The sequence below is a fragment of the Saccostrea cucullata genome, unplaced genomic scaffold (assembly GCF_032062105.1).
Source record: "Saccostrea cucullata isolate Sc308-1 unplaced genomic scaffold, CSIRO_AGI_Scuc_v1 ctg284, whole genome shotgun sequence".
NCBI lineage: Eukaryota > Metazoa > Mollusca > Bivalvia > Ostreida > Ostreidae > Saccostrea > Saccostrea cuccullata.
In genome coordinates, this window is record NW_026924831.1 from 58,503 (window position 1) to 125,084 (window position 66,582).

General features: G+C 34.8%; 3 protein-coding genes and 1 pseudogene across 6 annotated transcripts; 1 reads left to right on the forward strand and 3 right to left on the reverse strand.

Moving 5' to 3' along the window:
- Positions 1–4,726: 4,726 nt before the first annotated feature.
- On the reverse strand, positions 4,727–6,495 carry LOC134267399 (tripartite motif-containing protein 3-like; annotated as a pseudogene).
- A 13,269-nt stretch (positions 6,496–19,764) lies between these two features.
- Positions 19,765–36,492, reverse strand: LOC134267404 (coiled-coil domain-containing protein 181-like). 4 transcript variants are annotated; one of them, XM_062749622.1, is made up of 7 exons: positions 33,975–34,219; positions 33,446–33,596; positions 30,163–30,601; positions 28,904–29,661; positions 27,325–27,390; positions 21,778–21,929; positions 19,765–20,014 (listed from the first exon to the last, which is right to left on the reverse strand). In XM_062749622.1, the coding sequence occupies exons 2-7, from the start codon at positions 33,578–33,580 to the stop codon at positions 19,843–19,845; spliced, it is 1,722 nt and encodes a 573-aa protein (XP_062605606.1). In that variant the 5' UTR covers positions 33,581–33,596; positions 33,975–34,219; the 3' UTR covers positions 19,765–19,842. The 4 variants fall into 4 exon arrangements, with proteins under 4 accessions (XP_062605606.1, XP_062605608.1, XP_062605605.1 ...); XM_062749621.1 differs by lacking the exon at positions 33,975–34,219 and adding an exon at positions 36,346–36,492 and having other exon boundaries at positions 19,767–20,014; XM_062749623.1 differs by lacking the exon at positions 33,975–34,219 and adding an exon at positions 36,346–36,492 and having other exon boundaries at positions 19,968–20,371.
- Positions 36,493–36,639: 147 nt separating this feature from the next.
- On the forward strand, positions 36,640–43,541 carry LOC134267395 (peroxiredoxin-4-like). Its single transcript, XM_062749613.1, has 5 exons — positions 36,640–36,920; positions 40,311–40,427; positions 41,166–41,288; positions 42,689–42,854; positions 43,377–43,541. The coding sequence occupies exons 1-5, from the start codon at positions 36,673–36,675 to the stop codon at positions 43,431–43,433; spliced, it is 711 nt and encodes a 236-aa protein (XP_062605597.1). The 5' UTR covers positions 36,640–36,672; the 3' UTR covers positions 43,434–43,541.
- A 3,974-nt stretch (positions 43,542–47,515) lies between these two features.
- On the reverse strand, positions 47,516–47,902 carry LOC134267400 (uncharacterized). The gene has a single exon (XM_062749616.1). It carries the CDS (start codon positions 47,900–47,902, stop codon positions 47,516–47,518), a length of 387 nt encoding a protein of 128 aa, XP_062605600.1.
- Positions 47,903–66,582: the final 18,680 nt, after the last annotated feature.

Here is a 66,582-nt window from a genome sequence, read left to right on the forward strand (position 1 = left end):
CTCTGTTGCATTAAATGCATAATTCTTTGGCAAGAAGAATTACAATCGAGACATGTCTATGGTATGGTCAAGACTGGAATGCTCGTAAATAAATGCAAATATGTTTAAGATGCTAAGCCTTTGTGAGAGATTATACTTTAATTTATTCTCATTTTTTGCATCAAATGTAGGAAGGTTTTTATATTTGGTTTGTAAATAAGTCTATCCATTATTAAAATACCAACACAGAAAAATTATTAGAACAGAAAATCTTTTGTGCAAAGTGCATTCTCCCCATCAGAAGATAATTAAATTCAAAAGTTAAATAATCATTATTAATTTTAGATGCCTTGTTTTTTATATTTACTGGAGACTTTTTTTTATATTTTTGTCTGAAAAAGGCCTTAGGTTTATAAAAATACACAATGAGAAACTTAGTAAATTTCCGTCATTTTGCATCTATTTGTCATTTCAAAGCGTCAGACAAAAATTATTTTAATACATATAAGGAGTGCATTTTCTATAAGCGCACGAGTTGTACCATGATTTTAATGTTACATTAACTCATAAAAAAACGTCATCGTTCAATTTTTGTTTTAATTAGACTCATTAGAAAGCCTACAGAAATTGTGCTTTGCAAAGAATTTTTTATTTCGTAATGAAAATATTCAATCCTATACAATTTTCACAATTGATACAGGAATTGAATTAGCTCATATACCTTACAACAAAATATAATTATAGTAAACTATAGTCAATTGCAAATTACTTTGTGTAACCAAAATGAATAAAAATTTCAAAGTTATTATGATAGTATTTTTAAAGTTTAGTCATTTATCAATTTAGTGACATACTAAGCAGTATTCGTATACTGGTATCAAAGTGTCAAAGTTATCTTTATCAGTAATTCTCGAATCATCGCAATTCGATTCATTTCCGCTATACTGTCATGGTCTTTCAAGATAAGCAAACAAAAACATCCAAAAACGTTAGAGGTAGGTTCAGATTACTATCTGCTTGGTATGACTTTCAATTCGACATTCAAATATATCGACAATGTTTTATCAAAGGGTTCAGATCCCATGAAGTAGTAAGCATTCCCTGTCTACCAGCCACATCCGCTGTGTGCTCCTTGTCATGATCGGATAAAAGGATAAGGAAAAATTCGTAGACATTTTCAGTAGGTTAATAATGACTAAATACATGTAATTGATATGAAAAAACGTCAGTAAGTCTTAGACCTTGTTTGTCAATAATTTGTTTCAACAATTTCTTTTCTATGGTTGATACAATGATCTTGACAGCAAATACAATCTAACATAAAGTCGAATGGTGACTGAAGTTTTTAAATCAATTGTTAGATCATGTTTTACACACTGAATATGTATTGTCTAAGGATTTTTCTTTTGCCCAATTCATGGAAAAGGTGGGTGTAACCGGTCGAAGGGGATACTAACTTCTCATTGTGTCACTCTGATTAAACACACAAGTACTCTGAAGTTGATATTTAAAGGATGATAGAGTTCCTCAATGAAAAATATTATGAAGTCTTCGGTTTTCCAACAAACAGTTGGAATTCCGTTGTACACTTATGTTCTTTATTAGGTGATTTTTTTATATTCCTATGAAGCAGGATTTACTCAAAAGCCTCTACATGTAAAGAGGAAAACGCTATGACTTTCAATTCGACATTCAAATATATAAACGATGTTTTATCAATTAACAATAGTAATTTTCATTCTTACGTCGACTCAGTATATCCAAGTGAACTTGAAATAAAAGACATTACAGAGTCTGCGACTTCTGTTTCATATCTGGATGTTTTACGGACTATAGATAATACAAGGGCCAACTAACAACTAAAATGTATGAAAAAACAAGATGACTTCAGCTTTTCCGTGTTGAACTTAATATTTATATTGTAACATTCTACTGTCATTTGCTTATGGTGTTAATTTCTCTCAGCTTATTCGCTATTCAAGAACTTGCTCTAGTATGGTCATTTTTTTAAGCGAGACAGGCTCCTCCCTTATAAGTTGGTGCTACAGGGATTTCAACAACCTCGTTAAAATACATAATAACAATAATAATAATAAATTAAGTAAATTTTTGAGGGTCTTTATACATACAGTGGCTGGAACGTTATCGTTGACAAACCAATCGTGTAGAATCGTTCGTGTAACGTGCGAGATCGTGCGTGTAACAGACTCAATCGTTTGCGCTTTTAATCGTGCGTGAACGTGCGTTTAGAAACGTGTATATTTCGTTTTGTAAGTTTTTATCGGAATGTTATCTGTGAAACAAGTATTTCGTTTATATTTTATTTTTTAATCCAAATAAAAAGAAATAAAGCGCAGTTTACATAATTGAATGCGGACCGAACTAACTATTGCTTGTTTACAAGCAGTATAGTAAGTCGTACAATATTATGTTCTCGTCAAATAGCGTGACTTATTGTTATATACCGTACTAAGATGTTTTACTATATTTTTCTGAAGATCATTCTTGTTTGCTGCTAATTGTGGTAAGATATTTTTTTTTTTAATTTTTCAAATAATCAAAAAAAAAGCTAACATAAATGTTTAGTCGGCGAATGTACATGCACGTCACGCACATGATTTTCGGGGTTTTGTTTAACAGTGTTTATCTCTGTAGCTTACTTTTAATTAATTTTTAAAGTTAAACAATAATTTGCAATGTCGTTTTTCATGTTTTAGAGATTCATAAACATTTTGAAGTAATGAAAACATATAGATATAATTTTTAAGTTAAGTCATTCCATGCTGCCATTTTTTCCCAATTGTATCCCCCATTCTACATCTTATGAAATCCAATTCAATCAAATTTTACGGTCCACCCACTACTATCTTCTGATAGAACAAAAACATCCGTTTTCTTATGTCGGAGAATTATCTAAATAATTATTTATTATCTAAAATAATAAAAAAAAATCTTACATGTATTTAGTACCAGAAATACCAATTTCTGTTTTTTTTTTTCAAAGTCGATGATATAATATATTTATTGATAATTCTTTAAATCTAAAATCAATATAAAGCCGTATTTCGTTTTGGAAATATAGATTCCTAAATAATATGAACTATTTTGGGTGAATAATCGTGCGTTTGCGTTAGCAATCTGTAAGATCGTTTAACGTGTAGAATCGTGAACGTGAAAGATTGTTCGTGTAACAGGTTTAATCGTGCGTTAATCGTGCGGGATCGTGCGTGTAACGTGATCGTTCGTGTAAGTTGTCAACAATAACGTTCCAGCCACTGTATAACCTATCATTGGGTCATATTTTGGGTGTTCTTGTTTTATGATAAATGTTAGGCATTGTTTTATACTAGACTTGACTAGGCAATGTATTTTTTGGCTCACGGCGGTATGTGACCGGTCAACAGGGGATGCTTTCTCCTCATGGGCACCTGATCCCACTTCTGGAATTCCTAGGGGTCCGTGTTTTGTGCCGTCATAATAGATTTGCTTTATTTTTTTTTTAGATCGAAAATTGTTCGTTATTTTCACTTTTTACCTTGTTACCAAATACTAGCATATCCTTTCATTGTATCTAACTTTAGCTTACGTATTTCATGCCAATTGTAAGGCCATTGTTTTTATGCAAACTTTGCCCACAGTCGACGATCAAAGATTTACATAGGAATATACCGGGTATAGGAAAAAAAAATTAAAAATCTTCTACTCAAGAACCACTGGGCCAGGAAAAGTGAAACTCATGTGAAAGCATCCTCAGTAGTGCAGATTCAGGTTTGTTAAAACCATAACCCCCGACGGTAGGGCGAGGTAACAATTGACTATCAATGTTTTACATAGGAATATATAGGAGAAATCTTTTAAAATCTTCCTTTCAAGAATCATTGTGCCAGGAAAGAGAAAACTTATGTGAAAACATCCTCACATAATGTTGATTCAAGTTTGTTCAAATAATGTCCCCTTCTTTTACCCATGCAGCAATATACCTTCATCACCTGCATACGGAGTATACTCAGTTGATTTGATAATCAAGAGCATGCTCTACGTATGCATGAACAATACCTAAAACGAGGTAAAATATTGACAAGCAAGTTGATTAAACAAGAATATGCAGTATCGTTTAAAGTAATCATTTCTTAAGTTCTATGGTCGATACAATGGCCTTGTCGGCAAATACAATTTATCATAGAGTAAAATGCTGACTGACGTTTTTCATACTTATTGTTAGTCCATTATTTATACCCTAAATGATCACGGATTTTTTTCGTTATTTCCCGAACATGACAAAGAGCACACGGCGGGTTTCACTGGTCACTAGGGGATGCTCACTCCTCCATGGCACCTAATCCAACCTCTGATGTTTCAGAGGTCCGTGTTTGTTCTGCTTCTATTTTGTATTGTTTTATGGACTTTGACACTGAATACTCTTCGTTATCTCCATATTCTTCCTTGTAATAATGAAAACAACTCATTATCATCTCTGGGGACCTATCAGTGGCTTCATTATAAGCAATATTTCAATATAACTTGATTTTACTGCAAAGAAAATGAGAGGCTAAAACTGGGGATTTATATTTATTTGAAAATAAGCGGAATTTCAAAATATGTTAAATCACAAATTCTTGTGGGGGTTAATTTTCGTTTTTTTTCAAGGCATGAAGAGACCCACGAATTTATGTCCACCACGAAATGTATTTTTTCACATACTGGGTATATTACTACTGAGCAATTGGGCACTGAGCGAAATCAAATCACCATGAATCATTTTATTTTCCTTAAACCACGAACATGTGATCCTTTGATAATATGTCACTTTACAGTAAGCGATTTTAATATAAGTGGAGTAACCTGTATTTGATTTTCTTCACTTTACCACTTTCACGGCACTCAGTCACAAAGAGGTTATCTCTACTGTCTACACATAAACCCCATGGATACTTTAGATCACAGTTATCAATGTAACAGAGGAAATTTCCGCCCTGATCTAGGATGTGGATACAGTTGTTGTCAAAGTCTGATGTCAGGATCTGGTTTTGGCTGTCTGTTGTGATGCCGCGTGGATCAAATAATCCCTTGGTACTAGAGGGATGACCAGTGTATCTAAATCGTAGTTTTCCTGCCTGGTTAACCACCACTACGGATTTGGCATCATGGTCAGCCACACAGATATCCAGGTTTCTGTTCGCTTATGTATTTACCGTATGAACCAGAAGAATACAGAGGTTTACCTTCACTATTAAACTGAATGGTTTGTTTCTCTTTGGATCCAGAGTAACGGACAACTTTTGATTGTTTATAATCATCACTGACCATGGTAACCAAGAGGTCATCAGAGGAGGTACTACAGATGTTGTAGGGTATCCACCCCCTGCCCCATAGTCTGATCACTTCCTGTATCTGGTCATTCTTCACTATGTTTACAGTTCTTGTATCACGATCAGTATAAACTAGATCTCCACTCCTTGTCACTGCTATGTCACATGGCCAGTGTCCTGACTTGGTTTGGATTGATTTCAGTAATTTGCCTTGGAGGTTGTAGAGTTTCATGATTTCGTCATCTCCACTTGTCCAGATTTTTTCATCACTCTGACAGGTTACACTGAGTAGTGAACTATACCAAGTGTTTATGGTGTTGATGAGCTTTGGTTCATCTAGCAATGGTTTGACAGGAGGACAGGATACACCTGTTGGTGTCTCCATTGTGTAGCCATGTTCCTCTATTGGAATGGATAATTCTGACAGTGAACCAAACATTTGTTGGAGTTTTTCTCTGTTGATTAGTTGTGGAGAGAAACTAGGCAATAAAACATTGACTTTAGGAGGTAAACTTTTGAATTCATCATTCCTGGATTTATATGCAGAAGTTATTAGAGAGACATCATTAGAGTCTAGTATTTCCTTCAGATCAAGTATGCTCTGTTTTATATCAGGAATAATCTTTTTAATTTCCTTTTCCTGTTTATTTAGAGCAGTAAGGTATTTAGATTTCATCTCATCAATTTCAGATATTTGTTTGTTGACAATGATGTTAATTTCTCTGTGCCAGTCTTCTCCTTGACGGGTAACCGCTGTTGTCAGTATCTCACAATATTTTTTCAAGTTGATTTTTTCAGAGTTTAATTCTAATGTAATTTCTTTGTATTTAGGATAGATTTTTTCCTCTAATTCTTTTAAATCTTTTTGTAAATCATTTGTTTTTGAACTTAGTTTCTGTAGAGCATCAGATAAATCGTGCCCTTTATGTTTCCCAGAGGAGAGGCAGGTAGAACAGACAGGAATATCACATTTGTCACAGTAAAGTTCACAATGTTTATCTGTGTGGTTTGGACATTTTGGGAAGTTAGGAGTAGCAGTCCTGTGTTTGTATGGTACAACATTGTGTCTTTTGGATGAATCAGACAGATGCTCCCCTACACAGGTTTTACACAGGTTAATCTGACAAAGTTCACAGTGACTCTGTAATGCTGCTCCTTGACACAGGTCACAGAGGAGGAGTACTTGAGCTCTGTCCAGGGGGTCCATCACTGGGATTCTGGTTAATTATTAGATGACCCTGTAATTAAAATTAATGGAGACTTGGATCAAATGAATAAGGAAGTTTTTTAAAAGCAATTCTTAACAGAACAAGAATTAAAGAAGTTTTTTGAGACAGTTACACGTACAGTTTGAAAATGACAGCGGGGAAATGTTAATTGTTGATCACTGCTCACAGTTCAATTCTTTCATTTCTTGTATCAACAGATACACCAGATTAACGTATTAATTACATACAATATGAAATTGCCATGTAAACATATATTACAATGTATTTACACAATCATTGATAAATGTGCATGTCTATACATATATATTATTGTAATATCATAATAGTAAATCAATGTTAATCATTATTATAACAAATTATTTTACTTTCCTATAAATGATATGCTTCTCTTAAAATATTCCCCAGACTTCTTAATTCCCTTACATTTTGAGCAGTTAGTAATTGTATTAATTCATATACACTACTATTTTGGTAATAATATTTTTTAATATATTTCAACCTTAAATTTTCATATGTTGGACATTGTAAAATGAAATGAAATTCATATTTTATTTCATTTAGAGTACACAATATGCATTTTCTTTCATTTCTATTAATTATTCGTGTATCTATCCTTTTCAATATATAAGTTGTGATCAGACATCCTAAACTTTGAAGTTATTTCTCGATTTTTACAAAAAGATTTGTTAAAGTAATATTGAAGGCAATGTGTATCTGATATTTGTACAAATTAGATTTTGGCATAATGTCGATTTCTGATCTTAATTATTGGATGTAAATATTTTTCATTTTGTTCAATAAGATCAATAACATATTTATCATTATGATTTGTGTGCATCAAGAAATCTAATCCTAATCTCTCCAGTTCTGTTTTAATATTTACAATCCATTCGTCATTTACCATTTTTTCATAACACGTCTTAAGGATACAATTTTCTCTTTCTCTTAACCTTAACCAATATTTCATTATTTTTATTTTCTTTAATATATGACATGGAAATCTACCAAGTTCATGATAAAGAAGCTTATTGCTAGCATTCTTTTTAATCCGATTTTTTTTTTTTTTTTTACAGAACATAATTTGAACTTTTTCGATATCAATTCCTTTGTTAAAACCCAATACTTCCGAGGCATATAAAAGTATACTATTGACATCGGTGTCGAAAACAGAGCATTTTGTTTGAACATTAAAATAGTAAGTTTACTATGAATGCTAAAAAGAGTCTTTCGTCCAAGATAATTAAACTCATTTACTATTTCTAATTCTTTTGTCGTAAAACCGCTACTCATTTTCTTTTATTTTTCCTCCATTTCTATAAACCATTATTTTAGTTTTATCTACATTTACAGTTAGATTCAATTTCTTGCAATAGTTACGCGAAGAGTCAAGTATTTGTTGTAACGCTTCGGGTGTTTCTGCTAATTTAACAGTATCATCAGCATACATAATAAGGAAAACATTAATTACATTAATTTCAATTGAAGTTGATGATGTTAAACATATACTCTGAACATATTGTTTAAAAATTTTAATATAGGCCTATATTTTGTAGCAATTTATTCAAAGGTAATCTACGGTACATAATATGGACCAATGTATTTCAAGCAATATATTTTTACTAAACTTAATATCATCAATGACAGAGTAAATTGCCTTGTGATGTTATATAATTGCCACATCTGTCTCATCCTAATTATCTTGTAAAGATCTACTAAATGTTATGTCATCTCACCTCTAAATCCAACATGGCCTCCCTGTATGAATATGCCATATATTACAATTTACTTCCTGGTCTTCACTCTATATGTTAACCTGTCTACCGGGTCATGTGATTTAAATACTGAATTATCTATCTGTTGGTGTAGAGAGGTTTAAATAGGAATCACATACTTTATGTGTACTTAAAAAAGCGGGCTTCATATTTTAGCGGCTTTGGCGCAGACGAGGATGTGCTAATTCATGAATATCGCTAAGAATTCATGTATAGACAGAATATACGGCACGAACATGTGTAGCGTTAATTCATGATTATGTAAACAACTCCATATCTAATGATTGCAGTAAAGTTTGAATATGCCAAATAATGAACACGTACTGTAATTAGATTAGTTATTGTATCACCACAAATGAAGATTGGAGGGTGTATTGGACCCACTTTGTTTGCTCACCTGAACTGAAAGCTCAGTTGAGCTTTTCTCGTCACCTATTGTGCCTCCGCCTGTAAACTTTTCACATTTTCAACTTCTTCTCAAGAATCACTGTGCCAGTTTTAAACTAAGTTGGTACAAAGCATTCTTGGGCGAAGGTCAGTTGAAATCTTGTTAAAGGAAAGGGTTAAGCCCCCTTCCAAAGAGAGATAATCAAGAAAATACAAAATGCATTAATTAATGATTAAGAATAGAAAAGCGATTGAATTTTTTTTTACAAGATATATTTTTTCAAATGAATGTTATCAATTAAAAGCAAAGGGGGATAACTCTTCAAGGACGGGTCAAGGTCAAAAATTAGGATACATTCTGCTCTTACATATTGAGACTAAAAGATGAAGAGTATATCTACATATACTGAGTAGTCAGCCAATATATATCTGTGATGCATTCAAATTTATTGAATCTGAGGCTATTATGGATCAGATACCTTAAATCATGACCCATGGGAGTAGTTTTCAGAATTTTCAATTTGCCCAGGGTGTCAAATGGGGGTCGAAAAACGACGTTTTTTTTTTAATGCAAAAAGCCCCTTATTCCCTGAACTCCTCCTACATTTTACACAATAACCTATTCATCATTTGGGAGATGGTTGGTGGTGTCATGTTCATATGCAGTATGGTTTCGGAATTTTCATTTTCCCCCTGTTTTTTTTTTTTTATGCAAAAGCCCCGTCTTCCCTGAACTCCTCTAATATTGATGTTTCTCATATCCGTCCGTGCGTCTTTCACACTTGTCATCCCTGAACTCCTCTTACATTTTACACAGTATCCTAATCATTTTGGGAGAGTTCAACCCTTTTAAAATTTAGATAAAACATCAAAGTCAAGGGTCGACCGCGTGATGCAGTGGTTAGAGCGTCTGCTCTAGAGTCGCGAAGTAAGGAGTCAATCCTTGCGTCGCGGGTTCAATCCCACTGTGAGACGTGGAGACCGGTCCTTCGGATGAGACCGTATAAACCGAGGCCCCCGTGTCGCAGAAGGTGCTGGCACGAAAAAGATCCCTCACTGCTCAAAGGCCCTGAGTGCCAAGCACTAGACAAAATATGTAGCTCTCCACCGGCAAGTGGTGGCGTCTCCATATGAGTGAAAAAATTCTCGAGAGGGACGTTAAACAACATTCAATCAATCAAAGTCAAGGGGTAAAAAATCAAAGCATTTTGGGAAACAGCTTGTTATGGGTAATGTACACGTCAAATGTGAAAGTCATATCTCTTCTCAATCAAAAGTTATGCGGAAATACAACATTTTTGAAAAGTAAGTTAAACTTAAAGGTCAAGGTCTAGGTCACAGAGTCAAAATTCATGATACATTTGGAAAGGTCTTATCACAGGTAATTTACATGCATGTATAATATGAATGCCGCATCTTTTCTCTTTCAAAATGATCAATTTAAAACAATTTATTTTGTTTTGAAAGTAGGTCAAACTACAGGGTCAAGAAAGGGTAAAAAAAATCATAGTGCTTTTAGAATGGTATTCTCACAGGTAAATACTAATACACATGTTTAATATGAAAGTACTGTATATATATGACCATGATGACCAAGTGTTAAATTTTTGTGACAGACTGACAAACAAATGAGATATAAAGTCCTACCTTTTGCAAAAAAAAGGGGACAATAAATGCCCTTGCTGTTCTTAAGAAGAAGATTTATGATGGAAAAATTCCCTTGCATATTTCTATGTACATTGGTTGAAATCGGCCCAGTGGTTCTAAAGAAGAAGTTGAAAATGTGTAAAGTTTGCAGACAAACAGATGGACGACAGACAAAACGTGATCAGGAAACCAGAAAAAGCTCAAATGAGCTAAAAACGTATGATTCACAAGTATTTGCAAAGGGTTACAGTTTCTAAAAAGCTGTTTTCCAAAATGTATGACATGTATCCATGTTGAAACAAGAGGCCCAGGGGCCACAGCGCTCACCTGAGCACATCGGCTAGGAAAAAGCACATATCAGATCAGAACTGAAAGTTAACGGAGGTTGGGGGGTTGATTTTAACCCCCCAGGGGATCATGGTTTGAACGAACTAGAATATACACTACCTGAAGATGATTCCATATAAATATTACTAATTATGGCTTTGAAGTACTTGAAAAGAAGATTTTAAAAGGTTTCCCTATACTGAGTATATATTCCTATGTAAAACTTTGGTCGGCCATTTTGGCCCCACCCTAGTGAATGCTTCCACATGAGTTTTATCTTTCCTGGCCAAGTGGTTCTTGAGAGGAATATTTTTAAAGATTTTTCCTATATATTCGTATGTAAAACTTTGATCGGCCGTTTTGGCCCCACCCTACCCCTGGGGGTCATGATTTGAACAAACTTGAATCTATACTACCTGAGGATGATTCCACATGAGTTTCATCTTTCCTGGCTAAGTTGTTCTTGAGAAGAAGATTTTTAAAGATTTGTCTTATAATATTACTCCTCTGTAAAACTTTGATTGGCCATTTTGGCCCCACCCTTTCCCCGGGGTCATGATTTGAACAAAATTGAATCTATACTACCTGAGGATGATTCCACAATAGTTTCATCTCTCCTGGCCTAGTAGTTCTTGAGGAGAAGATTTTTTTTAAAATGCCATTAATTTTTCTCTAATTCATAATTATCTCCCCTTAGAAAAGGGCATGGCCCTCATTTCAACAAACTTGAATTCCCTTTACCCAAGGATACTTTGTAGCAAGTTTGGATGAAATCGGCCCAGTGGAGAAGAAGATGAAAATGTGAAAAGTTTACAACAACAACGACGACGACAACGATAACAACGACGTCAGACAACGGAAAAATTTTGATCAGAAAAGCTCACTTGAGCCTCCGGCTCAGGTGAGCTAAAAACTACACATTTCAGAAAACGGTATGATTGAATATAATAGTTAATCAAGGTGCAATATAAGGCTAAACTGATATAGCTAATTCAACCGCAGAGCTTAGTCAATTCTAATATGCACAACCTTTTCGTTTTCGCTCTTTTATAATATTTTTTTTTAAAAATGTTAATATCGTCATGTCTGATTAGAGGGAGAACTAGAGATATGACCAGAAGTATATCTGTTGAATATAAAATGTGTACATGTATACTGTGTGCTTTTTTTTAGCTCAGCTGAGCCGAAGGCTCAAGTAAGCTTTTCTGATCAAAATTTGTCCGTTGTTTGTCGTTGTAGTCGTAAACTTTTCACATTTTCATCTTCTTCTCAAGAACCACTGGGCCAATTTCAACCAAACTTGCCACAAAGTATCCTTAAGTAAATGGGCTCAAGCCCTCTTCCAAGGGGAGATAATTATGAATTAATGAAAAATAAATGGCATCTTTTAAAAAATCTTCTTCTCCAGAACCATTGAGCCAGGAAAGATGAAACTCATATCCTCAGGTATTGTAGATTCAGGTTTGTTAAATCAGGACCCCAGGGAGTAGGGCAGGGCCACAATGGCCTATCACAGGTTAACATAGGAATATAAAGAAAAAAACTTAAAAAATCTTCTTCTCCAGAGCAACTGGGCTAGGAAAGATGAAACTCAAGTGGAAGCATCCTCAGGTAGTGTAGATTCAAATTTGTTAAAATCAGTACCCCCGGGGGTAGGGCGGGGCCACAATGGCTGATCAAAGTTTTACATGGGAATATATAGGAAAAATCTTTAAATATCTTCTTTTCCAGAACCACTGGGCCAGGAAAGATGAACCTCATGTAAAAGCGTCCTCAGGTAGTGTAAATTCAATTTTTCACAAATCATGACCCCCGGGGGTAGGGCGGGACCACAATGGCTGATCAAAGTTTAACACAGGAATACATAGTATTTTTGTATCATCTTCTCCAGAACCACTGGGCCGGTAAAAATTAAACTTATATGGAAGCATTCTCTGGTAGTGTAGAAGCTTTTTTAAAATCATGACCCCCGGGGTGAGGGCCGGGCCACAACTGACGATCAAAGATTAACATAGGAATATATAAGAAAAATCTTTTAAAATGTTCTTCTCAAGAAACTACTGGGCCTGGAAAGATGAACCCTGTGTGAAAACATCCTCAGGGAGTGTAGATTCAAATTTGTTCAAATCATAACCCCCAGGGGTAGGGAGGGGCCACAACTGACGATCAAAGTTTTGCATAGGATTATGTAGGAAAATCGTTAAATTTTTTTTTCTCCAGAACCACTGTGCCAGTAAAAATTAAACTTATAAGGAAGCATCCTCAGGTAGTGTAGATTCAATTTTGTTCAAAATCATGCCCCGGTAGGGCCAGGCCACAATTGACGATCAAAGTTTTACAAGGGAATGTATAGGAAAAATCTTTGAAAATCCTCTTCTCAAGAACCACTGGGCCAGGAAAGATGAAACTTATGTGAAAACATCTTCAGGTAGTGTTAGATTCAAGTTTTTTCAAAACATGATCCCCAGGGTAGGGCGGGACCACAACTGACGATTAAAGTTTTACATAGGAATGAATACATCGGGATTTTTTTAACTCTTCTTTTTAAGAACCACAAAGCATGATTGGTCATTGATCATATCCTTTTGTAAGCATCCTCACGTAGTGTTGAATCAAGTGTTGTTTAAGTCATGAATGAGAAGTATTTGGGTAGGGTTGGCAACAATTGGGGATCAATGTTTTTGCTTAGAAATATTAAGGAATTTTTTTCTTAAGAACAGAAAAGCCATGTTTAATCATATTGATATGGAGGCATCTTCAGGTAGTACAAAGTCATACTGGTTCAAATGAGGGTTCCCATGGATAGGGCTTGGCCACGGTGAAGGGGGGGGGGGTTCAGATGAACAAATAGGAAAATTATTACCTCAAAAACAGCAAAGGCATTTGTTGTATGGGAGGATTATCAGGTAGTTGGAAGTTTAAAATCCCAGACCCCCCATGTAAACTTCTCAATACTGAAGTAATTTTTACATTTATTTCCTAGCCAAGTGCTCAGGTAAGCGATGTGGCCCATGGGTCTCTTGTTATAATTAGACTCATTATAAAGATTACAAAGATGTGTTTTGCAAAGATTTTTTTTTAATTTCTTAATGAAAATTATACACACCTGCACAATTTTCACAAGTGGTAATATTATTATAGTAAACAATAGTAAAGTTCAAATTAAAATAGTTTACCAATTTGAAAATATATAGAAGTTTCAAAGTTACCAAGATAGTATTTTCAAAGTTTAGTAATCATTATAATGACATACTAAGCAGCATTCATATATGAAAGTATCAAAGTTATCTTAATCAGTAATTCTCGAATAATCGCAATTCGGTTTATGCTGCAATACCGCCATGATCTTTCAAGATATCGATGAGCAAACAAAAACATCCAAAATGTTAGAGGTAGGATTAGTAAGCATCCACTATCTACCAGCCACATCCGCTGTCTGTTCCTTGTCATGATCGGATAAAAGGATAAAGAAAAATTCGTATATATTTTAGGTAGGTAAATAATGGCTGAATAAATTAATGTGAAAAAAGTCAGTAAGCCTTAGACCTTGTTTGTCAATAGTTTGTTTTTTCTATGGTTGATACAATGACCTTGAAAGCAAGTAGAATCTAACATAAAATCGAATGGTGACTGACGTTTTTATATCAATTGTTAGATCATGCTTTACACACTGAATTGTCTAAGGATTTTTTTTTGACCAATTCATGACAAGAAGAACACCAAGGGTGTAACTGGTCGAAGGGGATACTTACTTCTCCATAATGCCACTCTTATTAAACGCGCAAGTACTCTGAAGTTGATATCTAATGGATGAAAGAGTTCCTCAATGAAATAAAATTATGAAGTCTTTGGTTTTCCAACAAACAGTTGGAATTCCGTTGGACACTTATCATGCTCTTTATTAGGTGACTTTTTTTATATTCCTATGAAGCAGAAAGCCTCTACATGAGAAGAGGAAAACATTCACTTGCTGTGGCTTTCAATTCGACATTTAGATATATCGACGATTTTTTATCAATTAACGATAGTAATTTTCATTCTTACGTCGACTCAATATATCCAAGTGAACTTGAAATAAAAGACATTACAGAGTCTGCGACTTCTGTTTCATATCTGGATGTTTTGCGGACTTAATAGAGAAGAGAGAATACAAGGGCCAACTAACAACTAAATTGTATGACAATCAAGATGACTTCAGCTTTTCCATCTCCAACTTTATTTATATTGTAACATTCTACTTTCATTTGCTTATGGTGTTAATTTCTCCCAGATTATGCGCTACTCAAGAACTGGCTCTAGTACGGTCAATTTTTAAATCGCGACAGGCGACTCTGTTATAAGTTGGTGCTACAGGAATCTCAACAACCTCATTAAAATACATAAAAATAATGAACTAAATTTTTGAGGGTCTTTATAATTACTGTGTTAGCACATGTAACCTATCATTGGGTCGTATTTTGGGTGATCCTGTTTAAAGATAAATGTTCGACATTGTTTTATACTAGACTTGACTAGGCAATGTATTTTTTGGCTCACGGTGGTATGTGACCAGTCAACAGGGGATTCTTTCTCCTCCTTGGCACCTGATCTCACTTCTAGAACTCTAGGGGACCGTGTTTTTTGCCTTCATCACAGATTTGTTTTATTATTTTTTTTAGATCGAAAACTGTTCGTTATTTTCACTTTTTACATTGTTAGCAAATATAACATTGGGATCGTATTTTAGTGTAGATATTTTCTGTCATTTGTTAGGCCGTTTTTTTATGCAAACTTTGCCTCGGGAATATTACATTTGTCAGCATTTTCGGGATCTTTGTACGCTTCTATTGCATGTGATCTAAAACTAATTCATGTTACATGCAAGGTACTCATTACTATTTTCGGATTTATGGTAAACCTGTTAATCAGTAATTTTACCGTGAGACAGAGACATCAGACTGAAAATCCTTCTCTCAAATTCCTAAGGTGACAATAATGAAATTCTAATGCTAAATCACAGTATCTTCAGTTCTGCAGACAATCTTTTAGGGTAACTTCTTTCATTTTTTAAAGCATTGAAGTTCACGAAAGATGTTAACAGCAAAAGAAGGTACGAGATTAAAGTTTAATCTAAATTGATTAACATGAGTAATGAATATTTTTTTAAACAAATTTTACCTTTGTCAATGAAATCCATAGCACGGATTTTTTAAAAATAAAATTAGCTGGTCAAAGGAACTAGATCAGTCATTTTTAGAATGAAGTATTCGCTTGCCAATTTACGCCTGGTTAATTAACGTCCTATATTCTACTGAACTTTTCTAAGAAAGCAGAGGTGTTGATAAGATTCAATTACATAATAATCTCAACAACATTAAAATTCAACAGGATTGCCACGTTTTAAAACCAGTTTTAAATGATATTCTGAGACTTGTAGCCTGCTGCTCAAGTAGTTGCATCAGTCTTTATCTAAATAAAATTTTATGTGAACAGTTTGTACTTGAATCCCAGCTACCAACTGCATTTGTCTGACACGTTCAATAGATCTGCTGAGGGCTCTGAGCGGGGATGCTTACTTTTCTGTGGCACCTGATCCTACCTACATGTATGATATTTAGAGGCCCGTTTTACTCTGTTCCTGATCCGTATTGTTCCAGTGATATTGTGAGCTTGATTTTTGGTTGTTTCATTTGCTTTTTTTTCATTCATTTCAGACAATCAATTTTGTATTATTTTTTACCAGTAGTTTAGAATACTGTGTCAAAACCAATGGCTATATCAATGCATTATCATAAGAAAGTTAATTAAATGATTGTTTTTTTACGTCCTTTTTGCGTCTCTTCCCAAAGACACGTCACCTTCACTTAAAATATTGGTTGCTTGGTGAAGGAAGCACTACCCATGTGTACATCATAGATTTCTTCGAAAGGAAATGAAGAATATGGAGATAACGAACTGCATTCAAGCTCAAAATTTAAAGTCCATAAAACAATACAAAAGAGCAGCAGAGAAAACACGGACCTCGAAAACCTCAAAGGTGGGATCAGGTGCCATGCAGGAGTGAGCATCCCCTGCCGACCGGTAACACCCGCCGTGTGCTGTGTCATGATAGGGAAATAAAGGGAAAATCCGTAGTCAATTCAGTGTATAAATAATGGACTAACAATAAGTATGGAAAACATCAGTCAGCATTAGACTCAATGATCAATTGTATTTGCTGACAAGGTCATTGTATCGACCATAGAACTTACGAAATGATGACTTTAAACGAGACTGCCGAAATTCTTGTTTTTTCAACTTGTTTCAATAATTTACCTCGTTTTAGAAATTGTTCATACGTAGAGCATGCTCTTACATATCGAATCAACTGAGAGATATATAAACTCTGTATACAGGATGAAGGTATATTGCTGCATAAGCAGTGGAAGTTGACGATTGATCAAGTTTGTCACAGAGCTTGGTTGTTAGATTAACATTGACGTTTTTTTCAAGTAAACTATACAAATATGAAATAGATTTGTCAGAATCTGTGGTATCTTTTATCTCAAGCTCACCAGGTTATATTGTATCGACATAGAATGGAAATAACCATTGATAATACACAATATGTCGTTGATGTATCTAAATGTCGAGTTGAAAGCCACAGCAAGTGTTTTCTTCTTTTCACCAATAAGATTTTGCACAAACTCTGCTTCAAATGAATACAATAATAGGTTTGCTCATAACGGGGAGCAATTGGTACCCATGGGAATTCCAATAATTTGTTGAAAGACCTGTTCTACAAAAGAGACATGGATATTATAAAACCAAATAACATGCAAGTTTCTTTCCAAATTTTAATTACAATATGTATATTTCACATTCTCACAATCACATATTTACTAAGAAGTTTAACATACACACTCACACAGTATCATTAGTTTCACACAGCTATCTACATGTATTTATAGTAACAATCACATATCTAGTCATGAAGCTTATTTCATGTTAATATCAACTGATGCAACTACAAATTAACAAAGGATCAAAAATCCTAACATGCACAATTAAGGCAACAGAATATTTTTTTTTAATTTAACATTTACACAAGTATTTCAACTCACTGCAGTTGGATTTTTTAGGAATGTTTATATATAAGAGACATGCATAATTTCAAGCTAATTTTGCCCACAACCCAAACAAAAATTAACAAAAAATTATCATAACTCCATAATAATTTCTTAATACCAGAGTTGTGGGCTAATGTTAATATTTAAAATATTTTGGGTCATATTACATGTTTCTGTAAAGATATAAACAAAAAATCGAAACTGTTTTTACTAAAATCTCAATACTTGAAACATGTATTAAACCCACTATTAAGTTTTGTAAACATCCATGACAGCTAACAAAGCATGCCATTTTTAGAATTTTAAAATCTTTTTTAAAAAGACTGAAAGCATTTAATAGCATACACTTTTGTGTTCAACTTCAAAATATTATCATCATCATAAAACATTTCATTTCAAAATGTTTTAAAACAAAGTACATCAATAATTTTAATAAGCCATCTTTGTTGCACAAATTTAACAAACAAAAAAAAACCATATCACAGATAAGCTTATAACTTTGATCTCTGGCGAGTGTGTACGCAATTGAAAATTAATTCGATTAAACAAGGTATAAGCTTATGGCACAAAAACCTTAAAGCCATTTTTACAGGATAAGCTTTTTTTTCTTACTTTAAATTTCTATATGAAATACATTTAAAAATTCAACAGAGACTAAAATGAGCTATTGTCCAAATAAACAAATTTATAAAATTCCGATTCATTTCATATACATACCATTTTAATCACAATTAAGACCTTTATATATGGTACATTATATATATAAGTGAAAAAAAATAAACCCTGCTTATGGTACATATATAATACCAAAAGTGCCACTTTTCAAAAACTCAAATTAATTGAAATTGTGATGAACAAGCAAGATGTCTATGTCAGGCTAACAAGAGATTTGTTTTTGTGTTAAATTCATTTAATATGTAGATGGTCCCGCTGAGCAGAAATAATTCAAGTAAGTAAACATGACTGGAATGAAAAATTTATCACAGTTATCAGGATTTTGCAAAAAAAAAAGAAGTTTTATTTTTGTTTTTTGACCTTACATAACTCGATCTATTTTTGAAACATATTTTTTATGAGAAGAAAAATCACTCAGGACCAGGGACCCATTTTATAAATAAAGAACTTATGACTAAGACCAAAAACTATAGTTGATTGTAAATGTTTGCAAAATTAATGATTTTGTTTGAAATTCCTAGATAAAAATACCTTGTTAAATTCTTTTTAAAAAGAATACACTTCTTTTCACATCAATGAAAAACAGCAGGTATTCAGCATAGTTTTATATTGGTCTTAGTTGTAAGTTCTTTTGTAAAATGGGCCCCAGAACAAATGTTAAAATGTGACTGAAAATTAAAAGGGACATTCTTTATAATTACAAACATATGCCCCAATTCCTTCAGCATTATATATGGGATCTAGAATATGTAGCAATCATTATAAAATTGTTAGTGTAATCTTTTCTTGGCAGCTTAAATAATTAAATGGAAAAACAACCTTTTTTAGCAACTTTCATATTCAACTCACAGAAGAAAAAATCAACCAATGGAAATTAATTACTATAATGTTATTTTACTAATAAAAGAATTCAATTTAGAGGTTTCTATAAAGTTACCCTTCTTATCATTTTCCTTTTAAAAATCTATTCCTAGCTACTTTTAATATTTTGGAAGAAGTAATTATCAAATTTATGCCTAAGAGAAATCCAAAAATCTCTGCATAACATACATTCTTTCTATATATATGTATCATAAATATCACATAACAGAAACTGAATGTTACAAAATTCTTCTCATCTGAGCACTATCTATAAGATGCAAAACTATCAATGACAAATCTATTGTCACATAATATTTTCTGCACCAGTTTTGAATATTTTTTTATGGAATGTCTGCCCTAGAAGTAAATTTGATTACAAGAGTATACAAGAGTCGTTTGATTTTTTGATCAGTTTTCCTTTTTATCGCCAACATAAAAACATATACACAGTCCTAAATAAATCCTAATATACAGAAATCTGATGAATCTGTAATATAACATAAAATAATTTTTACCTAAACAAAATATTGAATGTAAGAAGAATGGTCATATCTTGAAGTCCTTAAAACTAATATCTGTATCCATAGTAATCTACATAAACAAAAGCATTGGACTGCTTCATAGCTTTCAGAGCCGAGAGGTTTTTACGAGTTTTCTTCGCTGCCAGGCGATTTAGTCGGTGTTGTTGTTGTTCCATGAACCGAGCCCTTCTGGACTCCGAATTCTTTTTCCTAATCCATCTGTAACAACAAAGCTTATTAATTAGCACTATACCAAAAACATTTCTTTTGCAAAATCTTTTATCACAGTGACACTCAAACTTCCAAAAGCCTCGCAGACTAGTTTTTGATTCTTTGGGAATTTTTCGGATTTAAAAGTCTGGCTTCTTGCAGTGGAAGAAAATTCTTCAAAGGGGTTACTAAATTTTTTTGATTTGATGATTTTTCTGTCAAAATCGGAAAGCGTCGGAAAAGACTACAGCTCTCCGAAGCGTGTTAGCCTTCTTGCTTCTCCTTGCCATCAATCTTTGAAGTTTAATTGCCTGGCGTTCGGTAGCACGCTTTTTCCGAATTTCCGCATTTTTTTGCCTAAGCCACCTGCAATGACGAAACAATTGTTACCACAAATTTTTACAGAAGAAAAGAAAATCTAAAAATCCAAATTAATTTTCATGACTCTTAAAATTTTTAACTATGACTAATACAATGTTATCAAAGCCAAAATACTTTCACACAACAACTGAAAATTTTCACAAAATCTACTTTCACACTTCAAAAACTTGGCCTTTTCTGGGTTGCTCAAGATTTACCATAACAATAAACTCAAATGATATCTGAAATTTGTGGTAAGCAAGAGTTTCATTCAATGCAAATTGGATTTTAAATGCAGTGGATTTTGATGGGGCACTGCATCAGTCAAAATGTTTTACACTGATTGCTGAACAGCATTTTCAGTGAGTGAAATAAAAAAAAAATGCTGAATATTTATATGGATGAATTAAAAGTGAATAAATGGTGATTGAAAACAATTGCAGTGAAATTTGTGATATTAAAAAAATCCTGGTAGGTTATACCAAAAATGAAAACCCTTTAGGTCAGTTGAACAAGCTTCATGCAATGTGCAATCTTATAAATATTAATTTTTAAAGAAAAAAATTCTGAGCTTGAAAAATAAAAAATGAAACAGAAAAGGCCATATTAGTAGTTAAAAATCACCGTTACTTCTGAAAATAAAAGGTACACACATACACAAGCATCACATGCTCTGGGTCAGCATGACCTTGGATGATGCTCATGGGATATTACAAGGTCATTTCTTGAATACTTTAAATTTCTCTCCCAATATGCAAACTTACTAAATCTTGAAAAATTGCAAATTTCTGTGCTTTAATAAAAATTATAATGGTTTCAGATATATATAATATAAAATATTTTTAAAAGCAGTTTTTACAATGATTTTATATGAAAAGTCATTATTTTTCTAAAAAATATGCTAGAAAAACAAAATGTTACTTTCGTGAAATCTTTATGTATACAAAATCAAACATGTTTGGACGGTAAATTGTTCTCACGACAATACTTTCTCTAATTGTAATTTGAAAGATGAACAAATAAATGAATAAACTATGTACCAAAAGACTATCTGGTGATTAAAAATGTAATTTCTAGTTTCAGATATAATATAAAATTTGCTAAATCACAAGTCAATAAAAATATCACTGATTTCTAAGTAAATTGTTCTGAAATATCTCTGATGACATAATTATGAATTTTCTGGTGATAAAAAATGTAATTTCATAATTCATTAAAAGTATACTAAAATTTCTAGCAACTATTCATCGATATATCTCCAACTATCAAATATTAGCTGTTTAAAGAAGCCAAAAATTTGGAAAAAAAACTTACTGGAGGTGGGGATTCAGGAAAGCATCATTAGGAATAACAACGTCAGACATACACAGTAAGGTTTTTTAAGCACACTTGCATACAGGGTAAAGACTTACTGTCTGAAGGCCTGGTCACATTCCTGCCGCGAGCGGATGTAGAAGCCATCTGTGGATTCCATCTCTTCCCGCTTCTTCAGCAGTTTCTCCTGTTTTTGTTGTTTCTGTTTGCTCTTCAGCCAAGTTGAGTAAGCCTCCTTGACCTGTTCATCCTGAAATTAAAGTATAAATTTTTGGAACTTTTTTATACAATTGATTAATATGTAGGAGAGGGTGAGAAGAAAAGTGGGGGGGGGGGGGACGCTGGAGTTATTCTGTATCTTCTCTGAAAAATGATTCACTCAGAAATTTCTTTAAATAAGAGATCGATTTTAAATACAATTCAGTTTTTGAGTAATTTGATTGTAAAGAAGCATTTTATTTTTCAAAAATTTTAAATCTTAAAAATAATACTTAGAAAATGGAATTCAAATATTTTTTTTTAGGTACTAATTAAGTAATCTAATTGCCCAGTATAGAACTTATATAACCTCTGCAATGTGCATGTGATACTTGCTTGACAAAATTATCAGTTTGCATGAAATAAAAAACTTTTAAAAAACACATGTCTATCCTTGTAGATGTCAACTTTCTTTAATGGTCTGCATGTTTGACATGACAGAATGAATTTTAAATGCTAAAAGAAATTAAGAAAAAGAAATTGATCTCTTAAATAAAGAATCAAGCTGGTAAAATTGAAGGTAAAAAAAATAATTAATTAAGAAAATAATGCAGATTATCAAATTATATTAAATCAGAACATCTAATTCATCTGAAAAATGACAAATGAGGTTTGACTTATTCAACTGAGTGGTTTTGTTTTGCCATAAATAAAGGCCCTTCTTTCAACCAGTATTCATGTTTTGGAATACTTTATCTAGCTATCTGCTTGATCTTTGCCAATTAAAGACTTGTAATATACTATGTATAAACTGTATAATTCAATTACTTGTAAAGATCACAGGTAATCTGTTATATATTAATTACTTGATAGTTCATTAGCAAGAATAAATTCTGAAAAAAACAGAATGAGCAGTGAAAGTTATATTGATAACAAATCTGAAATTATATATTAATAATATTTGCATGAATTATTACATAGTGCGTCAATCAGCAAGTCAGCAGTGGTGCATTTTGTCAAAGACTCATCAGTTGTACTATTAATTCAAGTGAAAAAAAAATCATTTCTAGTCCAGATTTTAATAGCTTAATTACCATTGCTCTCTCTTACAGAATTTGGGAAATGGGAATATGCAACCATGATTTATTAGATTGATTCAGACGTGAATAGGAAACCATTATTTCCAACAACCCTGAGATGATGTTGATGATGTAGAGTCAAAAGCTACATTTATGATGCTTATCCAAGTTCTCAGCGTTAAAATTGCTTGGATGATGACAGTGAAACCACAGAGAGCATGTACTTTGTTGAAGTTATGATGAAACTGGATTTTCATAAAGGAAGTCAATAATACAATTATTTTCATATAAACTAGCTCATAAAACTTGTGATTTGTATATATAATTTTTTTTTCAATTATGAATTTTAAAGAAAAGTGATCAATAAAAAGAGCAATTGTTCAAAGAAAGGATTTGAAGGGTTTTTTTTATTATTATGAAAATACAATTGATACTAAAGATGTATATATCATAAAATATGTTAATTGTATTCATTAATTCAGGTGGTACATGTATATTTTTTCAGAACCAACCAAAACCAGAAATGATTTTTTTTTTTTTTGGAAACGCTGCTTGACTAGATTAAACTCATACAATTCCCACACTCTTTTCCAAGTTGTAAATTACAGTTTTGCCAAAGATTCTTTGCATCAAACTCCTATTCCTCATAAATGTGTCTGACCAATGCTGTGCAAGAAAAATACAAGCAGAAAAAAACTTAGACTATACTTGCTAAAAACTACCATTCTAAATGTTTTTATGTCCCACTAAACCAGAGGCAAAGTGGTAGTGTTTTAAAAATTGTGGATCAGTTTAAATTTTGGCCAATTTAAATTTGATGAAATTTGCATGAGTTATAAAATTTTTTTTTCCTTTCACCAGACTAATAAAATGTATCTATTTTACCCCCAAAAGCAATATACTATATAGTAAGCATACAAAAAAAATTATGACACAGTCTTGAATTTTCAGAACAGTAATACACCTCTTCAACAAAATGTGCAATTGTATAATTATGAAGTACAAAGTGGGCCATTTTGAGAACCCCAACAACAAAGTTTGATGGAAACCATAAACATGATAAATGTATATTCCCTGGCAAATTTGTCTGTTTGCCTGTGAGTAAGAGAGCTGAAAATATAGTACTATCAAATATAATTTATAAAAATATATACTTTAGGACCATTTTTCTTAAACTTTTGTTCCAAATGGAAGAAAAGCATCATGCTTACTACTCTTTGCATCTAGAATTAGTACTCTTTGATCTAGTGAATTTAAGTTTGCCTTTTTTCTGGAGACCTTCTGGAACTTAAAATAGAATGTCCTTAAAATCTGATGTGTTCAAACTAATTTGCAAATTAAGCACTGTTTCACTTAGCAATGAATAACACATTAATGCAAACAACCATTCACCATACGAAAAAAATGACTGTCCAAGGAATGGAATTTTTAAAAGTTCATATTTAGTAATAAAATTGTAATTATGGTACAATTATGTTATTAATGAGACTTCATATTCTTATGAAAACTCAACAAATACAATAATAAAATTCACAACCCCTAATTGAAAAAAGACATTTTGAGAATTAACTCTTATGATTTTTATGAGAATATCTACTTTTTGCATGCACTTCAAAGCCAAAGGACTACTTGAATTCATGTATCAATTTATGAAACTTATTTAATATATTATGCAAATGTCAGTGAATTGAAATTGGTATATTATTTAGAATTCAAATTTTTGTCATTCTCTGCACTTCATGCAATAAATCAACATTATTAAATAAAGGTACCACTAAAATTTTAAAAAATCTTAATATATAAATTTTCAATTTTTCTCTCCAATTTGCATGAAACATCTCTTTTTAATTTCAGTTCACATGAAAAAGAAAAGACATGCAGCCAAAGTGTCTCGAAACTTGACATTCAAAATAAACAATCAAAAAGCAAACAGTAACAATTATATTGTGTTGATTTATCTCTATGCAAATTTACATTAAATGAATTATGAGGCCACATATATAGTAGAAATTCTCTTAATAAGTTTAAATTATACATTTAATTTCAATCAACTTGAAGTTTAATTATATACATTTTTTAAAAATTCCTAATACCGGTACTCTGTTTTAATTAACTGAAAATCTTCTAAGTATCAAAGAAATATATTTTTGTACTGTCCCAAATTGGAAAGTAATGACTTAACATTGCACCCTTTTGATTTCAACAGTGTTTAAAATTCCTACTTATGTAAAAAAAAATAATAAATATGGAACTGAAGTCAAAATAAAACTGCATTCCCAAAACAAAATCTTTCACACAAATTCATATGGTACAGATGTTATGATTTAGGCAATAAGGGATAGAAGGGAGACCCACAGTTGTTAGAAAATGTTCAAAAATCAAAAATTTTGTTCATTGATAATGGTTTATTTTTTCTACCACAAATATTTTTGTTCTTCTTTAATTTATTTGACCTAAAAACTGGAATATGACTGATTTTTTTAAAAAAAAAAGGTTTTTATTAAATTATACAGTTCAGCTTGGATATCTTTATCTTCAATATCTCAAATCTATGGACAAGTTAAAGAGGATATTTACCTTTTTAAACTTGATCAACATCTTGAATTTTTGGGTATCTCAAAGATTTTTTTTAATTTAATATATTGCAAATTTTAATTCTTTAATTAGGGGAAAATAATAATTATTTCAAATTTTCCAACTATCCAAATAATATATTTTATGTTAATTACATGTACTGATGTTTGGAATTCAATATTCAATAGTGAAGAAGTGAAGCATTCCTTGAAATCAAATGCAAGCTTTGAGAAATCCATTAATCAAGGTAGCAAGTTGGCAGCTTTACTGCCCCCAGAGGGAGTATATCTGATAATATGTGTCACCGCTTGACCCCTACTAGCACTATCATTGGTCTAATTCCATTAATAACCTCTGGATCAATGTACAAATCCTGGTAGGAGATGAGGCCAATATTTCTGCTATCGCCCTACAGGAAAGGCAATATTCATAGATATGTAAAAGGCAAAATTTAGACTGATGACAGTTAAGGCAATATTTAGATTGTTAAAAGACATATTTTATTTAGTAAAAGTCAATGTTTGCACTTTTCATTCTCCTCTTCTTATCCAAAATATGGGAACTACTCAAATACCCCCCCCCCTTTTCCCCTCGTTTATACTGTAAAGCTTAATTATTACAAGTAGTGTAAAGCACTGCATGTAATATCACACAAGATTTCAAATTAAATTGAAAAACCTGTATTTTTCACCTATGTGAAGAAAAATTCAAATATATCAATTTCTTTGCAGAAAGTTCAATCTATTTACAGTTGAACAGTTTCTTTCTTTACAGAAAAAGTGGACAGCATGCCAAAATTTGTAACATAATTCTGAAAGGATTGCCTCAATTCATAAGATATCGATTTTAATGCAGAGAATGCCTTTCATTTTTATTGCTGCTTAATTAAGCTTAAAAACTTTTCATATATCTGATTTCAATTCTTTAAAATATAACCGAAGTTTTCACATTTCAAAAGTTGTTATAAAGAAAATTTACCCCAAAAAATTTGAATTGAAAGATATTTTATAACGAAATAGGATTTTCGACTTTGGGCAACTTTTAATATTTGGCTCTCAACTTTTTCAGGTAAGTAAAAAAAAAATTTTCTCAGGTTGGCCCCCCCACTTTCAAAAACGATGCTACGTGCCTGTAATTTATCTGATTTCAATTTATTTTAAATGACTACTTTTTTCCTTTTTAAAAATGAAATAAACCTGCAGATAAAAACTGAATATTTTGCAACAAGTCCTACCATGCTCTCTACCACAAGCTTGCAGTTGTTTCCACAGAACTTAATATTATACAATATTATACTGTGGGGCATTTTTTCGCCCTTATTTTTAGATTTTTAACAATTCTAATTTTAAATTAGATTATGACCCATATATTTCAATGGAAATAATGTTTTTCTCTTTTAAGAGTTATCTTATGCATGTCAGAAGGGATAACTTGCAGATTTTCAAAAATTTTGTTTTTAAAAAATGTTTTTTAAACCTTTATGTTTTACTAAATCCTTGAACACATATCTTCAAAATCAAATACATGTACTTCAAATGGAATTCTTGAGCAATTAATCAATATTTTTTTAATGTTTTATTCATAATTCTCCCAAAAAAGCACAGAATAAAAAATCGACCATTTCATTAGATTAAATATCTGCAAGTTTTATATAAACATATTTCAAGAATAGCAATTTCAATACATATTTTTTTTGTTTTAAAAATCCAAAGCACGGACAATATTGACAAAAAGGAATAATTTTTTTTTTCTTTTGTCCCGGATTGTCTGATCTTTGTCTTTTTGATATTTTACCTGGTCTTCGCTTTGGGGTAGAGATTCGTACGATTCCATGTCTGAGTTGCTACCATGGGATTGCTGCTAGAACAGATTCACAAAATAGACATCAGAGCCACGCACAGAAACACATACAGACACACACACAGACACACACACAAACACACGCAGCAATATCTTAAGTTGACATTTTTCACATGGCTATTATCAAGTAGTATGTAAAGAATCATTTTATTTCCTATCACAAAAAATTCAGATCAGGAGATTTGGGCACTTTGCAGCAACCTAATACATCAGTCAAGCCTGGACATAACATTTCTGACTCTCTGTCACAATAAAGCTTTATCAAATTTGTTGAAGGAAGAAGGACTTTAAAACATATTGCATGTTTCTATACTAGAATTGGGTAATAAGAGGGAATGAATAAGGTGGGTGGAATGAGGGTAGGTGTAACTGTGTGATATGTTAATTGTGAAACAAACGTGATAACCATGTACTGGAATTTACATATACTAATTTCTTTGTATAGTTTTGCACAATGACATATGGAAAATTTAACATTACAATCATAAGTAAATGCCATAAGTATTTATTAACATCAAATTTACGGGTACAAATAATCCTATTTTACTGTTTTTAAAAGCAACATTATATTCATGATTTGGAGCACATAAGATTGTATGCACCATTATATGAATTCAATCAAAATATGAACATAAATATAGAATAAATTGTCTCTTAATTTGAGTCTACATGCTACCTACTTTTACAATTAAATTATTTGTATTCATTATAAATTCAATGTGTAACTATTTATTTTGATTGATTTTGAACTGACCAATAAATTTATTTACTGTCTACCTGTAGGTAATTTAGACCAAATGTAAGAAAAAGCCCATGAGATGGATGTCAACTTAATTAATTTCACAACAGATAAAGTTAAAATCCCAATTTTACAATAAATATATATGATACAAATTAAAAAGCTCACAAAGAAAGACAACTCTGTTACATACATGATAAAGTCTTCAAAATGTTAAAGAATCATGTCTAATTTGTCTATGTACATCCCCAATTAATTATTAAACGATTAATTAAATTATTTGATATTTGGAAACCAAAGGATAATAGTGCATGCAAGACAACATGCCTATATATAAAGACAAAGAGTTCAATACATTATACACACATGCACACCAAATGAATAACTGCAAGTTCATACATGTTCAGAATGTTTCAATGTATGAATTTCATTAAATCAAATTTAATTTTTTTAAAAATACAGATTTAATTGATTTTAAATTAACCATAATATGATAGTAAACACCTTCTTCTTTAACTGTTTTGAAATATACATTTTATCAAAAGTAAATCAATTAATGCTCACAAAATTATTTGCCAAAATTCAAAATTTCTTTCCTTGAAAAAATATCCCCCGATCCAACTCGCAGTCAACATTTGAAGTGCAACAAGCTAAGATGTTCAAAGACCACTTAAGACAAACAAAAGACATACTTCACAAAAACAGCACAACATAACTGGCAGAAACGTGAGAGTATTTCTACCAGTTTTTACACAGTGATCTCCCCTATCTTACCTGTCTGGGGGACTGTTTGCCTTTCTTTTTCTCCTCCTCCTCTCTCTGTTTTCGCACCCGAGCCTCCTCCCTCTTTTGACGAAGCCAAGCTTGAAACGCATCGTTGTTCTCTCTCTCCTGATATTCCTTTTCTTGTTTCTCCAGCTGCTTTCTTTCTCTCTCTCTTTGTTCTCGCTGTTTGGTCTGTTCTTCTACGAGTTTTTTATCATGCTGCGACATCGCATATGGCGAATTATAATTAAAGTCACCTAACACCGACCCTCTGTGTGTCCCCGCTGACGAGGCTCGCTGTTTCGATGACCCAGGTCGCGAGCGTCGGGAATTCCCGTTGGCGGTGGCGGGTCTCGGTTGAGAAGGCGGAGCAGGTTTGCGATTGAAATCACCGTTAGAATTTGAGTCCGTTGTGCTACTATTATTTATGTTTTCTTTATCACTACTGAAAACAGGTAAACCCATGTCCTTAGCCCTAACGTCATTTTCACTGACTAATTCGAATTTTCCATCACACTCGATTAAAACTTTTTTCTCATTGTTCTTCACTTCGTTTTCCTTGCCAGCTTCCTGAGACTGTGGAGTTCCTGAATTTTCTCGGGGCGTTTCTTCGTCTGGGTAGTCGGGAGGTGGAGCCACTAAGTCAACTAGATTAGCTTTAAATTTAATTTTAGAGTTACTTTTTTCCACAGGGGTTGGGTCATTGGCAAGTTCCTCGTTTAACGTTTTTAATCTTTCCTTGACATCATACTCTGGGGGATCTTCCTCTGAAATATAAAATTTGAAATCAAAATATGTCAGGCTAAGAATAACAGAAAAATACTACGATACATGGTTTTTTTTCATCAATGACTTTGAAATATTCTATTCAAATAGCTGTTAGCGCAATCCTTTGACTCTTTATAGTTTGCTCACATATATGGTGAATGACACAAATAGTTCATTTGCTGGTGACTTTTGAATTAACCTATGTTTTAAGACTTCCACACTCTTGAATTATATTGATAACGAGTCAACAAAATGGAGCCAGAAATGGGTTAGATATCATTGAGTATTGATAAATTGCAATGTGCTGAATTAAAAGAAATTCGGCTTTATCACAAACTTCTTTCAACTATGCCTATAAAGGCACAAGAAAAACTGAATATTCCCCTCTAAGACGCAAAAGGATATAAATTTACAAGATTTTATTTATTAAAAATTTCTGTATGGGATATTTTTCACTTGATTTGGTCCTTCTGCTTGATTAAAAACAAATCTCCACTTACCCGGTAATCCCATCTCACTCTTCAGGTACTCGATCTCTTTGAGGGCTCGTTTCTGGTCCTCGGTCAATGTGTAATCGTTTGGTTCCGAGTCCTCATCATCCGTCATTTTCTCTCGGGACGTTTCCTCCTCCTTCCTATCGGCCATCGCAGAACTCGGCCGTGAATCAACTTTATCACTGTCAGTGTCAACTTCAGTGTCTCTGTCACTTTTGGTCACTTTTTCCTCCTCCTTCTTTTCCTCTACATTTTCCTTCATTTCCTCTCTCTTTTCCTCCTTTCTTTCCTCTTTTTCCACTTTTACTTCTTCCCTTTTTTCCTCTTCTCTTGTTTCGTTCACTGTTTCATTTGGCTCCACTTTTTGATCTGTGTCAGCCTCTTTTTGGATTGGCTTCTCAGCCTCACTTTCATTTGATCTAATTGATGAGATTTCATCTTCTTCCTACAAGAAAAAACTTTTATCCTTAAGACAAAAACCCCTCACCTGACTGGGATGCCAGGCAAATACATCAAAAGTATTAAAATCAATGAGCTGAAAGTAATGCGGTCCAATCAATATTTCTTAGGCTGTAAATTTGTGAAGGCATTTTCCTTCCAGCAATTTCTGAGGACCTTACATGAAGAGATTATACATCTTCAAGAAATTAATTGTGTTCAGCAGGATCACTGATTTAATACTGTCTTAGAGAGAAATAATTTTTGCTTCCATCTGTTCTTTAAAATTCTTAATGACTTCAAAACATTAACAGTGAGCTCATTTTTTTTTCCATTTTTGAAATATTTGGCCAATTGGGTAATGAGTTATCTTCAAAAAGAGCTTTGTTTTGATCAGAAATGATATCATTCCTTATACATTATTTTCAAGAAAAAAAAAATCAAAATTTAAGAAATATAATAACAATATTTACTTCATGTAAATCAAAGGTAAAATATTTTAGCCAAATATTTTCCAAGTAGACAATATATTACAGCATAATATGATTCTATCTGAATTAACTCAATGAACATGAAAATTTAAAAGCCTTTATAATTCACTTTGTGGATTGTGTGTCTTGCCCATTTTAAATATTCCCTCAATGTACTTAGTAACATGCATGCAGGTAGCTAATGATAAATGTAAATATTTTAATTGTTGTGTTACATATCATTATCAGCAATGTAAGGGGCTGCTATTTATCGGGTCGAGAACTTTTAATTCAGGAGACATTAACTTACGCCAGTGATTGGTCGAAGATCCATAATAGTCTCTATGTCAACAGTCCTTGTATAAACTTAGAATTTACATGATAAACTTGAGAGTACCTGCTTTACTGCGGAAAAATATTTTTGTTTCCAGGAACTCTCCCCAACTGTTAAATTGGAGGTAAATCTTTAATGATAAGCGAGACGTTAATGACAAAATTACTGCAGAGAGGGCTTAACTCAACATTTAGGAATTCAAAAATTAAAAAAAAAAATAATGTAAATTTCTCTTTGATTTAAATACTTGTAGTCAATTGGTTAATAATAAGATTGTTTTCATTTTTTATCAATGTAACTAACAAACATAAGAAAAACATGAGGAGAATTTAAAGAGAAAGCAGCTCTTGTCTTCACACAATATTAAAATCAGGATCGGCAAGGTTAAATATTGACACAACTATTCAGTTTTTTTCAAAACGACTGTGCAAATTGATAGAGCTCTTCAAAGTCACATACATGTAGAAGAAGATTAAGGATTCTGGCAAACTGAAAAATGTCTATAACCATGATAACTGAACTTCCTCTTGTGTTTAAATTTAACAATCTAATGTTAACTTTTTCAAAGTGATCAAAGAAATAAAGCCTAAAATACAATATGCCTCATATTTGTATTTGCTTCTCATCTTCTATTTTTTAAAAATAAAAACATTATTCTTAGACATGTTAAAAATTCAACTGCAACTGAATAATTATCCAAAGTAAATTTTATTAGTCATGTACTGAATATTTGTTTAACTGCAGTTAACAATTGGTCTCTCTGCCATGCAATAAAAAAAAAAATTATATATAAATAAGTTAAATATATTTCGATTTTGATATTTATAGAAATTTTGAATCAATTAAATATAAACCAAACCATACTCTATTTGACTAATTTTTACCTTAAAAACTTCGTAAATATTTATGATTTTTATTTCCTCAAACTCTAAGTTCAAATTCCATTGTGTGATCCTCTAAATGACAGGTATTTATTCAGTTGGTGAATTAAAATTTTGAAAAGCATTTTATTGATCAACACTTAATAGGGCATACACTCTAGTCACTGTGGCAAATATCCAAGCTGATAAAAATCTAAAATAATCATTAATACACAGAGATAATGCTACACTGCTCTTTACACAAAAATGTTAACATTTAAAGCACTGATTGTATCGCTTTAATAAAGCACTTGTTACATATTCCACAAGAATTACTAAGCATTGTTTGTGTTTATGTGTGTGGGGGGGCAAGGGGGGGGGGGGGTGTTAAGGAGGAGCAACTAACCATCACAGAGACTGTGAATAAGTGCAAGTTTTTTTCTTTGAAAGATTTTGAAAATCAAAATTTGAAAAATCCTTGTAAATATGTATAAAAATATAAAACTATGGTACATTGCTTTACAATAAATACAATCTAGTAAACCTAGCTTGTTTGAACTTGGTGAACTTTTTCAGCAAAGAAACAAAATTACTATGAACTCTTTACCCCTTCCTGAAATAAGGTTCAATTAGTATTCTGAAGATAAAGCATAATTTTCCTTTATTCTTTCATTAAATATTGATAGATCTAGAGAAATAAAGATCCATGTATTCAATTTCCCCTTTATGGTACAATATTTTTAAAAGGATCATTCATTCATTTTCTGGATAGGAACATTACTTATTATTGGTAAATTATTATTTAATCCACAGTTAATTTTTCATCTGTTTATTTGGTTACTGTGTATATAATTAATAGACTCATAAATTTATATGCGTAGCGTAGAAACAATAGATTGAAAATTGGAAAGTGAAAAGAGCTGCCTAAATTCAAAGTATCAAAATTTATTATATGGTATTTCATCTATGTCAAATATAAGAAGCAATGATGTTGTTTGGTTAGCATTAACTTAGCAAATGCACTCAAGGAAAATTACAAAATGCATAATTTTTTTTCGAACGCCCCATCCCCAACCCCAACCCCCTACCCCCACCCTCAAAAAATAAACAGCAAACATCATCATCTGATCATGTAAGGAATTCTTACGTATCAATCTAGTTGTCTTAATTTAAAAACTCTGAGCTACCTTTTCATCTTCATTTTTTCTGGTGGCGATAAATGACTCTAATTCCTTGTCAATATCGTCGTCGTCATCTGGGACTTTTCTGCTGGAGTCCTCGTATGATGTAACCTGGATCTGAGGTGACTCCATGGTCGTCATGGCAACCCGTCACTCCCTAAAATTAATTAAAATTTGTTATACACATTTTGAAAAATTATAAAGGATTTGTCTGATAATTCATGTCTATTTCAATGACTTAAGATACATACACTTTTATAATTATAGGGATCATGAAACAATCACATAATTTTTCCCAAAGTCAATAACAATTTGATAAAGATCATATTGTTCAATGAACATGAAAAATTACATTCTAACATACCAATGCACAGTATATTTTCATTATACCTGAAGTATTTTAATATTTACTATTTATGTACTACAAACATTTCTCACATATTCACATTTTGGAAAAACAAAATTAAAAGTTGACCAAAGTACATCATATAAATGGACTAATACTGAAATCATGCAATACTATATTTTGTCAAACCTTCGATGTAGCATGTTTAGATAAATCACACTCATCTATCAAATGAAAGTTGTGCTGTATAACATGTCCACAATCAATTTGTATCACTCAGGTAATGGAGTCGTCAAGTGAAGGATGGTCAGAGAAAGGTGTCTCTTTAAATTAGCACTATAAATCATCCATTACATATTTAAATATTCAGTCGTGAAGAATCAACCATTCTCAATAATTGAAAAATCAATATACGGCAATTCACGATAAACGCGACCAATTCACACAATATAGCCTGATACTAAAGAGATACCATTATGTAAACACACTATAAAAAATTTAAAATTTAATGCATTTATTTTTTTATCAGGATATTATATAACTGAATATTTTTAGCAATACATCATCCCAATTCCCAGAAACTCCAACTCAAATTCTTTTGCCTTTCTTAGCATCCAAATCATTCAGTTTAAATAAACATGCAATGCATGAAACATGACTGGACAATAAACTCTAAAATATGATAAAATTAAAACAGATTCTGGAACTATAGAACTTATATCCTTAAATAAGCTGTTGACATTTCCATGTTTTTGTGGCTAAAATATAACACTTAAAATTCCTTCAGAGTTGTTTCCTGCATCTCAACATTGGTATCAAAATAATTCCTCAGTTTTTAATGTAGTGTGTTGTTTTTAAAATCATCAAAAAATCAGGGATCTTTGCATTTCAAATATTAAATGCTCAGGACATTTCAAAAATATTTTCAAATCCAGTGAAAATCAATCTGCAAAAAAATTCTTAAAATATGTTCATTTTTTCTTATCAGAACTGTCATAGAGATATAGCTTTCTCTTTTAATAACCCCTGTTAACAACATGAGAATTGCAATACACTTGCAAGTGCTAACAAACATGAACAACAGTTACACTCTAGATTATTGATCCTGTAACCTATAGATAATTGATGGTATTGGAATATTAAATCAGATGGCCAATAAAAAGTGGCTTTTAATAAAATGTTACAAAAATAAAACAGAGAGAAAAAAACAGATGAAAAAGAAATTCTACAGCAAATAACAACTCAATCAGGATAATTAACATCACTTTTAGAGTTTCATAAATGGACAAGATTGGTTAACCAATACATCCCTTGCATCCCAGAAAATGTTACACAACAGTTGTTAATGAGTATAACTAAAAGCAACAAAGTGATCATGCAGAGAAAAAATAATCAGTAATACAAATTATGCTGAATTTCTCATAATTTTTTTCATAGTGAAAATACAGTGAACTATGAAACATATTCCATTTTCAACATACAATGGACACAATACTAAAATCAAACTTTAATCAGAAGAGCTATATAGATCTTATTAATGTTACAGGCATAAAGCATTAAGATTAAATGAGATGCAAAGTATCAAATGAGACACAGTGTCAAGTTTGATATGGTGATTTACACCTGTCAAAGATCTGATCTTGTGGCTCTTTGTTGATCAAATTACTAAAAAACATTTGAAAAATTTATTTTCCTAAACCTTGATCTATATATTTATCTAGTACATATAATCTGATGTTTATAAAACTTGTAAAATATCCGATTTTAAATTAGTATACTGTTTATTCCTTATTTTCATGGAAAAATATTATCGCAAATGGGCTCTTTAATGTCAAATCGCTAGAATAAAATTTCGGGAATGGACTGTTGGTCAAGAGATTTTACATAGATTTCAGCATCATAAAAATAAAGGCAAGTAGTTTTATTTGGCTTGTGGTACTTCTCGCAAAATTATGCGATAATTAATTCCACGCATAGATTTAGGAATCTACAGTAGTCATAATTTGATTTTGTATATAATAAATAAATAAGCTTCATCACTCATCAGGGCACATATATCATGACACGGTGTGCAAATTACTTTTACAATGGCCTAAGTTTTCAAATACATTATAATTATCATTGTTGATTGACTAATAAATAATCTATCATATTTATTCAAAAAATGAGATGGAGAGGAAAGAAGTAGGTTTCCTCTTTAAAACATTGTAAAATTTCTCTTAAATACTGTATCTTAAAATGAATATTGTACACAAGCAAAAATGAAGGAAGCTTCATAAAATATTATGATTTTATATTGGGCCTCTAGTATACATCACTGTGTACTATGAAATAAACTTACATATTATTAATTTCAAATTTGCATAGGAATTGAACTTATACACACCTGTATCTGGCAATACCTGTCTTTAAATAATATGCACTTGTTGCATGCACTCAGAGTATGGTGCACAGAAGAACAAAACATTGCATGTCATGTCATGCAATGAAATTTGGTGCATAGAACAAGAATAATAATATATTTTTATGATTTTCTTTGATATATAAGTTGGATAATTACCTGTACTAAATAAACTTCATCAATGATATGATCTGCGGTCTAAACACAATAGTGTAATGAGATATCCAAGTTCTACGACACAGCTAATCCACTGTTTGGGATTGATGCCTTGGCAATGCTTCCAAATTTATCTATCCGCATTTTCGTATTACTGAAAGAAAGTGATATCACAAAAATACAATAATCAATTCTTATTAATTAAATAAATATGAATAACAAACAATGTTAAGATACATCCTGCCCTTCAAATCAACACAATTTATCTAATCGAAAACAAAAGCAGGTGCTTTTGCTAGCTCTACACTTTACCGGAAGTCAACGTGTTCAATGGCGACCTCCGTCAACATGCTGCTTCTCGGCATTGTATGTTTGGTGTTTTGCACCCTTGGCAGGGCTGCAGATGATGACAAATGTTATTCATATGCCGGTGGAAGTGTTTTCCCACAGGAAACAAGACGAACTTCTGGTCATGCGATCCAGTGGAGCCAGGCAGTCAGTAAGTTGTTGTCTGTTTGCAAGATTTGTTTACTTTTCCAAGGACCAAAAGACCTCATTTTAATCAGATTAAGGACAGTGTCATTTAGTTGTTTTAAGCAACATTTGCAGAACATTTTCACTCCTTTTCATCACGCAAACATGTCTTTGAAAAATTTATGTAATACCCCTGGGGACCTGATAAATTGGCCCCATTTATCAAGTCCAGTCCAAATACTATTTCTACGTACGTAGGTACGTAGGTATTTAAAACTACCCAAAGTAGCTATTTTTGCCGACTTTTTGCTCAACTTGCATTTTGTGGCCAAATGCAGGAACAATGCAAGATGATGAGCACCAAATTTAATAAATAGCAAAAGGAGCACTGCACCATTTAAATGGCTATCACTGAAAAATGTGTATGATTTGAATTAGGAGGAAATTGGGGTTCGACTTCTTTGCACATTGTTCAGCACACAAATACTTGTCCCACGTGAAAAAATTCCAAACTCCCAAGAATCCTTTGCGGTGCATAGCAACATGGTGGTTAAACACAGCAACAACCCACTTAAGAAATATTACGAACAGCAACAACCCACTTGAAAAAAATTACAATCAACTACTTAATGCAATTTCCATGCCAGAAAATCTTACGCTTGCATCCTAAGTCAACGCAAACAGGAATTTTTAATTCATGTCATAATTTCATCACTTAAACGACTCAAGTATTTTCGATTTTGTCAGAAACTTCAGAGAAGTTTGGAATCTCGATCCCGATGCATGGGAAATGATTCTTTTCATTGTTTTGTTTTCTTTCTTTATTTCTTTCTTATTTTTTTTTATAAACCGAGGATAGGCAGCACAAGCGTAAGTTGTGTATAGGTTTTTGATAGAACATAACTGTGCTTGCCCAACAGTCACAATGTCAAACATTACAGTCATACAGTACTGATGATGAATGTTTAAGCCAAAAAATGATACTTCGTAAATTAACAGTTTTGCAGAGTAATTTATGAAACAGTGTCTATTTACAAAGCAATAATTTTTTGACCAAAATTTTGTTGTACCAGTATTCATCATCAGTGTGACTGTATCAAGAAATCTGGTGCTCATCATAATTACTTTGCCCTCACATAATTGACATAATTTTTCTTTCATACTCAGGCCAAAATAAAAAATAGTCTTGTTTCCTGCTACCTGACCTAGAAGTGTGTGTGTTTTGCACCCTCACACTAAAGTTTTTTTTAGCTTTTGGGGAAAAAATTCAAAATTTTAGGAATTTCATGTTTCAAAACTGAAAAAAATATATATATACTCAAGTTGTATTACATGAAATATATGTTTAAAATATGGACTTACATGAAATATATGTTTAAAATACATAAAAATTTGTCAGTAAAATTCCACATGAGTTTTGAATTTTTCAAAGACATGGAATTTTTTTGAAATTCGTCTGCGTGGTTAGATTGTAATCGTAATTCAAATAGCTATGACATGTTCAATTTGGTTTTGTATGAAATATATAAAAAAATACCGTTGCCGGAAAAAATAATTATAAAATTAAAAAATAAAATAATTTTATATTAATCCTACAATAAATTTTTTAGAATCGATTTAGCAAAAAAAATAATATGTGTTTTGGCCCCAATTTCTTGCAAAAAAACTTTAAAGTTTAACAATTTTTAATAAAAATTTTCACAAAATATTACTTTGGACACACTAAAAATTTTCCATGACCAAATGTAAAAACAACAAAATGTAAAATTGAAATTGATAAACAATTCACTCAAAATAAAGCATGCAATCGGCCGTGAAGAAAATTTTCTGTTTGATCAATTGCCATAATTTACAAACAACATGGCACTATTTCAATGTCATGTGATTGTTGAAATTTTTTCTAGGCAATACTAATTAACGTAAGGCTAAGGGTGCAAAAATTTTTGACAAATGTACATGGATATAATTTTTAAAAAAAATCTTACGGATTTGAAAACATTTTAAACATATGTACTATTGCATCATTTTTATCTATTAATAAAATTTACACGGTTTTAAATTTTAAATATTGCAGTTGAATCAAAGTAGCTTTATGATCTACATTGTATACATTAAATACTTAATAGAATGAATTAATTTTGACTATCCCTTAATTAAATTACTTCAGTTTTCCCTTCAAGAGAGCGTAAAAGGCATTTCTTATCATACGTTGACCATACTACTATGTATTGAAAGCATAAAAGGTGTAAAAAAACAGTTTCAATTCATGAAGATTTAAGAAAAATAATGCATATATGCTCGTGTGGCCTTCAATTATAAACCCCTGATACCTCTTCCTTTTTTATGCTTGTCATGAAGTTTTGGTTGTTGATAGTACCCCGAAATGAAAGTATTAACGAGTATCTGTGCCCCTAATTGAAATTGCTTCCTACGGACCTGCAACTCTTGGGCCGGCCCCCCCCCCCCCCCCCCCAAAAAAAAACAACTCCCACACAAAACAATACTTGCAATGGTAATTAAGCCGAATCGCTATTGATTGTCAATAATAAAACTGAGTTATAAATGACAATTTATTTAGGACGTACATATTTTATTTGGCGATATTTATTTAGTGATGTTACCAAAATCATTATCGTCTCTCCAATATATAATTTTAAGTTTACCCCCCCCCCCCCCCGCCCCAAAAGAAAGGATTGCAGAACTCGTGCACAAATGATAGTTAATTAAGCATATTGATGTACCATTACTGTCAATTTCTTAAATCTTTGTCGTTTTAAAAATCTTATACCTGTACTTGGCTCATACAAATTTTGGCGCATACAAATACTTTAATGGCAATCAGGCGTACATTAAAGAAGAAAATGGATACCTTGTATAATGAGTTAGAGATGATAAACAAATAAAAATAAAGCAGATTAACGTGTAGACTAAATTAAACAAACGAAACAAAATTCATAAAAGTGAACAAAAAGAAATTAAAAGGGCAGACACACAGGTGGTAGAAATCCGTTTTGTATTGTATTATCAATTCGGCAATAGCACGTCATTTAGAAATGTACGTGATATCAGCGTCAAAAACTATAAAATATTAAAGACAAATTTCATCAAAACATCATTTATTCTCAATTACATATATAAAAAAAATTAAACACACCAAACAACCTTTAATATATATTTCACCTTTTACTGCATACAGTACTGCTATTTTTAAATGAAAATAAATGGAATTGTGTAAGCTTTTTTTTTTTTATATTGTATTTTGCAAATAATCTACCTTAATATTCAGTTTGCATTTATGTATGTGATACATGTATTATGATACATTCTTTATTTGAAGAAGAGGGTAACAGTGGCTTGTGTATCACAGAAGATCATTTCTTGTTTACCTTTGCATAACTTTTCAAGTTTTGTGTGTCCAATTATAACATTGTGTCAGTTACATTTGTAGTACTTTTGTGTTTCCCACTTTTACATTGTGTCATTTACATTTGTAGTACTTTTGTGTGCCCCACCGAGATCATTGCTTTCAGTGACAGGATTGGAGAGTTTAAAAAGATTAATACGGAGGTCATTGCCTGTTCTGTGGATTCACAGTTCACACACCTGGCCTGGTAAGTCTATAGTTATCAAGATTTTTATTGTTTGGTTTTAGTAGTTAGAGATCCACAGTAATAGAATGTCACTCCAAAACAATTGACTCTGAGTTTGAATGAATTTAGTAAAAGATGTGTTGGGTAGAAAGTAAACAATCTATTAAATGATTTTCAAATGAAAACAATGATACAGATTTTTCTTCATGCTCTGAATTTCATTTTGTTATTGTTGTACATAAGGGGAAATTTTCATTTCCAATGTCTTTGTCACCAGTGGATGAATTATTAATTCAAAACAAGGCAAAATTGAAATTTGATAAAGTCATCTCTTTTTAAACAAAACACGAATGATAGGCAAAATTGATAAAATAATATACTGTAGAAGTACTTTTTTCCGCATGGTATTAATTTACGCTATGTACGCAGTCACAAATAATCCACTGAAATTTGTCCAAACATACTTAATATAAATGTAAGGCATAAAGTGACAGTCTAGAAAATCCGTGTTATTTTCTACCCGCTGATTAAATAGAAATTGTTATTCCATGGAATTTTCACCCCGTGGAAAAAAGTACATCTACAGTATCAGGGCAAAATAATCTGTATCAGACAACATTTTTGTTTACATGTATATAATACTGGTCGGCACTAAGAAATTCTGTACTATAATTTAGGGGGGTGATAGTGACTTTATTAGACTTGGGCTTTAAGAATGTATATGTTTGACTAATATATGTACTTTCAACTTTTCTCTAGGATCAACACACCAAGAGCTAAGGGAGGCTTGGGACCATTAAACATAGCTGTCCTCTCAGACATCACCCACGAGATCTCCAAAGCCTATGGGGTGTATCTACAGGATCTGGGACACAGTCTCAGGTGAGCTTATGTGTCTGCCAGCACTAGTAGCCTGTAAAATATTAAAAGGTAGTCCTTGACATTATGCTCAGTAGCTATCTAGGATTCAAGATCAATATCGTTTTGATGATAAAAAATTTATATTATATATTTGATGTTTTTCATCCTGTCCTGTATGTTTTTGTCCCTTTTGAACCAGATCAACAAAAAATTGTCATGCAGTGATATTAATATTTGCATGTACATGTAATTGAAAGTCCTCCCCCTATAGTCAGAAATTTCAAATCATTGCAAATGAGTCAGATTCAGTCATGAAGATTGATGCAAGATACTGAAAATCACATATTTCTTGAGACTTAATTTGGAGTTAAAGGAATGACATTCTTCTGTATAATCTTAAAAATAGCATGTTTGAATCCTAAATTTTTATGCCCCCATAAACGAAGTTTCGGGGGCATATAGTTTTTGTCGTGTCTGTCTGTCTGTCTGTCTCTCTCTCTCTCTCTCTGTCTCTCTGTTTGTCTGTTTGTCTGCAAAAACTTTAACCTTGCCCATAACTTTTGATTTAGTGGAGCTATGACTTTCATATTTCATATGTGTATTCCTTGTGACAATTAAGACCTTTCTTTCACCAAATTTGACCTTTTGACCAACTTTTACATGAAAATTTTAAAATTTTACTTTGGCCATATCTTTTGAACAGTAAAACCAGGACATTTATACTTCACATATGTAATGTTTGTTAAAAGACCTTTCACTGGATACCAACAACTTTGACCCTTTGACCTTGACCGTGTAGATTTCCTTACTTGTGAAAAAACTTTAACCTTGGCCATAACTTTTGTACGGTAAAGGATGGGGCTTTCATACTTCATACATATAATTCTTGTGAGAAGACCCTTCATTGGATACCAAGAACTTTGACCCTTTGACCTTGACCTTTGAGATTGACCTACTTTAAAAAAGCAAACCTTGACCATAACTTTTAAAGAGTTAGGGCCAGTGCTTTCATACTTTACATATTTGATCCTTATGACAAGACCTCTCTTTGGGTACCACCAAATTTGACCCTTTGACCTTGACCTTGGAGTTTGACCTACTTTTTAAGAAATTGAACGTTGACCATACCTTCTGAACGGTTAGGACTAGGGCTTTCATGCTCTACAAAAGTATTTTATGCAAGACCTTTCATTTGATACTAATTACATTGACCTTTTGACCTTGACCTTGGAGATTTTTGTAATTATTAAAAAACTTTAACATTAGCTTACTTTCAAATTTCACAATTGTTTTCCAGTGAGAATACCCTACTTTTGGTACCAATTAATTAAATTTGCATTTAAGAAAAGCTTAATCTTTGCTATGTTGCCATACGGGGGCATCAGTGTTTTACAAACACATCTTGTTCCTTTACATTTCAGAGGATTATTTATCATTGACCCAAAGGGAATCTTACGTCAGATCACCATGAATGACCTTCCGGTGGGGCGGTCAGTGGATGAGACGCTACGATTGGTTCAGGCATTCCAGTACACAGACACTCACGGAGAAGTTTGTCCCGCAGGCTGGAAACCAGGAAGTGACACAGTATGTATCATCATTACAAGAGCATTATGGGAATCATATATCATCATTACAAGAGCATTATGAAATTATGTATCATCATAACAAAAGCATTATATGGGAAGGATCTATTCAAGATGCTTAGAAGGCAGCTACCTTTTTTCCCTCAAAGAAGGCAAAGTATTAATATAAGAGAGTTTTAATTTATGCATTTACTGATAAAGTGGAAAAAGGTGCTTGTATGCATGGTTTTTTCAATACAGTATGTCTGAAAAATATGTCAAAATTTGCCACAGATTGTTTTAAAATGAAAAGATTAGAATTAGTGTTAGTGTCAGGGAAGAAGCCTGCATAGGTTCACCTATTAGCCTTAAAGGAAAACTATAATCATCACAGTTCCAATGTACAAGTTACTTAACTTTAAAAAAAAAAAAAAAAAAAATAGTATGAATACAGTGAAACCTTGTTATCTCAAACTTTATAGGACCAAGAAAACTTCAACACATCAGTATATATGAATTTTTATGGGCATTCTTTTTCTTTCAGATTATTCCCAATCCAAAAGAATCTCAGAAGTATTTCAGCAAACAGAACAACAACTAACAACATTACAAGCTCAGTAATGACACTGATTGTTACAAGCTCAGTTATGACTCTGCTGGAGAGGGGAGCAATGGATTTTTTTCTTTAAAATATTAGGATTTTATTTTCAAAATCTATATTTTTATAAAATAATCTTAAATAAAAAGAATCAAATTAGTACCGACCACCATTCTTCCCTCTTGTTGCTTTATTTTTTCTCTGCATCAGAAGTTTAATATGAAATGTAAATTTGGTTTTTTCTCTAGATATATGTAATTCATTTGAATTTTTATGTACTGCTTTACAAAGAATCATTCCTTTCTAGTCAGAAATATACCCCTTAGTGATGTACTGGTACTGCCCTCCTCTAGTCTAAGGGATAGATTGACTGTTAACTGTATTCTCATATTTGATATTTATATAGGTAAGGGTAGAAATGAAAATTGTATGTGGAAAACAAACAGTTAGTGTCTAATTTTGGCAGTATGTTATACCTTCAGTGTTCTTTTTGTTTTACAATTTCAAGGCATTTTGGTTCAGTTTGATATGCAATGCTAATTTTCTCTTCTCTAATTTTTTCTTGTGTTATTTTAGTGAAAATTTTGTCATGCTTTGGTTTTTGGTACATATCTTATGATTTTACTTAAAGTTGTCTCACTGGAATATTCAGGTTTGAGGTTTTTTTTCCATCTCTTAAAAATTTGATATTATCCATGTTTTTTTCCATTGTAAAGTAAAGGCTATTCTTTTAAGAGAAATTTAGATCTACAAATGTTGTTTGTGAGTAATATGAAAATAAGTGTTTGTTCTTGCATGAGTGTAAAGAAAAAAAAATGTAGTACTTGTATTGGGTTCATATAAGGGGTGTAAAATGAATCAATATTACCGTATGACCTTTTATTTCTCAATTTGTATGGAAATGCGCTATGTGCTCAAAGTACAATTAACCCCTGTTTTGCTTCTAATGAAATCCATTCATAATCATTCAATCATGTGCATTGTTCAGAAATGTATGTTGTATTAATTTTGTGAGCACTTTTTCCATGAACACATAGTTCTGAAACAGTCTGATCCTCTATACCCTTGTACAGGTATTTATTATATTGACATAAGATACCTGTATATGTAGTCGTATATGCTTCAATTTTGGTTATGGGTGGTAAATGTAGGTACATGTATACATAAATGTAACCATACAATTGCCTGTATTCTCTTCTCTAGGTATTCATGGATTTTTTTTGTTGAAAAAAGGTTTGTGACAATTTTATAGCAGCTTTGTGTAATTGTTATTTAAATGTTGGCAGTAATATAAAATACTTTTTTCCTATTCTGAATGTAAACCTGTCAGTGAATGGAACCAGTACGGAACAAAAATGAATTTGGGTTGAAAATAATTCTTAATGATTTGCACCCAGTTTATGAAACTGTTCTGGTAAATATTTAGTTAGTTAAATTCTTCTTTTATGCTTAAAATTCTCAAGGTTTTCAGGTTGTACAGATATTGAGAAAAAATTTGGTGACATAAACAAGATACAGCGTTGTACATGTACCTTTGAAACAAGCAGAAAGTATTTGATGTAATTCTTGTTAATTGTGAAAATACCATATCAAGATTGTGTCTGACAGATTTTGTTGAGAATTTTCTTGATATTTTGGAATAAAGGACATTTTTAACATGTGTATGTGAATTAATTATTTTTTAACGTAATTCTTTAATTCTGAGGAGAAGTAACAATATTAGTATGTATATGCAATGTACGTGCAAAAAACAACAAATGAGTCAATACATTACAAATCATAAGAAAGATTTATAGTAATGATTATTCTTCTTTTCTATGCTATGTTGCCATTACTAAGTTTTTTAAAATATGATACAAAAAACAAAGATAAATGCCATGAAAAATGAAGGAAAAAAAATGACTTTTAAAAATAGCTAAAATTGGATCAGAAGTACTTGATTTTATGAACATTAGCATAAATATGTTTCACTTCTACATGATAATGAAGTCTCCCTTCTAAGAATTATTTGAAAAATTAAGCACCTTCAAAGTACATGTAGATTAATAATGAAACTCAAAACAAATATAAGCAGATACATTATGAAACTTTTATTTTTATTGTACATGGACATTTTGGACAGGTTTTTTTTTTCTCATGCTTCATATACATTCTCTTGTTTTCCTGTAAGCAACTTTTGTTTGTTAAATATTAATGTATGGAAGTATATCAACATTTTGGACTTAAATCCATGACATTGTTCTTATTGTGATGTGTTAATCTTGAATATATAAATAAACAAGATATGTTTGTGAAACACTGTATGCTAATCATAGCAAAGGTTAAAGTTTATTATATGCAAGTCAAACACCAAGGTCAAAAGATATGTAAAAAAAATATTGGTACCCAACAAAAGGTCTTGTCTCAAGAAATAAACATATAAAATATAAATGTCCAGGCACCAACTGTTTATGTTCATAATTATGTTGCATCTTGCATCTTGAATGTCAGATACAGGCATTAGTAAGTGAATTTGCCCATATTTAATTTATATTTTGTTATAAGATTGGTAACTTGCATGTCCACATAATTAACTTGCATGTTGACATAAATATGTTGCATGTCTACATAATTATGTTGCATGTTCACATAATTTATCTTGCATGTAGGGGGCAGAAACATGCCTTCATAGGCATAATTATGTAGACATGCAACTTTTTTATGTCAAGATGCAATTTATTTATGACAACATGCAAGATAATTTTGTCAACATGCGAATTTATATCTGCTTATGAGATTTTTACATGTAACTTGCATGTCAACATAATTAACCAGCATGTTGACATAAATATGTTGCATGTCTACATAATCAATTTGCATGTTAACATAATTTATCTTGCATGTAGGGGGCAGAAATATGTCACCATATATGCCACCACAGTTTATAAGTAAAGATGAGGGTTAACATTTTGTTGTTTTCTTTAAGAATTAGGTCAAATGTCATGGTCAATGTCACTTTAATCAATAGAGCCAAAATGAAGGACTTGTGACAAGAAATACACATATGCTTATGAAAAATGAAAGCTAGAGCACATCCATTCAAAAGTTATGGACAAGAATAACGTTTTTCAAAAGTATGAGAAACTCCAAAGTCAAGTTCAATGCTAAAAAAACATTGTATTTGTAACAAGACTTTGCTTGAACCTGAATCCTTGATTTTGGGGGTATACTAGTAATAAAAAGAAATACAGGTATAAACTTATTTCCTCCTGAAAGCTTAAAATTCTTCATGAGGTAAAACAGAAAATTTTGTATTTTTTTAAGGGGTGGGGGTTGTCATACCAAAATTTCAATTTCTACACACAGTATTAGGATATTGTGAATAAATGTCCTGAAAACTTGCTCTCCCCTCTCCATCTCCCACTCTAACCACATTCTCTTCCACTCCCTGTCTCCCACTCTCCCCACTTATTCTCTACCCAATCCCTCTTTCTTCCAGTCTCCCCACTCTCTCTTCCTCTCCTTGTCTCCAAACTATCTCTCCCACTCTCTCTCTTCCTACTCCCTCCCCCCCACTCTCTCTTTCCTCACACACTCTCTCCCCACTCCCACTCTCCCCACTTTCTCTCTACCCATGCCCTCTATCCCACTCCCTGTCTCCCCACACCCTGTCTTCCCACTCCATCTCTCATTCTCCCCACTTTCTCTCTTCCCATTCCCTTTCTCTCCCACTCTCTCTCTTCCAATTCTCACACTCACTCCACTTTCTCTCTACTCACTCCCTCTTCCTCTCCTTGTCTCCAAACTATCTCTCCCGCTTGTCTCCAAACTATCTCTTCCCACTCTCTCTTCCTACTCCAAACTATCTCTCCCGCTTGTCTCCAAACTATCTCTTCCCACTCTCTCTTCCTACTCCCTCTCCCCCACTCTCTCTTTCCTCACACTCTCTCTCCTCACTCCCACTCTCCCCAATTTCTCTCTACCCATGCCCTCTATCCCACTCCCTGTCTCCCCACACTCTGTCTTCCCACTCCATCTCTCATTCTCCCCACTTTCTCTCTTCCCACTCCCTTTCTCTCCCACTCTCTCTCTTCCAATTCTCACACTCACTCCACTTTCTCTCTACTCACTCCCTCTTCCCCACTTTCTCTTCCAACTCTCTCTCTCTCCTCACACTCTCTCTTCCCACTCCCTTTCCTACTTTCCCCCACTCCCTGTCTACCCATTCTCTCTCTCCCCACCCTCTCTCTCTCTCTGCTCTCTCCCCACTCCCTCTTTCCATACTTTCCCACTCCCAACTGTCTCTCCCCACTCCCTCTCTTCATACTCTCTCTTCCCACTTCCTCTCCTACTTTCCCCCACTCTCTCCCCCACTCCCTGTCTACCCATTCTCTTTCTCCCCACCCTCTCTCTCTCTCTCCCAGTCCCTCTCTCCATACTTTCCAACTCCCCACTGTCTCTCCCCACTCCCTCTCTCCATACTCTCTCTTCATTCCCTCTCCCACTTTCCCCACTCTCTCTCCAACTCCCTGTCTCCCCACTCCCTCTCTCCATACTCTCTCTCTCTCCACTTCCCCTCCTCACTCTCTCCCACTACCTCTCTCCATTTTCTCCCACTATCTCTTCCACTCTCTCTCCCTCTCCACTCCCTATTTCCATACTCTCTCCCCACTCCTTGTCATCCCACTCTCTCTTCCCACTCCCTCTCTCCCCACTCTTTCTCTCATCATGCTCTCCCCTTCACTCTCTCCCCACTCCTCTTTCCCAATCCCTGTCTCCCCAATTCCTGCCTCCTAAACTCCCTTTCTCCCCACTCTTCCCACTCTCTCCACACTCCTTCTCTCTCCCATTCCCTCTCTTGCCACTCCCTCTTTCCCACTCCCTCTCCCCCCACTCCCTGTCTCTCTCTGACTCACTCTCTCCCCACTCCCCCCTCTCTCTCCCACTCCTTTCTCATTCCACCCTGACTTTCTTTCACACTCACTTTCTCCCAATCTCTCTCACCCCACTCCATACTCTCTTCCCACTCTCATCTAACTCTCTGTCTCCCCACTCACTCTCTACCCACTTCTCTCTTCCACTCTCTCTCTCCCCAATCCCCCTCTCTCTCACTCTCTTTTCCCACTCCCCCTCTCTCTCCTCACTCCTACTTCTCTCCAAACTCTCACTCCACTCCCTCTCTCTCCCACTCCCTCTCTCACTGCTTTTCTCTCTCTCCCTCCCTCTCTCTCCCCACTCTTCTTTCTCCCCCTCCCTCTCTCTCCACTCCCTTTCTCTCCCACTCCCTCTCCCCACTCCCCTTTTCTCCCACTCTCTCTCCCCACTCTCTCTCCCCACTCCCTCTCTCTCTCCACTCCCTCTCTCTCCCACTCTCACTCCACTTCTTTCTCTCTCCCACTCTATCTCCCCACTCCCTCTCTCTTCCACTCCCCCACTATCTCTCCCCACTCTTACTTCCTTTCTCCCCACTCCCTCTCTCCCTCCCCACTCCCTCTCTACCACTTTCTCTCTCTCCACTCTCTCCCACTCCCTCTCCCCACTCCCTCTCTCTCACTGCACTCCCTCTCTCCTTACTCCTCTCTCTCCCACTCCCCTTCTCTTCACACTCCCTCTCTCTATTCTCCCACTCCCTCTCCCCATTCCCTCTCTCTCCCACTATCTCAACACACCCCCTCTATCTCCCTACTCCCACTACCTCTCTCCCCACTCCGTCTCTCCCACACCCTATCTCTACCACTCTCTCTCCCCCACTCCCTTTCTCTCTCATTCTCTCTCCCTGCTCCCTTTCTCCCCCACTCTCCTTCTCACACTCCATTTCTCTCCACTATCTCTCCTACTCCCTCTCTCTCCCAATCTCCCCACTCCCTTTCTCCCCACTCCCTCCCACCCACTCTCTCTCCTCACTCCCTCTCTCTCACCTTCCCTCTCTTTCACTCTCTCTCCCCACTCCTTCTCTCCCCCACTCTTTCTCCCAACTGCCTTTCCCCACTCCCACTTTCTCTCCTACTCCTTCTCTCCCCACTCTCTCTCTCTCTCCTACACTCTCTCTCCCACTCCCTTTCTCCCCACACTCTCTCTCTCTCAACTCCCTCTCTCTTCCACTCCCCCACTATCTCTCCCCACTCCCACTTCCTTTCTCCAAACTCCCTCTCTCCCACTCCCTCTCTCTCCCCATTCCCTCTCTCCACTCTTTCTCTCCCACTCCCCACTCCCTCTCTCTCCCACTCTCTCACTGCACTCCCTCTCTCCTTACTCCTCTCTCTCCCACTCCCTCTCCCCACTCCTTCTCTCTCTCCCACTATCTCACTGCACCCCCTCTATCTCCCTACCCCCACTACATTTCTCCCCACTCCATCTCTCCCACTCTCTCTCTCCCCACTCCCTTTCTCTCCCACTCTCTCTCCCCACTCCATTTCTGTCCACTATCTCTTCCTATTCCCCCTATTCCCTCTCTCTCCCACTCCCTCCCTTCCACTCTCTCTCCTCACTCCCTCTCTCTCCCATTCCCTCTCTTTCATTCTCTCTTCCCACTCCCTCTCTCCCCACTCCCTTTCTCCCCACTCCCTCTCTCCCACTCTCTTTCTCCCACTTCCTCTCTCTCCCACTATCTTTCCCCATTCCCACTTTCTCTCCTACTCCTTCTCTCCTCACTCTCTCTCTTTCCCACTCTCCCAACTCCCTCTCTCTCTCCCACTCCCTCTCTCCCACTCTCTCTCCCCACTCCCTTTCTCTCTCTCTCTCTCTCTCTCTCTCACTCTCTCTCCCCACTACCTCTCTCTCCCCACTCCCTCTCTCTCCCACTCTCTCTCCCCACTTCCTCTATCCACACTCTCACTCTCCCCACTCCCTCTCTTTACCACTCCCTTTCTCTCCCACACCCTACACTCCCACTTATATAAAATAAGATTAATAATAAAAACTATCCAAAAACTTTCATGAAATGTTTCATTCTTATCGTTTTACTTAAAGTATTTTACCTTTTACCAGAATTGTATATTTTTGCAAAAAATACATTTTTAAATTATAAGGGGAATAACTCATTTAAATAGATGTAACACTGATGTTGAGATGTAAATTCTCCATTTTTTTGTTGGTAAATTGTCCATTTGAAATGGCATCCTATTGTTTCCATGCCATAGATATTAATCTGTAATTCTCCCATCAGTCCTGGTCCTGTTTCTGGGTGATTTTTGAGGCTCTGTGTTCCATGATCCTGGCCTAGTGTTTGCCTTTCAATGCTGGCCATGGTGGGTTTTAAGGTTGTTTCATATGGTCTGCTTTTATCCTGCATTCGGACTAGATATGTCCTTCTTAACCAAGGGCAAACCATTTGGTCCAACTGGGTTAGGTTAACTTCCTTCGAGTCATTGTGTGTAATAAGTTTCAAATTGACCTCTGTACAGACCTCTTCATGATGCTTGACCTCTATTCGAATCTTGACCCTGTATATTCCTTGTCCTTGTGGTCTAAACTGCACACTGTAAACTGTCCAAAATATGGATTCTCTTTCATCTCCTGTGTAGTTATCTTTCCTTATGAATTGTAGTGGCCTGCTGTATCTCTAATGAACTGTAGTGGTCTGCCGTATCTCTCATCCTTCAGTTGGTTTACCTCAGCTGTCGGCTTGTTTAACATTCCTTTGACTTCATCCATTTAAGAGGTATGTATTGTATTCACATGTGAATCTTTAGTAGATTAATTCCTTTATAATTTGTGCTTTCCTTTTGATGATCATGATCCTCTACAATAGCTCGCAGTTCTGATCTCAGTTCACCCAAGGATAGAAATTTGTCATATATACTAATATAAGTCCTAGCTTCCCAAAAAGCAGCATGACACAACTTGTCATCCTCTATTTCACTGCTCCTACTTCTTTTGGGGGGACCATTTTATTGATAATGTTTTAAGCCGATGACCCCATATTGATACAGTCTCATTAGATTCTTGTTCTGCACAGCAAAATTTTCCTAATATTCATTGGCTGCTTTCAATTTCATCAAAACAGGACATATTTGTGAAACACTTATTATCCCCCCTCTGGAAATAAATTATTGGGTGCACATGCACTAGGAAAATAAATAATTGGAAATTTTAAGTCCAAAAGGCATAACTCTGTCAAACATAGGTAATCAGAGATTACAGAGCTCACCTCAACGAATGTTGTGTTTAAGTAATGCAAAGTCACACAACTGACCAACAAAAAGTGTACATCCAAAAATGCAAAATTTATGCAATTTAGATTTGATACTTTGGAACAGACCTTTGGAACATTTATGGCTTTTCCTTCACTGAGCTTGAAATTAGGCTTGTAGGATTTGGTTTTCTCTGTAAACCTTTCCTTTAGCAAGACACTGGTTTGTAGAATGTTTCACATTTTAATGCACCATTACTTCAAGGCTTTAAAAGAATTCATTGATGATGTCCTAGCTTCATGGTTTCTTCTGAAATATCATCTCCCATGATGAATTTTTCCAATGATGCACAATATCCTAGACAGAATTTGAATTTCCAATGTACATGTAGTAAATCACTTCAATATTTCACTCACATGTATTACTTGAATTGATTTCAATTTATTTCACTGATTTCAAAATTTCTCTTGTCACATCACAAAAATGGATTGTACTCGGATCACTTTGATTCACATTACAATTGCAATATACATGGTACATGCTACAATATGATAGAATGTTTGTTTTGAATATACCTGCCAATATGTCAAAATAACATTAAATTAAATGAGCTAATTCACAGAATTTGTGCCCCCCGCTTAGGGAAAAAGTAAACCATGCGCAGTTCGGGGGGGGGGGGGGGGGGGGTTTCCCCCTGACTGCATTTGTAGAATTAATAAATGTATATTAAAGCAAATAAAATATGCCAATACGGATATAAAGATTTGATTGCTTATTCTTTATTATGTGTATAGAAGATTCTTTTATATGGAATATTTATCACACTGTAATGATGAATTTATGAGTTTGTACGAGCCACTGACCTCATAAATATTTCATTTCACATGCTGAACACTATCATTTAGTAAAAAAAAAAGTAGAAAAAAAGAAAGTGGATTATCCGGGATTTGAACCCGGGACCTCTCTCATGTGAAGTGAGAGACACACCACTAGACCACGGAACCGCTTGCAATAGGCGAAAATTATATGCCAACATGAAGTCACCTACATGTATATATATTCATGTTCGATATTGTCAAAATTTTACACAATGCATGGTGTCTAATTTAGCCTTTATCAAACAGTTCTAATAATTGTAATAAGAATATAAAGTCTACCAAGAACCTGTTTTATACGTAAGAACTCTCCCCTGTGCTAAAAATTGTAATACAATAAATACCAATAAAACAAACAGGGCGGGACACTTTGAAGGGGTGAGAGAGGTCCAAGGGAGTTTTGGTATAAAATTACATTGCTAAAGCTCAAAATCTTCTTGAAATACTGGTATTGCCCAGAAACGATAGTTTTACACACAGACAGAATATGTACATTTACGACCTTGACCTTTGACCTTTTGACCTCAAAATCAATAGGGGTCTTCCTTTGGCCACAGGGAGTTGTTATGTAAAATTTCATTGCAAAAGCTCAAAGTGTTCTCGAGATATCACACAGAAACGAAAGTGTTATAACAGACAGAATATGCAAATTTATTACCTTGACCTTTGACCTTTTGACCTCAAAATCAATAGGGTTCTTCTTTAGTCCATAGGGAGTTGCTATGCAAATGTTCATTGCGAAAGCTCAAAGGGTTCTCGAGATATCATGTGGAAACGAAAGCGTTATACAGACAGACAGAAAGATGGACAGATGGACAGACAGACCCAAATTAATATCCCCCACTTTTCAAGTGGAAACAACAAAAAAAAAAAACAAAATGGAAAATACTGTCTTGAAAATAAGAGACCAAGGGGACATATTGCTCACCTAAGCACTTTAACTAGGAAAAGCAGATGTCAGTTAAGTATTGAAAATTTAAACATTAATTAAATGTGGTGTGGGGAGTTATGATCACCCATAATTGTGCCCCATCCTGCCCCAAAGGGATCATGATTTGAACAAAATTGAATCTATAAATATATCTGAGGTAATCATGCTTCCTATTCAATATATCTAATCACAGCTTTGGTGTTTTTCAGAAGAAAATTATTTTGAAAAATTTTCATATGTATTCCTATTGTAAAACTTTGATCTCCCATTTTGACTTCACCAGGTACCCCAGGGGTCATGGTTTGATTCAGAAAATGAACCTACTTTTACCAGAGGATGCTTCAATATAAATATGACCAATCATGACTTTGCTGTTCTTGATAAGAAGATTTTTTAAAGGTTTTCCTTATGTATTTATATGTGAAATCTTAATTGATCATCCATTGTGGCCCTACCCTACCCCTTGGGGTTTTGATTTGAACAATTTTGAATCTACACTAGTTCACAATGATACCACATATTTTCAAGCATAGTGATTCTTGAGAAGGAGATTTTTAACTGATGGCATTGATTTTTCATGAAATCATAATCATCTCCCCTTGGAAGAAGGCATATGGCCCTTCATAAAAAAAAATAATTAAAATGTATAATAATCTGCCAAATGTACAGAAAAATAAATAACACCAATGTATTAAGAAACAGAATTTCAGATAAACGGCCTAGGATCTAAGAAAATTGTTAATCAAAAATATGGGTAATGTAAATATCAAATCTTAAGAAGAAACCACAGGCACTTAATGGTTTGGTAATAAATTTTTAACCTATAGCACTGTATTATAATAACACAATTCAGGTATCTAAAACTCCGAATTACACCAAGTACCCCCTCCTCAGAATTGCACTCCGACATTTACACTTTCAGAGGAAATGCACTAATAAACTGTTTACTAGTACTACCAATGTCTTCTACAATAAATTATCTACACAACCATATGTTACAGCATGCATATCTTTGTTCTCGTTTATCTCCATTATAAACAGCGTCAAAACTCGATCTGCTCGCCTAGTGGAAAAGTCGACTCAACCATGGAACGGAATGTGCTGATCCCCGCACAGAGATTTTGATGGCTAAAATTACATCAGATAAACATGGATGTTTTCAGAGAAAAATCAGACCCAATATGAATGGAATTTTCACTGCAAAAAAAATTAAATTTTGAAAAAATTTTTTTTATTTTACTCTTTCTCCAAGATTGAGCATATACCGTTTTATGGTTGAGTTCGACTTTTCCATATCTGGTGAATGGAGTTGTGATGCTGCTTACAGAGACTAAAGAAAACAAAGATAAGCATATGCCACATATAGTTGTTAAATAAATAATAAAAAATAGGTATAAATTTTATAGCTCAGCCATAGTGTAAATCTGAAAAAAATGAATGAGCTTTATGTGGGATGGGGGTACTCTGTGTTATTCGGAGTTAGATATCTTGTGTTGTTATTATAAATACTATGGGCTAAAAATTTATTACTGAAACAACTTATACTATATGGGCTAAAAATTTATTACCATAACAAGTGCCTGTGGAAGAAACCTTTCAGTTTTTCTCATGATAATTATCTCTCAAACATGCAGGAACACAAAAATGTTCAGAGTCAAATGATGAATGGAATTTAAAAAAAAACATTAAATTACGGTACACAAAAAAAAATTAACAATATTAAATCACAAATTCCCAGTTTTCAATTTCCAGTTAATTCACTCTTAGTCCATGCAAATACCAATCAATCTCATTCTGATTGAGAATTATAGTAAAATTTCAATAAAAACAATATCAAATAAAGTGATTTCAATTTTAAATTATTAAATAAAAATAAATTTATGTAGCTCAGAAGAAAAAAAATAATCAATGTAAAAAAAAGAAGCTTTATAATAGCTGGGGAACTCTGAATAAAGGGCAATAACTCTAGTTCACTGTAAATTGGACTATGATATGTATATATGCACAATAAAAAGAAACCACAATTGAAAGATGTTCAAAAGACAATGACAACAAAATCAATATACATGCATACACAATATACACATTAAAGTTAAATTCAATGATTGAAATGAAAATGAAAACATGAGCAAATTAAATAATAAAATAATGGCAGTCTTATTGACATGAAGTAATTAATACTGTCTCTATATAGTGAGCCAGTAAGGGAGATAATTTCTACTGTACCCATTGCATAAAAGTTTCAGTATATACTTTGGAATTCACTGCAAATATTAACTATGACAGACAGACGGACGTGTAATCTATAGGTAACCTTACATAACCTATATAACGTAAGAGTAAAGTTATAAGAAGGGCAGGGGTGGGACATTATCTGTACCTATTATGTACATCCGCCACAGCTACCACAGCTCTGTCAACATCTGTTCAGTCAAATATTAATCAAATATATAAGTCCATGCAGTGCAGTGCCAAGGTGTTAGTATAAAAAGCTGAATTTTGAAAGAATTTTGATATGAAAATATATATCAGTTACCTGTGCAGACTACAATAAAGACGGGACACACAGATGTTTTGTTTTCAATATACTTGTTCCTAATACATGTACGTCTATATAGAGCATATCAAATATAATACAAAACAGATGGACTGACTGATGTACATACAGACAGACAGACATCCTGTTCACTGTATACCCTCCCACTATTCAAGCGGGGGGGTATAAAAATCTTAACTATATATATACTGGTTAGGTAAACAAGTGCTGTATGGTAGACTTTGTCTTTCTTACCAATCGCTGCATGGTCTCGAATAATTCCAATTAATTGAATCACCACAGAGTCAATGAACAGAGAAGTCACAACACAAAATCACAGTTCAGTGTTGGTCACTATTGTACTTAGGCTAAAGTCAGCAAGCACAAAACTGTCACTGTTCACTTAAAACAAGTAGCACTCACAAAGAGGAAGATAGAGGTAGTAGACCATGACACAACCCTCAGCTTCATCTTGTGTATAGGCATCATCCATCATCAACGTGGGTGCCAAATGGAATAGTAGTTTTTTTCTGAAGAATAAAACATTATGTCACTTATGGGTTCATCATTTATTTAATATTGCAGCATTGATGTGGATGAATTCAGATGTTAAAAGTGGTCACATTAATAGCCCTATAATAGGAATAAACTATATTAAGCATAAACAAAAAGTGTTTGTGAAATGCTGATGCCCCCATATGGCAGCTCATGGTAAGTGTTGAAGTTTCTCAAATGCAAGTCAAACTCCAAAGGTCAAGGTCAACAGATCAAAATTGTTGGTATCCAAAGGAGGGTCTTGTCACTTAAAATATACCTGTGAAATATGAAAGCTGGAGTACGTGCTACATTGCAACTGTTCAAAAGTTATGACTAACTTGGCAAGGTTTAGGTTTTTAAGGTCATACGCAACATAGTTTGAACTTTATTGGGTTCTTCCCTGGAGCTGAAGAGTTAATATCCACTAAATGAAGGACATGTGTGCAATATTTTTAATGTCTTTATATGGATCTGTACACCTCTTCTAAAACAATATTTGATGAAAAAAAAATCTGGAGTTTATGTTTTGTAATTTTTGTACATTTTTTTCTTGAATAATGCAAAACTTTTTCACAATTTGATATCTTTACAAAACCCCTGATAACTTATGCTGATTTTTTGTCTAAGAACATGTAATGGTATTATAAGTTTAAATTTAGAATACCTTGAAAAATTATCTGTAGGTAAGGTACCTTGCGTATGTCCTTAAAAGTGGGTCAAACTCTAAGGTCAAAGTCAAAAATATTTATATCCATTGAAGGTCTTGCCAAATAAATACACAAGATGTGACCAGTCGGCACTCCTTCATGGCCCCTGATCCCACCTCTGATATTTGGGAACTCCATGTTCATGATGTTTGCTCCAGCCATTCCTATTTTGTATTGTTTAATGGATTTTTGAACTTGAATACTGTTTGTTATCTCCATAGATCTTACTAGTCATCATGTCTAATCCTGTTCTACACAGTTAACAACTCCAATTAACTTGATACCATTCAATAATGAAGCAAAACATGCTTGCCTTTGATTCCCTCCATTTTATTTAAAAAGAGGAAGTAAATGACTGAGCATGCTCACAAATGCCTAATGGGTAATCCTAGATCTTCTGGTGACATTCTGGCAGTACTGCCAGAAATTTTTTTTCTGGCAGTATTACCAGAATTTCACCAGAATTTGTTGCAGCTAGTGGTGATATTTCACTAACCCAAAAAGCTTGTTTCTGGTGACAAAAATGTGTTGCTGCAATGTTGCAGCAATATAGCTGCAATAATTTTACTTTGGTAAGGGCAGCTAGCTGTCATCTAGATCGTGATATAACTTAAAATTTCACACTTAACTGCAAACTATAATATTTCATGTGATTTAAGTATGAAATTCCTTAATAGCACCAACTCAGAGTTTAATAACCCTAGGCAAATTTTTACATCCAGGTCCTGTAAAAGGACCCTGTCCCAGTTGAAAAATAACTCTTTTTTCCCAACTTTTCGGTATAAAATGCCCAATTTATATATGCAAATTGAATTTTTCTGTGCTTTTAATTATGCTAAGAAAAGATTTAACTTTAAGATTTTAATGATTTAATTAATATGTGAATAGGGAAGAAGCCTTCAATTAAAGTATCTCCTTTTTAACAGTAATCTTAACTTCATATATGGCATCTTATTTCAAACTGTACATTGCCACTTTTCTAATTATAGAAATTCCAAAATTGAAATTGTACAGGACCCTGTACAAAAAGGGTAAATTAAGCCCTGCAAATGTTTAAAAGTTATATGGCCATAGTTAAAATGTGGGGTTTTTTTTTTTGTAAAAGTAGGTCACACTCCAAGGTCAAGATCAAGAGGTTAAATTTGGAGGTACCCATGCAAAGAAAGGTCTTTTGTCACAAGGAAGACATATGTATATATAAATGCCATAGCCCCATATGCACCCACTCAAAAGTTATGAGCAAGGTTAAAGTTTTTGCATATACAAACAGGACAAAAACTATTATATATAAACCCCAATTTTTTTATTACGAAGGCAAAAAAAAATGTAACTACAGGATATCAGTAATTTAAAGTGCACATTTCCCTTTACATGAATACAGATCTGACTAGCTAGATTAAGTACGTCACAACTGTACTTTTTTCAATTTATTTTAAGGTTTTACTTACCTTGATTGGACCTGTCTGTTGACCTTCCTGAATTTGTCAAATTGTTGGAAGAATTAAGTCTGTTGCGTTTGACAATTAAAATAGAAAACAACCAACAACAAGTTATTTCCCTTGACTGCAGTATATATATTTTGAAAAAGAATATTATTCATATACAATATTATTGAATAAATATAAACATTTCAATGCAAATATTTCATGTTACTTCTATCTATGATAAAACATTATATTTCACATGATTATCAATTAATCACCTGATTCACTCAGGCACGTAGTATTGTTTTTGAAAGTGAGGGGGGGGGGGGGGGGGGGGGGGGGGCAGCCAGAGAGTTTTTTTTCACTTACCTGTAAAAGTTGACAAGCCAACAAAAAAAAAGGAAAATTGCCAAAACTCAAAAATCCTATTTCATGGGGGTGGGGAGGGTGGGTGGGTGTAAAGTGGCCAACTTTTTTCAATGCCAACTTCCTTTCACTTCCAATTTTTTTGCATTCAATACTACATTGGATACGGTACTCCTATGGGGGGGGGGGGGGGTAGTGGCCAACTTTTTTCAATGCCAACATCCTTTCACTTCTACGGAAGCCCGTTGGTGCCATGTATGAAAAACATTTTATCTGGCGGCCGCCATTTATTAATTGGCGGCCGCCACATATATATCTGGCGGCCGCTACTTATTATTTGGCGGCCGCCACATATATATCTGGCGGCCGCCACTTATGTATCTGGCGACCGCCACTTAATATCTGGCGGCCGCCATTTATTATTTGGCGGTCGCCATTTATTATTTGGCGGCCGCCACTTATATATCTGGCGGCCGCCACTTAATTTATATGGCGGCCGCCACATAAATTATTTTGCAAAAGGTGAGTGTTATTGGATTAAGAAGATAAATGTTGACAAAACCGCTGCTTATTGATAAAAAAGTAAATGATAAAAAACGAATTCTGAAATATTGGAACACCATTCTTGGAAATCCAAAATGCAAAACTTCATTTAATTCTCAACCAATCATAGCGTACAGCAAACACCATGATTTATGTCCGTGACCCTTGATGAGGCTTCTTAATAATCGAAACACTCTACAAATACTTGCATAATTCAAATCAAATATTAATCTGCTCTATGCAAAAACATATCTATTAGAAGTGTGGATTGGAGTGTTGGTTCATAATAAATCTCTTACAAGTTTGGTTGATTGATGTTGCTATTATAATTTTTACACTGTATCCACCTCTTAAACCACACATTAAAACATGCGAGCGATTCAGCAAGCCAGGTGTTATCTGGCGGCCGCCATACAAATTATGTGGCGGCCGCCAAATATTATGTAGCGGCCGCCAGATATATAAGTGGCGGCCGCCAGATAAATATTTGGCGGCCGCCAGTTAAATAAGTGGCGGCCGCCAGATAAATCATGTGGCGGCCGCCAAATAATAAGTGGCGGCCGCCAGATGTTATATAGCGGCCGCCAGATAAATTATTTGGCGGCCGCCAGATATTATATAGCGGCCGCCAGAAAAATATGTGGCGGCTGCCAGAAAAACTATGTGGCGGCCGCCATATAAATTATGTGGTGGCCGCCATATATTAAGTGGCGGCCGCCAAATAATAAGTGGCGACCGCCACATAATTATGTGGCGGCCGCCAGATATACAAGTGGCGGCCGCCAGATAAAATATTTTTCGTACGTGGCACCAATGGGCTTCCGTACACTTCCAATTTTTTTGCATACAATACTACATTTCCTTGATATCACTTTACTGTGGTAAGAAGTGGGGAGGGGGGGGGGGGGCTACCAACCTTTAAATGAACATTTTCAATAGTAATTAAAGGTAATGTTGGGAAAAAAAGTGGGGGGCACCCCCACCCCCTGTTGCTACGTGCCTGTCACTGGCGAATTTAGAAGGGGGCCATATAATTTTTTTGGCCTTGTGGCTGTGGACCCATACTTAGACCCCAAACCCCCTTTCAAGATTTCTGGATCCGCCATTGTGTTTATGGAACAAGGCAAACTCAATAAATTAAAAGCTGCATAAATGTGTCTGGTATACTATAAATACATACATACATACCAATAATCTGCCGAATTTCAGGTCTGTCAGGATGGTTCTGATCTAGCAGACTTCATATTATAGATATACATGTAGTTAACTAGTTAGAACTATAGGATAATGTTACAGTTTATTATAGTTTATCAGTAGTTAGTTACTACAGTTGTTATTATAGTTTTCTATTATTTTCAGATCTTGATCATTGTATGACACAGTTGATAAAGGATACTTAAATTACAAATAGAAAGAACCCTTATTTATGATCAAGATAGTGACGCAATAATGCCTGTAGTACAGTGTCCGTTTCTTGGCTGTGACTATACCACCGACGACCTAGATGCAGCAATCGTCGCGGCCCTCATCACAGTCCACAGCGCTGTACACACAACTGGACCCGTCTTGACAGCAAAAGTAGAGAAAGTGAAGCGGCCCACCATAACCGCCGCTGGAACCAGCGAGGATTGGGCCTACTTTATGTCACGCTGGACAGATTATGTGACTGCAACGAAACTGGACGGTAAAGACAAAGTCATTCAGTTGCTCGAGTGTTGTGACGAACCCCTTCGCAGAGACCTGACACGAACAACAGGTGGCAAATTAACTGAAAAAACAGTAGATAACGTATTAGCTGCCATTCGTAAACTTGCTGTTCGTGAAGAAAACACAATGGTAGCCCGTGTGACATTGCATAACATGAGGCAAGACCGTGATGAGTCAGTCAGAAACTTTGGTGCACGTCTCAGAGGACAAGCTGACATTTGCAAATTCGTGATTGACTGCCCTAACTGTAACACCAAAGTCAACTACACAGATGCCATTATGCGCGATGTCCTCACACGAGGCGTTGTCGACCCTGACATTCAGTTAGACTTACTCGGCGATAAGAATCAAAATATGACTTTGGAGGAAGAATTTCAATTAGTTGAAGCGAAAGAAGCAGGGAAAAGATCAGCCTCAAGGCTTCTAGATTCTCACTCGGTTGAGGCAGCCAGCTCCTACAAAAGGTCCAAGCAAGTGCCGAGCAAAGAAAATCAAGATCTGTGTTCTTATTGCGGGAAACGTGGCCATGGCAAGAAAAGTGTGGCACAACTACGTAAGACTCAGTGTCCTGCATATGGCCACAGGTGTGAACTTTGTCATCGAGATCACCATTTCGAGAGTGTCTGCCGCAGCAAGGACAATCCAAAATGCCAAACACAGTCTAGGCAACACAACTATGACAAAGAAAGTGCTGTGTTTAACACTTTGTGTACACTGTACTCCCCTCAACCACAGCATGACAACCTAAACACCATTCAACCCATCAATATGAAGGGACAACGGCAAAGTATTCCTCTAGATCATCATATCTACGACAGCATGACAGACACATGGTTTCGCAGAAACTCAAAGCCTCAGCCATTTGTGAACATTACTGTGCGAGCTCTTCCAGAAGATTACTCAGCCTTTGGAGTTGACCTGTCAATACCGTCAGCGCCCACCATTATTCCCGCTATGGCTGACACCGGTTGTCAGAGCTGCCTTGCCGGTCTTAGAGTGATTCATCGCATAGGACTATCTGAATCTGACCTTATCCCTGTTACAATGCGCATGCACACAGCTAACAATGACGGCATCAAGATACTTGGAGCCTCATTACTACGGTTCTCAAGCAAAGACAGTAGTGGTAGAGTGGTGGAAACGAGGCAGATGACATATGTTACAGACTCCTCGGACAAACTGTTCCTGAGCAGAGAGGCATGCGTACAGCTAGGTATCATCAGCGATAGGTTTCCAGAGGTACAGCCTTCACAAACCGGTACCGCAGCTGTCCATGTAGAGAACACTGCACCATGTGGATGTCCTAAACGCCAAGCTCCACCTCCGCCACCAAGTGTTTTGCCATTTTCACCTACAGAAGAAAACCGCTCAAAACTACAAGATTATCTCCTTGATTTATACAGATCCAGCACGTTCAACACATGTGAACATCAGCCTCTGCCTCTAATGGATGGCCCACCTATGAAGCTTATGGTGGATCCAAATGCTGAACCACTGGCCTACCACACACCGGTACCTGTTCCAATACACTGGCGAGCAGCAGTAAAAGAAGGCCTTGATCAAGATGTACGGTTAGGCGTGCTAGAACCAGTCCCCATTGGAGAACCCGTCACATGGTGCCATCGGATGGTCATATGCGCTAAGAAAAATGGAAAGCCCAGACGAACGGTTGACTTCCAGGCTCTCAATGCACATGCCACACGTGAGACACATCACACACCGTCCCCATTCCTTCAAGCGCGATCGGTTCCTAATGGGAAGAAAAAGACGGTGTTTGATGCATGGAACGGCTATCACAGTGTCCCACTCTATGAAGAAGACCGGCATCTGACAACATTCATCACGCCATGGGGAAGATACCGATACAAGACCGCTCCACAAGGCTACATTGCCTCAGGCGATGGTTACATAAGACGCTACGACGAGATAGTTACAGACATTCCAAACAAAACCAAGTGTGTTGATGATGCCTTACTTTGGGCTGATGACCTAGAAGAAAGTTTTTTCCAGGCAGTGCGTTGGCTTGATGTCTGTGGAAAGAATGGAATAACACTCAACCCAGAAAAATTTGTCTTCGGAGCAGATGAGGTCGAGTTTGCCGGCTTTGAAATCACCCTTGATGAAGTCAGACCCTGTCGGAGATACCTGCAAGCTATCATAGACTTTCCCACACCAAAAGACATCACGGATGTGCGTTCGTGGTTTGGCCTTGTGAATCAGGTTTCATACGCCTTCAGTATGGCTAAGCGCATGTTACCATTTCGGGATCTCTTGAAGCCAGGAACTGCTTTCCAGTGGAATGAACACCTGCAGACATTATTTGAGGAGTCAAAAGCACAGATTGTAAAAGAAATAGAAGATGGTGTTCGCATCTTTGACCCTGACAGACCCACATGTTTGACAACTGACTGGTCCAAATCAGGTATCGGGTTCTGGCTCCTACAGAAACACTGTACATGTGAGAAGACAGAACCTTTTTGCTGTCCATCTGGATGGAAGATCACACTTGTCGGTAGCAGATTCACTCATCCATCAGAGTCTCGCTATGCACCTATTGAGGGTGAGGCACTAGCAGTTGCAGATTCCCTGGACAAGGCCAGATACTTCATATTAGGATGCAAGGACCTAACCATTGCAGTTGACCATAAACCACTTCTCAAGATCTTCGGTGACCGATCTCTTGAAGACATTTCAAACAATCGTCTGAGAAACTTAAGGGAGAAAACACTCCGATACAGATTCCGTATGGTCCATATCCCTGGTGTCAAACACCGTGCTACAGACTGTCTTTCACGCCATCCTATTAGTGATGCGGAGAAACTTATCTTACCTGATGATGTTGCGCAAGTAACCAATCACAGACTTTTAGAGAACCTTCATCTGGAAAATTCAAATACTAACTACATCCGGAGAAGTGGCAGAGATGAACTCATGAGATCAACTGCTGTTGCATCACTGAACGCCCTTGGCCTGAAGTCGGTGACCTGGGACAGAGTTCGTGTAGCTACAGCCAGTGACCAAGATATGCTACTACTGAGTGAGATCATAGAAGGTGGTATGCCACAGCACCGTCATGAAGTACCAGAATCTCTACGACAGTATTTCCAATACCGTGAAGGCTTGTCGACCACTGATGGGGTCATTCTGTACAAGGACCGCATAGTTATCCCGCAATCACTAAGGAAGGAAGTCCTAGATGCCTTACATTCAGCCCATCAAGGAGTTACATCCATGATAGCTAGAGCTGAGACATCTGTTTTTTGGCCAGGGATAACGCCGGACATAAACGCTCTTCGTGCAAACTGCCAACAATGCAACCGCAATGCACCGTCCAACCCGAGTGCTCCACCAGTTCCACCAATGAGCCCGGAGTATCCCTTCCAGTGCATCTGTGCTGATTACTTTACTTACAAAGGTAACCATTACCTGGTGGTTGTGGACCGCTACTCAAACTGGCCCATCGTAGAGCAGTCAGCCGTTGGAGCTCAAGGACTGATAACTTGTCTCAGACGCATCTTTGTCACATACGGGATACCTGACGAACTTGCATCTGACGGGGGACCAGAGTTCACAGCTACGGCTACAAGGCAATTCCTCAGTGACTGGGGTGTGCATCATAGATTATCCTCAGTAGCCTTCCCCCACAGTAACTGCAGAGCAGAGATTAGGGTCAAGACAGTCAAGCGCCTTCTAATGGACAATACTAGCTCTTCTGGTGACATTGACACAGACGCTTTCCAGCGAGCCATGCTACAATACAGAAATACACCAGACAGAGACACGAAGCTCTCTCCAGCCATATGCATATTTGGTCGACCAATAAGAGACTTCATCCCAATCCCACCTGGGAAATACAGGCCTCATCCAACATGGCAAAGCACATCTCTTGCCCGTGAAGAGGCATTGCGCAACAGGCATATGCAATGTGCAGAAAGACTATCGGAACATACACAAAGACTACCACCTCTTTCAGTTGGAGACCATGTTCGTATGCAGAACCAAATTGGACTTTTCCCTCGCAAGTGGGATAAGACAGGAGTAGTCATTGAGGTGCGCCAGTTTGACCAGTATGTCGTGCGCATTGATGGCTCTAGATGTGTCACCTTACGGAACAGGAAATTTCTTCGCAAATATATTCCAGTTCAGTTGCCACCAAAGCGACTTACCATAGAAACTGATTCTAAGGCACATCCACCATTGCCTTCCCTGTTGAGGCCTGTCACATCCCCCGCTCTCACCATGGACACAACAGTGAAGCCTGGATCAACAACACCGATGAAAACAGTCACAATGCAGGAACAGTCACCCGTGCCTGCCACGGAACCCCCATCTGAGACACCCACTCCTATCAAGGTGCAAAAACCATGCCATACGCTCACATACACTGAGCCAAGGACTCAGGATGCCAGCTCACCACCAGATGTTGCCAGAGAACCACCTTGTGCAGAAGCAACGGTTGCTCCACCACCAACGATTGAGTCCACACCTACCCTGCCACGACGTACCAGCCGCATCAGACATGCTCCAGAATGGCAAAAAGACTTTGTTTGTGAATAAACTCACACACCATGAACTTTACAATCAGTGTATGGAGTGAATAAATGAAGACTTTCAACAGTGAATTCCAGCCAATAATTGACAAATCATTAGCCATTAATATTATCATGTGTTAAATATCAGTCTTTTTCATTCAGTTCATTCATTTATAAACTAAATGGACACTTCCTACCAAAAGACTTGGGGGGAGATATAGGATAATGTTACAGTTTATTATAGTTTATCAGTAGTTAGTTACTACAGTTGTTATTATAGTTTTCTATTATTTTCAGATCTTGATCATTGTATGACACAGTTGATAAAGGATACTTAAATTACAAATAGAAAGAACTCTTATTTAAGAACTTTCCTCAAAGGAATCGGTCTTTCTGTATGTTCTGATAAACAAAAGCAGTTCACCAATAGCGGGAAAAATATAAATTAAAACTATTGGTTCTCTAAACCACATGACATGCATCACATGCCTGAAAATGACCAAATAGGTCAAATAGCCATAGGCATTATAAACCATTTGAAAGTGTCAACTAATGATCGTTCAATACTCAATAGCACAAGGGATCAGGGCAATATGTGTTTCTACTCAAATCACTGACGGATTTATAGGGGACTAAGTCCCTCGCCCCGTCCCTTGTTTCAAAAAGATGAATAATTTTTGTGGCTGTGGGCCCCTACACCGGTGTACCATTGAAAACTGTCGCCAGTGCTCAGAGTCCCAAACTTGCCCCTCCCCTCCCCCTTTCAAGATTCCTGGATCTGTCACCGAAAATATACACGTACAACATGATGTTGATGATCAAGTGAAATAGTACGTCATAAAAACAAGACATATATATTCCGTTAATATCATTTATTAATCAA

Bases quoted from the DNA above. Each gene is read 5' to 3' on its own strand.
- LOC134267395 (XM_062749613.1), top strand. From the start codon at position 36,673: ATGGCGACCTCCGTCAACATGCTGCTTCTCGGCATTGTATGTTTGGTG. The intron at 36,921-40,310 runs GTCATTTAGTTG...TTACATTTGTAG, and splicing joins TTAATCAGATTAAGGACAGT to TACTTTTGTGTGCCCCACCG. The intron at 41,289-42,688 runs GTGAGCTTATGT...TTTACATTTCAG, and splicing joins GATCTGGGACACAGTCTCAG to AGGATTATTTATCATTGACC.
- LOC134267400 (XM_062749616.1), bottom strand. From the start codon at position 47,902: ATGAAGAGAGAGTATGGAGAGAGGGAGTGGGGAGAGACAGTGGGGAGT.
- LOC134267404 (XM_062749622.1), bottom strand. From the start codon at position 33,580: ATGACGACCATGGAGTCACCTCAGATCCAGGTTACATCATACGAGGAC. The intron at 30,602-33,445 runs GTAGCTCAGAGT...TTTTTCTTGTAG, and splicing joins GAAAAAATGAAGATGAAAAG to GAAGAAGATGAAATCTCATC. The intron at 27,391-28,903 runs GTAAGATAGGGG...AATCTGTTCTAG, and splicing joins GCAAACAGTCCCCCAGACAG to CAGCAATCCCATGGTAGCAA.